The 72089-nt window shown below is 36.8% G+C and overlaps 1 long non-coding RNA gene across 3 annotated transcripts; it reads left to right on the top strand.

Moving 5' to 3' along the window:
* The first annotated feature begins 26501 nt into the window (after positions 1–26501).
* LOC110935827 lies at positions 26502–42657 on the top strand. 3 transcript variants are annotated; one of them, XR_004868738.1, is made up of 3 exons: positions 26502–26697; positions 26781–26963; positions 42640–42657. It is a non-coding gene; the product is annotated as an uncharacterized LOC110935827 (long non-coding RNA). The 3 variants fall into 3 exon arrangements; XR_004868737.1 differs by lacking the exon at positions 42640–42657 and adding an exon at positions 29086–29146; XR_002589461.2 differs by lacking the exon at positions 42640–42657 and having other exon boundaries at positions 26504–26697; positions 26781–27891.
* Positions 42658–72089: the final 29432 nt, after the last annotated feature.

The following is a 72089-nucleotide window of genomic DNA, read 5'->3' as shown; positions in this document are numbered from 1 at the left end:
AGAAATGAAAGGGAAATGATGCATAAACAAGGTGAAAGTGGGTTTCTTAGTTTAATTGTTAGGGAAATATAATAAATAAAACTTTAATAACATAAAAAGTACAAATAAAATATAAGAAAGTACAAAGATCTTCAATTAAAACACAAACATACGAACATAAACGAACGCAAATCAACGAATGTTCACGAACACATTACCTAACGTTCACGAACACAATCGAACGAACGAGACCTCTGTTCATGTTCGTTCATTTAACTAATCGAACGAAATTTCTTGTTCATGTTCCTTCGTTTATTAAACGAACGAACATAAACGAACTTCCCGCCGAACGGTTCACGAACTGTTCGCTGAACGTTCGGTTCGTTTACAGCCCTATACTCAACAACACTTATCTAAACAAATTATAGTAAAACTAATACTAATATATAATTCCAATAATAATTAAATAACTTATTATTTTACTCATTTAGTCCATCGACTTAAGATTTCCTCCAGACCACCCCTTTGAAATCACCTGAACATCCATGTTGATGTTGTAACAAAAAAAAAAAGGTAACTGAAGAGGCATGGTAATTGACCCGACTTAAACGGTCGGGTATGATGAGAACATTGATTTTCTCTATAACTTTTCATATGTATGATATTATTTATTATTGTATATTAACCCACTAGCGAGTCCCATTGCAATGTAGCTAGCGCTACGCTTATTGGGCCGAGAGACTTGTAGAGATAACCCATAACTGGGTCTGGCCCATAAAGATTAGGGGTGAGAGACCCAAAAAAAAGAAGAAGAACCAGGTGTGGTGGCCCTCAGTTGTGAGTCTGTGCTTCTTCAGCAACATATGTAGGCATAAAGGATGTGGACCATGGAAAGGGTGAAAAGAGGGCAAATCTTTACCTCTATCTAGAGAATAATGTGGCTACATCGAATGAGACCCCAGTTCAACGGACCGTAATTTTAAATAAAATAATAAAAATAATAATTAAAATAGAACTAAAATAAAAGCAAGAAACACAAAATAACATAAAGTTCGTACTAGTATTAGACGAAGAAGAAAGAAAAGATGGAGTTATAAATAAGGCATGAACCTCCTATGTTGTAACTAAAAGAGGTAGGACTAGCCTGAACATCTAGACATACCTAGAGAAATTTATACATCTCTCTAGAAATCCCTAACTTTAATCTTACTTCTCCAAAAGTTCATGTCGCCGACAATATTGTCTAGAGAGAGTTGCAATCCTCACAAATCACTATTAATATGCTCTTACTTTGTTAGTTTGGGTATGAATCTACTTCTATTAATGGTTTAAACCGTTATAAATCTATCGTGTATACGCTCTTACTTCTATCTAGTAGTTGGTGACTTGATTCTTCTTCGACCAAATTTCTAAATACTTTGCATAATCCATAGTTTAAATCGTTATAAATCTATTGTGTATATTACAAAAGTCAAGTTCGTTATAGTTTCTGCGATCATAACTAACAAAACATGGTTCATACGCAGCTCTCGTTAATATTCTTTTAGTTTTCGATACTCGTCTAGCTTTTAGATCTGAATTGAAAGTGGTTTTTCAGAATAACCTAGAACCAAAACGAACATTAATGGTTGTTGAAGGTTAGGCCCTGTACCGGTACGGGTTTCTACATACTACAGTGCGGTTCGGTTTTATGTCACATTTACATAATTCTGTAGATAAAAGAAAAATTGACATGCCCTTTTTAAGGGTAATTAAAGCCATTCATGGTGATTGGTGGGGTAATTTATTATTTTGAAAGACATGTTTTTTTTGACCAAATAATAAAATCTTTCCAACTCTTGACAAAAATTTGGAAAATGATACAATTTATTAGTTCATTCAGATGGGACAGAAGTAAAATTATTGGGTTTCACATTTGTCATTAGTTATTTTTTTTTTTATTAAGATGTTATCGTTCTATTTACTCATCTTCAAACTGATCAGAAAAAAAAACTCAGTTATTTTTGTTTCTAGGAAATCATAATCCTTTTATTTGATTCAATCATTCTAGAAGTTTTAAAACTAAAATATAATCTATCATATTCAAATTCACATTTCAAAACCCTCAAAATTCAACCATTCAATAATCACAATTACTCAAACATATAAGCCCATATATAATCTAACCTACTTTTAATAAAGGATTCCAATTAATTCTATGTGAAATTTATAAAAACTTTTTGTTATACACTTAATTTCATATATAATCTAATCTAACTTTTAATAATGTATATATGTGTGGACGCTCGGAGGGCAAAAGTGAAATTGCACTAATTTTAACGTTATTTCACTAAATTTGTGAAAATAACGTTAAAAGCGGCGGGCAGTTAATCATGCATCTTCATCGTGTGGTGGCGTTGATAACAGAAAGACAAAAGGGAACATGTACTAATCGGTCTTTGTCCCGATTGCTAAGTGTTATGTGCCTTATGTCCAAAGCTTGATGCAAAACTACTATCGAGTCGGGGGTCTTACTGAAAGCAGCCTCTACATCTTACTCTTCTCAGACCCTACCTTAGCTTTGCTATTTGTGGGATTTACTGAGTATGATGATGATGATTTAGTATATATATAATTAGATTTATTCAACCCGTATAATACACGGGGTTTATAAAAATATAATTTTTTATTATGTAGTTTATAAAATTACATTTATCAAACCCGTGTAATATACAAGGTTACAAAATTACATTTATTTAACCCATATAATACACAATGTTTTTAAAAATATAACTTTTTTTATTATTTAGTATATATAATTAGATTAATTCAACCCGTACAATACATGGGTTTTTATTATTTGGTATATAAAATTACGTTTATTCAGTACAATACATGAGGTTCTTAGAGATATAATTTTTTTATTATTTAATATATAAAATTACATTTGTGCAACCTGTGTAATAAACGAGATTTTTAAAGAATAATTGTTTTAATTTAGTATATAAAATTACATTTATTCAACCCTTGTAATACACGGGGTTCTAACCTAGTATAGTAATATGTGAATTTTCTAGGGTATTATGTTAGATTTTCGTTGGGACAAAATGGGAATGTTATAACTTGAAGGTCTTACGTGTGAACGTTCCATCATCCATATAAGGTATAGAGTAATTGTTAATCGACTCGGAGTCTTAGAGCGTGTTAAACGGTTCATAGTGTTTGCGGGTCGAACCTAAAACAATTACGTCTATCATATGAACATCATCATCATACTCAGTAAATTTCACCAATAGCAAAGCTCAGGTAGTGTCTGAGAAGGGTGAGATGTAGACAATCTTACCTCTACCCCGTAGGAGTAAAAAGACTGCTTCCAATGAGACTCCCGGCTCGAGTCTAGCATATGAACGTAAATACTAATCTATTTTTCGGTGAGTTGTCAGTTTTAGTTTTATTCTAATATAACTATAAGTATATTATCTATACTTATATAACGCATAACATATAGGCATTTTAAAATACCTAAACTTTAAAAAAAGTTGTTGTAATGCATAAGGAACAACCTAAAATATATGTAAATTAGTCCTTCAAACACTAATTACATTTTAATCGATTATTTTTAACAAAATTATAAATAATTATTTAATAGTTACACTTTTTCCTATATAAAAAGACTACGTACTCCAATTACTTTTAAACAGTCATAGCTTTTTTGTACGTTAATATTTAAAAAAAATACACTATAAAAACGAGTATTTTATTCTTTTTAATTTAAGTATATTTGAGTATAGTATTGCTATAGTATTTTTAAATTAAAAATTGATATGTTACGTGATTAACAGTGTATAAGGGTGAACAATAACTGAATAATTAATCGAAACCGAACCGAAAACGGACGAAACTAAACCGAAATCAACCAAAAGTTGAATTAACTGAAAACTGATTACTCGAAACCCGAATTAACGAAAACCCGAATAACCAAAACCAGCTATCGTTTTGTTGTACCATCGTTCAACTAAAATTAACCGATCTGAACCATTCATCTTTTCATATATTTCTAGATTTTATACCTTTAATTCATGTATTTCATATTCATACCTCCATTTCATGTATTTGTAGTTCCATTTCATGTATTTATACCATAATTCATGTATTTCTAGACAAAAGTTTTGACTCGAGTTTGGTGTTGTCTATTAACCGAAATTAAACGAATCAAACAAAAAACTGTCAATCTAACCAAATAAACCAAACCGATTCACCGAAAGCTTATTAGTTAATAAAATAAACTGACCGATCAACTTCATTTCGGTTGAGGATAATAATCGAACCAACCGAGTAATGCACACCCAGTGTGTGTGTTTCCCGCCGCATCACACGAACACCCTTCTATTAATTATGAGTTAATTATATAGTTAGTCCATGTGGTTTGCACAAAATAGCATACTTAGGTACTAATAGTTTAAAATCACATTCTAGGGTATTAACTTTTCATTTTCTAACGTTTGGAGGTATTAACGTTATTTGTAGGTTTAAAATCATATTTTATTAGTACCTAAGTATGTTATTTTGTGCAAACCACAGGTACTAACTATGTTAATATATACCCTAGAAGTTAATAGCTCCAAACGTTACAAAATGAAAAGTTAATACCCTAGAAGGTGATTTTAAACTATTAGTACCTAAGTATGTTATTTTATGTAAACCACAGGGACTAACTATGTAATTAACTCATTAATTATAATACACCAAAAACAGAAACATCAATACATCACTTTGTATAGACTATAAAATCTCTCACTTGTATATCTTTCAATTTTAACATAAAATATTTTATAAAGCATACATGTCAACCAATAAACCTGCCCGATTGAAACATCTTTAGTTACACATATTCGTAAGTTCAACATAAAGCTTACCTAAACTTGTTTTGGTTAAACGTAATATTGTTAATTTTGTGTTCTGTTTGTTTCGTGTTTTCATGTCAGATTATTGTTAAATGTATACTTAAATCAAGTGGGATTTTTTCTTATTTTTTATATGCATTTGAAGAAACGACTTCTTACAATCCCCTAGCATTTGAAGAGACGACTTCTTACAATCACCTAGAAATTCCCTTTAAAATTAAATGTACATTCCGACTTTTGTGGGGGATAAGTGGACATCTTTGGGGCACATTAGGAATTCCAACTTTTGTGGTGGGTTAAGTGTACAATTTTGTGGTATATCTGGAAGGCAAGAAGCGCAAAACTAATCGAGCTTAACTTTCTCAGGCCCAGCCCACCCGAATCAACTGGCGATGCCACCCGATCTCAGGCCACCCAATGCATTTTATTCCGGTTATCATTCCCACCCCATAAAAACTTGCGAATAATAGACTCCAGTTTATCCAAAACACCTACCGGAGCCTTATATAGCGCAAAATAGTAGCTCGGGAGACTCTCAAGAACGGCCTTAATGAGAGTAACTCTTCCGCCAAAGGATAAAACCGAGGCCTTCCACAGAGATAGCGTAGATTCAAAAACTTCGAACACCGGTCTTCAATTGGCAATTCTGTTCATATTAACTCCGACCGAGATGCCAAGATGTTTAAACGGAAACTGATCAGCTCTACACCCTATACCTTCCGCTACATTACCCACCTCGCCATCCTTTACCCCCAAACCCATAAGAGATGATTTTTCGAAACTTATTTTTAATGCCGAGCACACCTGGAAGCACCTTAAAATCCTCACCACATTAGACACATTCTCCTTATCCCATTCTCCAATGACAATCGCGTCGTCAGCGTAGAAAAGGTGAGAGACCAACGGGCCGTTATTGGTTAAACCTAATATTGTGAATTTCGTGTTATGTTTGCTTTATATCAGATTTTTATTAGTTTATATATACTTCAATGAAGTGGGATCTTTTAGATCATATATTTACATTTGAAGAGACGACTTCTTACAATCACCTAGAAATTCCCTGCATTCTTTTAGTAATAAAAGCCCCTTTGAAATTAAATATACATTTCGACTTTAGTGTGTAATTACTACATATTTGATTTGAAAACCTCAACCATCATCATTTGTCATTAACCCGCCATCGGATCTTAAACTTATTACCGGAGTAAAAACCTATAATCTATGATGATAATTGTCCTCGGGTTAAGTCAATCTATCGAGAAAACCTCATACAGATGTAGTTCATAGTGTTCTAGGAAGTACAAGACATGATAATGATCCTTGAATCAATTAAAAAGCCAGTTGGTAGTACAATGGCTTGGAAGGTACGTGTTCATAACTTGCGGCCTCAACATCAATACGAGATGAAATCGTTCTTGCTCGACCTCTCAAATTCTAGATTTATCGTGGAGCTTGCTTGTCAATCTATAATTACATCGCGTAGTCTGTACATAAAGACGATGTGTTGGATAATGTGACGTAAAATGATGAGCCGAGTACCGAGTAGTCCATATTCTTTTGACCTTCCATATGCTGATATAGCAATCTATGAACACACTAACGTGTTCATAGATCATACCCTTTCTGATGGCGTTCTAGGCCAATAGCATCTCGGTTAGAAGTTTAAAAGAATCCTCAAGATCATAACTCTAAAGCATGTAAGAGCCATAAAACACCTTTCTAGGTTGAAAACATCACAACCTATAAGGGACAGGTTAAGAGTTGATACTTGAGGAATGATCCTAGTGATTTTCTTTTATTGAAATATATTGATCAATAACTATATTTGTTGTTTCATGTGGGCTAGACCATCAACATTTCTGTTATTAACATATGTTATCATCGAACATGAATATATCGCACTACACCAAACTGCATGCCCGATCAAACGAAGAAGCCACTATCTTCTAGCCATTCTAAAGCAAAAAAAAAAAAAAAAGCACTATCTTTTGTTGAAAGATATTGATCAATAATTTTTTTTATATTCTCCGTTTGGCCCAGTATAAATAAGATATAATTGGAAGTGATATACATGTATACAAGTGTGTTGAATCAAATATACAAGCTTCTTAAATTATATCCAATAAACTACTCATGAATTGTTGCCAATAGGCAATGACCTACAATAGGTCTTCAGTCACTAAACAATCACCATGACCAATTATAATGATTTGTATGCTTTAACTTTTCTCCAATCTTATCCATGAGGCGATGCAATTGACGTTTACCAAGATAATAAAGATTAATATAAATCAACGTAGAAGTTACATAGTACGTTCATCAAGAAAGAATTCTAATATAAAATGACTTTGGTCAACTAAACTTTACAATCAAAACTAAAAACCAAAAAACTACGCTGTCCGGACGAAACGAACAAGAGGAATTTGATTATGGGCAACTTTTGTTGAATCTGGAACTGAATCAGAGAGATGAAAACAAACAAGAACTCAATATTTAAAGACTAAACATCCTAGACTAATACGGATTCTATTCTTCTCTAACTCAAATACTCAACAATAGTTATCTAAACAAATTATAATAAAACTAATACTAATAGATAATTCAAATATTAATTAAATAACGTTAATTATTATTTTACTCGTTTAGTCCCTCGACTTAAGATCTCCTCTAGACCACCCCTTTGAGATCACCTGAACATCCATGTTGATGATGTAATTTTATCACTCTCTCTCTCTCTCAACATCAACTTCCATGAGTCTCCCTCTCAATCTTGACTCATTCTGTCTCGATATACCGCACCATCTTTGGTAAACACATGACCTCCATTAACACCTTCAGTAGACACACTACCGTTATCGTTATTGGTTACAACATCATTACCGGTAGTCACAACTGAAGAGCCTGAGCGGCACATGCTTTGCCTTTGGCGAAAAACGCTTCTTCATCTGGATTCGATTGGTAATCACGAACTATGTAACTCTTTTGACAAGACTTCATGAGGCCCTCGAATGCCTTTCAAGTATCACTCGAACTATCCTTCAAACCCACTTCAATCGAACCTTTGAACTTGAACAATAACAGAACTCGATCAACTGGAAGAAAGGATAACTTGCCAACTGCCTTCAACCGAATTGAATCAAAGGGTCAGTAAGATCTTATCGGGATCTTTTACCATTGCCTTTGAACGAGTCCTCTGCTTTTGTTAACCCTACTACTTGAACTCTGCCATCGTTTCGGTTTCTTGACTGGTTCTTCACTTCAATCGATTTCTGAACTCTTGCGATCAGAAAGTTACTGTGATCGGTACCTAAACACCTTCGATCAGAAATACCTTTGAACCGGAAACAGATGGGAAACTAAACGGAACTGAGCATAGATCGTCAGTTCCGCGACACCTACTAACCCGAACCACATAAACAAACGGGATTCACAAATTTACTTTATTAATTCTTGTGAATGATCAAACTTGATTACAAGAACTCAAGATTTAAAGACTAAACATCCTAACTAATACGAATTCAATTTCTTCTCTAATTCAAATACTCAACAATACTTATCTAACCAAATTATAATAAAACTAATACTAATAGATAATTCCAATAACAATTAAATAACTTATTATTTTACTCGTTTAGTCCCTCGACTTAAGATCTCCTCTAGACCACCCCTTTGAGATCACCTGAACATCCATGTTGATGTTGTAATTTTATCAGCTTTATTTATCCTTTTGTAGGATGTCTAGTCACATGTGGATAAAACTTGTTGTCTTTTGCTTACAACAAAATAACGTGGACAACAAAAAAGAAAAACGTAACTGAAGAGGCATGGTAATTGACCTCACTTAAACGGTCGGGTATGATTAGGACATTGATTTTCTCTATTACTTTTCGTATGTATGATATTATTTATTATTGTATATTAACCCACTAGCGAGTCCCATTGCAATGTAGCTAGTACTACGCTTATTGGGCTGAGAGACTTGTAGAGACCCATAACAGGGTCTGACCATGGAGGTTAGGGGTGAGTGACCCAAAAAAAAAAGAAGAAGAACCAGGTGTGGTGGCCCTCAGTAGTCAGAAGATAGTTCTAATCATCTTAGTGAGTCCGTGCTTCTTCAGCAACATATGTAGCCATGTAGGCATGAAGGATGTGGGCCATGGGGAGGGTGAAAAGAAGGCAAATTTTTACCTCTATCTAGACTCTAGAAAATAATGTGGCTACATTGAATGAGACCCCAGTTCAACAAACCGTAATTTTAAATAAATAATAACAATAATAATTAAAATAGAACTAAAATAAAAGTAAGAAACACAAAATAACATAAAGTACGTACTAGTATTAGACGAAGAAGAAAGAAAAGAGGGAGACATAAATAAGGCACGGACCTCTTATGTTGTAACTAAAAGAGGTAGGACTAGCCTGAACATCTAGACATACCTAGAGAAATTTAGACAATGGGGTATGGTTTGGATAGTCCTCAAAGAGACTAACCGCCACGTAGGCGTCACATCACCACGGGAGGAGTACCATCCCCTTGGGGACTACCCAAGGGTGTGGGGAGACTACCCACTTTAATAAAAAAAATCAATATATATTCAAGGGGGAGAGAGAAACCAGGAATGATTAATGAAGGGGGCCCACAATTTTCAAACTTTTGGTCCGTCTCCAACGTCTTGGAGAGGACGGAGGTGCCGCGACGTGCCCCAGGGGGTGGTGTGGGACGACCCACTTTGAGGGCGCCGGACCGGGGACGAGCCCCATACCCCTCGGTCTTATACATCTATCCAGAAATCCCTAACTTTAATCTTACTTCTCCAAAAGTTCATGTCGCCGACAACGTCTAGGGAGAGTTGCAATCCTCACAAATCACTATTAATATGCTCTTACTTTGTTAGTTTGGGTATGTATCTACTTCTATTAATGGTTTAAACCGTTATAAATCTATCGTGTATATGCTCTTACTTCTATCTAGTAGACTAGTAGTTGGTGACTCGATTCTTCTTCGACCAAATTTCTAAATACTTTGCATAATCCATAGTTTAAAACGTTATAAATCTATTGTGCATATTACAAAAGTCAAGTTCGTTATAGTTTCTGCGATGGTTCATACGCAGTCTTGTCCAAGGGCGGACCCAAGTTATGGGGTGGGTGGGCGGTCCCACCCCTTGAAAAAAAAATTTTAGTGGTATTTTTCGCGAAAAATCCAGACCGCACCCCTTGGAAATTTTCGTCCGCACCCCTTGAAAAATTCCGACCGCACCCCTTGGAAATTTTCGTACGCACCACTTAGAAAAAATGTTAGGAATTTATGTAAAAAAATTGTGAATACGGATTGAAACCCGATCAAATTATGTAAACATGTTAGCCTACTAACCCCTTTAATAAAACTTAAATTCAATCCATCAAGCCCAATAACTTAATACCCATTCAAGCCCAACCCAAATCGTTGCCACTTGCCAGCGACTCCTGCCCTCCCTATTCATCACTTCAGCGCCCAGCGACAGCATAATTCCGACCGGAGACTGCAAAATTTCGGCTGCAAACTGGTTAATTCAGGCCGCCCATGACAGGTACATGTTTTTACTAGGGCTTATAATAATTACTAGGGCTTGAAATTCAAAATTTTGGTTGGCAAACATGTTTGTTGATTATATGATTGTTGGTTGGCAAATAATAATTACTAGGGCTTTAAATTCAAATTTTTAAATTGAAAATTAAGGAACGTGGGCTATGGTTGAACACTTGAAGATCCTTGTTGATTTTGTATGTGAGAGGATTAGGAATGAACAATGAGTAGGGAAGTTATGCCGCGATTTCTCAAGAGGAAAGGGGTTGAACCACTTTTTTCCCCGGATTATTCTAATTAAAGACCAAGGTATGTTACAGATAAGTTTTTTTTTGTTCTTTTATTGAATGATTAAGAGAAATAAAAGTAGGAATGGTTTGAACTTTGATGCTTTTTTGTGTGTTAATGTGATAGGAAGTTAGGAACTAGGGTTTGATTGTTTGAGAATTGAAATGGACCCGACCCGATATGATTCGACCAGCTATGAAACTTTGTTTGTTTGTTTTTACTTGTTTTACATGACCCGACCCGATCCGACCCGCTATGAACCGATTTTTTATATAGGTAGGGATCTAAAATCTTTAAAAAATTTCCGCACCCCCAGGAAAAAAATCTTGGGTCCGCCACTGGTCTTGTCTATATTCTTTTAGTTTTCGATACCCGTCTAGCTTTTAGATCTGAACTGAAAGTGGTTTTTCAGAATAACCTAGAACCAAAACGAACATTAATGGTTGTTGAAGGTTAGGCCCTGTACCGGTACGGGTTTCTACATACTACAGTACGGTTCGGTTTTATGTCACATTTACATAATTCTGTAGACAAAAGAAAAATTGACATGCCCTTTTTAAGGGTAATTAAAGCCATTCATGGTGATTGGTGGGGTAATTTATTATTTTGAAAGACATGTTTTTTTGACTTAGGGCTGTTCACGAGCCGAGCCGAACCGAGCGGACCTTTGCTCGTGCTTGGCTCGTTTACAAACCGAACCGAGCGGAGCGGCTCATTTAAAACCGAGCATCAAATCAAGCGAGCATTTTTCGAGCAGTAAAAATTCCGAGCGAGCGGCGAGCGAAGTTCGAGTGATTTGGACAACCGTGTCGCCCAATTTAAATTTGCAAAGAGAGATAGTGGCAATGTTGGTTCTTAAGTTTTTATGTCTTTAAAAACATGCACATTTCATTGCATAAGATTTTTCTTATGAATAACAATGTTGTGGCTGACGAGGCGATGATCATATTGCACGAACAATTACGTTGAGAGCAGGAGACAATCGACTTTAGGTAACGACATGAAACATTGAGTCGATGAACAGACTGTCGTTTATCAGTTTAGGGTTTAACTTTTAGTTTTGATTTTAATTTTTTATTAGAGTTGTTGGGATAGTACGTATAGATATAGTTGTAAGTTTGTATATAGTTGACCAAAATCTAATAGATTGGTACATATAAAACTATAAATTTAATTTATATTTAAGTATATATGTATGTGTAAGTGTGTCTATATATATAGGTGTATGTGTGTATATATACGTATAATTTATATTCGTGTATATATATGTGTATATACATGTTTATAGATGTATGTGTATATGTATATGTATATATATACTAATTAAAATAATAATTCGAGCCGAACCGATCCGAGCGGACCTTTGCTCATGCTTGGCTCGTTTACAAACCGAACCGAGCAGAGCGGCTCGTTTACAACCGAGCGTCAAATCGAACGAGCATTTTCCGAGCAATTTCCGAACGAGCGTCGAGCGAGCGACGAGCGGCGAGCGATTTGAACGGCCCTATTTTGACCAAATAATAAAATCTCTCCAACTCTTGACAAAAATTTGGAAAATGATACAATTTATTAGTTCATTCAGTCGTATATGGATTTCGTTTTTTTATGCATATGCCTTGACTACGTTTTCATGTTTTTTTTTATATGTTCAATAACCGATCATGGTTAGGGTTAAAACCCTAATCGTCACGCTTGTTAAAAAGTCATTACGTGGGATTAGGGTTGGAAATATAGGTTGGTCTGTGAGGTAGCAGTTTGGAACATGTAAATTTGATTAGGATTTGGTTGTGGCTGACACACCCCTTTTATTTTTTCAAAAGCATTTAACTTTTGGTAAACTAATCTATATCTATACTATATAATAAAAGAAACCACTTTTAAGACACTTGTCATCATATTAAGGCATCTCTTAGAGATAATTATTATTTTAATTTAATCTTTTTTAATTAATTATAGATAACTCCCATATTAGATATTATTTAGTTTAATATCTTATGGATAATTATTATTTAGTTTAATATTTTCTTCTCATTTATAATATTATTTAGAGAAACTTGTAGTTATATCACTTTTACCCTAAAAAAATTTTTTTTTAACATCTGAGCCCCCAACGTCTTCTTTTCTAACCCTTTTGGCCCCTAACACTAACCACATCCATTAAATGTTAGGGGCCAAAAGGGTTAAAAAAGACGTTAGGGGCCAAAAATGTTAGAAAAAAAGACGTTGGTGGCTTAGATGTTAAAAAAAAATTTTTGGGGCTAAAAGGGTAAAAGTGATTCTCTAAATAATATTATAAGTCTTTTTTTCTAACTTTTTGGCCCCTAACGTCATTTTTTAACCCTTTTGGCCCCTAACATTTAATGGATGGGGTTAGTGTTAGGGGCCAAAAGGGTTAGAAAAGAAGACGTTGAGGGCTCAGATGTTAAAAAAATTCTTTTTAGGCTAAAAGGGTAAAAGTGATATAACTACAGGGGCCAAAATCATAATTTTATTTTTTTATGTATAAAATTAGATTTATTCAATTCGTACAGTACACGAGGTTTTTTAAGGATATATATATATATATATATATATATATATATATATATATATATATATATATATATATATATATATATATATATATATATATTTTAACTATTTAGTAAAGAAAATTACAGAGCGGGCTCAATGGATAACGGGGATGGAATAGCGGTTGGATGGTAATACACATATTTTTAAAGATGTAATTTTTTTTATTATTTGGTATATAAAATTACATTTATTTTACCCGTGTAATAAATAGGGTTTTTTAAAGATGTATTATTTTATTATTTGGTAAACAATATTACATTTATTCAACTCGTGTAATACATGTGGTTTTAAAATATAACTTTTTTATTTTGTATATAAAATTACATTTATTCAATCTGTACAATATTGTTCTTATAGATATAACTTTTTATTATTTAATATATAAAATTATATTTATTCAACTCGTGCAAAAAAGAAGGTTTTTAAATATATAATATTTTATTATTTAGTATATAAAATTTATTTATTCAACCCGTGTAATACACGGGGTTATAATCTAGTATAGTAATATGTGAATTTTCTAGGGTATTATGTTAGATTTTCGTTGGGACAAAATAGGAATGTTATAACTTGAAGGTCTTACGTGTGAACGTTCCATCATCCATATTAGGTATAGAGTAATTGTTAATCGACTCGGAGTCTTAGAGCGTGTTAAACGGTTCATAGTGTTTGCGGGTTGAACCTAAAACAATTACGTCTATCATATGAACATCATCATCATACTCAGTAAATTTCACCAATAGCAAAGCTCAGGTAGTGTCTAAGAAGGGTGAGATGTAGACAATCTTACCTCTACCCCGTAGGAGTAAAGAGGCTGCTTCCAATGAGACTCCCGGCTCGAGTCTAGCATATGAACGTAAATACTAATCTATTTTTCGGTGAGTTGTCAGTTTTAGTTTTATTCTAATATAACTATAAGTATATTATCTATACTTATATAACGCATAACATATAGGCATTTTAAAATACCTAAACTTTAAAAAAAGTTGTTGTAATGCATAAGGAACAACCTAAAATATATGTAAATTAGTCCTTCAAACACTAATTACATTTTAATCGATCATTTTTAACAAAATTATAAATAATTATTTAATAGTTACACTTTTTCCTATATAAAAAGACTACGTACTCCAATTACTTTTAAACAGTCATAGCTTTTTTGTACGTTAATATTTAAAAAAAAAATACACTATAAAAACGAGTATTTTATTCTTTTTAATTTAAGTATATTTGAGTATAGTATTGCTATAGTATTTTTAAATTAAAAATTGATATGTTACGTGATTAACAGTGTATAAGGGTGAACAATAACTGAATAATTAATCGAATACGAAACTAAACCGAAATCAACCAAAAGTTGAATTAACTGAAAACTGATTACTCGAAACCCGAATTAACGAAAACCCGAATAACCAAAACCAGTTATCGTTTTGTTGTACCATCGTTCAACTAAAATTAACCGATCTGAACCATTCATCTTTTCGTATATTTCTAGATTTTATACCTTTAATTCATGTATTTCATATTCATACCTCCATTTCATATATTTGTAGTTCCATTTCATGTATTTATACCATAATTCATGTATTTCTAAACAAAAGTTTTGACTCGAGTTTGGTTTTGTCTATTAACCGAAATTAAACGAATCAAACAAAAAACTGTCAATCTAACCAAATAAACCAAACCGATTCACCGAAAGCTGATTAGTTAATAAAATAAACTGACCGATCAACTTCATTTCGGTTGAGGATAATAATCGAACCAACCGAGCAATGCACACCCAGTGTGTGTGTTTCCCGCCGCATCACACGAACACCCTTCTATTAATTATGAGTTAATTACATAGTTAGTCCCTGTGGTTTGCACAAAATAACATACTTAGGTACTAATAGTTTAAAATCACATTCTAGGGTATTAACTTTTCATTTTGTAACGTTTGGAGGTATTAACGTTATTTGTAGGTTTAAAATCACATTTTATTAGTACCTAAGTATGTTATTTTATGCAAACCACAGGTACTAACTATGTTAATATATACCCTAGAAGTTAATAGCTCCAAACGTTACAAAATGAAAAGTTAATACCCTAGAAGGTGATTTTAAACTATTAGTACCTAAGTATGTTATTTTATGCAAACTACAGAGACTAAGTATGTAATTAACTCATTAATTATAATACACCAAAAACAGAAACATCAATACATCACTTTGTATAGACTATAAAATCTCTCCCTTGTATATCTTTCAATTTTAACATAAAATATTTTAAATATTTTATAAAGCATACATGTCAACCAATAAACCTGCCCGATTGAAACATCTTTAGTTACACATATTCGTAAGTTCAACATAAAGCTTACCTAAACTTGTTTTGGTTAAACGTAATATTGTTAATTTCGTGTTCTGTTTGTTTCGTGTTTTCATGATGTATACTTAAGTCAAGTGGGATTTTTTCTTATTTTTTATATGCATTTGAAGAAACGACTTCTTACAATCCCCTAGCATTTGAAGAGACGACTTCTTACAATCACCTAGAAATTCCCTTTAAAATTAAATGTACATTCCGACTTTTGTGTGGGATAAGTGGACAACTTTGGGGCACATTAGGAATTCCAACTTTTGTGGTGGGGTAAGTGTACAATTTTGTGGTATATCTGGAAGGCAAGAAGCGCAAAATTAATCGAGCTTAACTTTCTCAGGCCCAGCCCACCCGAATCAACTGGCGATGCCACTCGATCCCAGGCCACCCAATGCATTTTATTCCGGTTATCATTCCCACCCCATAAAAACTTGCGAATAATAGACTCCAGTTTATCCAAAACACCTACCAGAGCCTTATATAGCGCAAAATAGTAGCTCGGGAGACTCTCAAGAACGGCCTTAATGAGAGTAACTCTTCCGCCTAAGGATAAAACCGAGGCCTTCCACAGAGATAGCCTAGATTCAAAAACTTCGAACACCGGTCTCCAATTGGCAATTCTGTTCATATTAACTCCGACCGAGATGCCAAGATATTTAAACGGAAACTGATCAGCTCTACACCCTATACCTTCCGCTACATTACCCACCTCGCCATCCGTTACCCCCAAACCCATAAGAGATGATTTTTCGAAACTTATTTTTAATCCCGAGCACACCTGGAAGCACCTTAAAATCCTCACCACATTAGACACATTCTCCTTATCCCATTCTCCAATGACAATCGCGTCGTCAGCGTAGAAAAGGTGAGAGACCAACGGGTCGTTATTGGGAAGCCGAATTCCGGTGCGCTTCTCCTCAAGTGGGTTTGGAGGTTTAAATCGGAAAAGGATAGTCTATTGGTGAAAGTTGTTTTGTCCCTGCACGAAAAGAAATTTTCTTGGGATTTTGTGCCTTATCAGGCCTTGTTGGGAGGGGTTTGGGGCAGCATAGTAAATTCGGCAGGTGCTCCTATTATCGAGTCTGACAGAATGAAGGACCTTATGAAAGGGGTAGTAGGTGATGGTAAGGATATAAGATTTTGGTTGGATCCTTGGCTTCGCAAAGAGCCTTTAAAATTTTGTTTTCCTAACCTTTTTCGGCTGGAGTTGGAGAAAGATTGCAAGGTGTCGGATCGTATTGTTAGGGCCGTGTCTAACCCAGCGGCGTGTTGGAAGTGGAGGCAGGTCCCGGATAGTAACATTGAGATGGCTGAATGGGCTGCTTTGATTGGGTCTCTGGGTGACTTTTCCTTGTCGGAAAGGAAGGATAGGTGGGTGTGGTTGGGCGAACCAGATGGGAGTTTTAGTGTCGGGTCGGTAAAACGGTTGCTCGATAGAGAAGAGATTTCAGCTCGAGATTTGTTTGGGAGTGGAGCAAGTGGCTTCCTTTGAAGTGTAATATGTTCGCTTGGAGGGCCGAATTAGATAGACTTCCAACCCGGGTGGAGCTTAGTAAGAGGAACGTCCAGGTTCCGGATCTGAGATGCCCGTTGTGCTCTTCGGATAACGAAACAGCGGACCACCTGTTCACCGGTTGCAGTTTCATCTCGAGGATTTGGTCCAAACTGAGTAGATGGTGCGGCACCCCGTATCCTATGGCTTTCTCGGTCAGAGATGTGGTGGACGACCACAACCTCGGTGGTTTCACAGGAAAGAAAAAAAAGGTGTTCCAGGGGGCTGTTAATCATTGTTTGTTGGCAAGTGTGGAATGCTAGGAATGATTTCATTTTTTCGGGCAAGTCTCCGATCTCGGATGTGGTGTTTAGCGAGATTAGGTCTATCGGGTATCTGTGGTATAAGTATAGATCGAATGATAGAGAGTTGTCGTGGAATGATTGGTGTAAATTTGTAATTATGTAGGTTGTTTTGGGGCCCGGTCTTCGGGTTTCCGCGTTTTAATGAAGTTCTCCTTTCAAAAAAAAAATCTGGAAGGCAAGAAATGACAAGGAATTTATTGGCATCCAGAAGACAGCAAGGAAAGTTATAAAAGAAATAATACGAGACACGTTTTTATGGATAAAAGCTAGATCAAAGTTTACTAATATTGTGTGGGAGAGATGGAAGGATTTTAATATTAGAGACATTTTGATGTAAGTATAAGTTAGGAGGAAGTTTTTTTCTCTTATTTGTACTATAATTTTCGGGTTTTACAGCAGATGTTGGCCCTGTTCTTTTATCATAAAATAAAATCTGAGAAGAACCCCGCCTGATCATTTACCAACTAAGATTCGCCCCATGCCTACCACCATGGTCTTCGCCATTCACAACACTCGAGAAGAACCCCACCTGATCATTTACCAACTTCACATTCTCCGTTTAGCCACGTATAAATAAGATATAAATAGAAGTGATGCACATGTGTATATATATATGTTGAATCAAATTCGACAAGCATCTTAAGTTTTATCCAAATATTAGTTCATGAATTGTTACCAATGACCTACTATACGTCTGCAACACTAACCAATCACCATGATTAATTGTTGATGTAAATTAAGGTGTTATTGTCGAATGATGATTTGTATACTTCTAACATTTCTCCACTCTTATCCATGATGTGATGCAATTGACTTTTACTAAGACAAAAAAATAAATGGTATAAAGCAACGAGCGAGTTACATTTTTTGTTTTGAACAGCTAAAATCACATCACACATGCCTTTTGCAAGATCTGAAGTCACAACTACTTGACTGGAGAACACACCACTTTATCACCAGACTATCCCTTGGAGACGTAGGAGGTACATTTACATTCATCAAGAAAGAACTTTTAATATAAAACGACTTTGTTCGACTTTACAGACTAACATTTACATTCATCAAGAAAGAACTTTAATATAAAATCACTATGTTCGACTTTACAGACTGAACACACCAAACACTACGCTTTACTTGGAACTTCCCTACGAATTTATGTTCTTTTAATTTCATTGAAAAGGTGTTCGATTAACTGCAGCCTTAATCCTTTTGTTGGATGTCTACTCACATGTGGAAATCATTGGACATGAGTCACATGGCATATCTTATACATATGACTAGATTGATAAAGCTTGGGTCTTGGTTGCAACAAAGTAATGTGAAAAGAAAAGTAATGTGTCAAACAAAAAGAAACATACTCAGTAACGTCTCACCCATAGACCAATGGGGTGGTGGTCCATTGGTAAAGGCAAAGCCTTTAAAACACTTAGGTTAGAAAGGGAAGGTCTTGAGTTCAAGTCCCACAAACGATAGAGGATTAAAGAAATTAGCCGTTCAAAAAAAAAAAAAAAAAAAAACATCTCACCCATAGGTAGTGAGGGTCTAAGTAGGATGAAATGAGAACAAGCTTGTCTTTACCCAGAAAATAAAGAGGCAGTATCGAATGAGGCCCCCATTTAAACAAATCCCATATTATACATATTAGTTATCAACATCATTATACATATAAAAATTAGTTTATAAAATAAAAGTAGAAAACACATAATAACATAAAGTACATACCAGTTATAGACGAATGAAAAAGAATACAGGATGACATAAATAATGCACAAACTGCCTATGAAGTAACTAGAAGTGGTAGGACAAGCCTAGACACCTAGACATAACTACGAGAGATTTATACCTCTCTTTAAAAACCCTAACTTTAATCTCATGTCTCCGAAAACTCATATCACCGACTATGTCTACATAGAGGTGTAAGTCTAACAAATCATTCTTAAACAGCTCATCCTATGTCATTTTGGGTATGCCTCTAGCTACTTCTCCACTTGTCCAATGTGATGGTCTTTACAATTCATACCTTTGTCGTCCTCTATCGCCTCTATACATATCCGAACCATCTCAATCTCCATTCCTTTATCCTAATTGTATATGTGCCCCCCCCCCCCCCAATTTGTCCCTAAAAACTTTATACCTTATCTGATCTAACCTTGCTATAGAATTTCTTGTTTAATCATATAAGAAACCTCTTATCACACAAGACTCTTGTGGCCGCTCTCCACTAGCACCCCTTGCCTAGACGTGATGCACTACATCACTATCAATGTCCCTAAGACTCTGGACGAACACCCTAAGTATTTGAACCCAGTTGTCATCATCATTTGCACGAACTTACAATAAAAGTACTTGGTTTTAGACCGACTTATATGTAAGCTTTTGCACTCTAAGGCTGCTCTACACTCCTCTTGTAAATATTCGGCTTTTCGTTTCACCAATATTGTCCGCTTTCTACACGAAGAGCTCGCGGATTTGTTTTTGGTAGCCCAAATGGAGATTTCCCAGGAGATCACCCATCCTGATACTACTTTCACCAAAGCACGCTTAGCTGCGGAGTTCGCCTCTCATCCACTAGCATTAAGCCCAAAACACGCTAGTAATTTAAGAGTGAGGCATTTCGTATGAACCAATAATCTCTCATGTCCACGGCTGACGTGGGATTTGCCTAGGGGGTTTCACCTTTACCCTCCTATTCAGATCCTTCTTACACTCCACAACCAATGCAAGATCATTCGCAAAAAGCATGCACTAAAAGATGACCTCCTAAATCGACTTTAGTGCAAATCCTTAGTGGAGGCCACCTCGATAGGAAAGGGATTTGAATCCAATAGTGGCATCCTAATGAATGTCTTAGCACTATGATACATATCATGTATCCCTATTTCATCAAGATTATCAAATCACTCGCTGGGTACCCTATCGTAAGCCTTTTTGTAAGATTTGTGAAAATCCACCTCAAGTGAATTTAATATTATTTGATGAACTGTCACTCTAATATTATTAAGGATGTATTAAAAATACACTCACCTCCAAACCGAGGAAAACCCTCACTCTAATATCGAATATTGAATTTTCGACTTATTCGAATCGAATTATTGGAATAACTTTTTATTTTCCTTTAAATTCGAATTCGATTCGATTTCGATTAAAACCTACCAAATTCGTATTCGCATAAAAAGTCCAATTCATATTCGATTAAAAATCTGAATTTGAATAAATTCGATTTCATTTAGATTCTTTTAAAACATGTAAAAAACTATCAAAATGAAACTACACGATATCACATTAAAAAGTTCCAAATAAAGTACCATAATTCTAAAATTCAGAACGAGAAATCGGGAATAACCACTCCATATTAGGCTATAGGGTGTGGTTATGACCCTCATAATCACCATGACCCTCCACGTCAGTGCCATGTAACCCACCTCTAATCCATTATTCAAAACCACTACCCTAAAGGTGTGGTCATGACCCAAACCACAAGCCCCTTATTTATTTTAATTTATCTTTGTCTAAAGAAAAAGGAAATGATTTGTTGAAAAATAGAAAGGAGGACCATGGTTGCCATGGTTTAATCCATGCAAACCATGGTAGATCAAGCAATGGGGGGTTGTATAGCCTTCGTATGTTCCTAGATGGCAAATCATGTCCCAATCATGATCCCCACACCCTTTAGCCTTACAAGTTAATATTATTAAGGTTAGAAATCTATTCATAGATTTATTACTTAGGTTTTAGTTATGGGCCACGTAGTGGGTTTGGTAATGGGTAATTTTAATACTTTTAATAAATTTTGAAAATAATTTATTGTATAGCCCAATAAAAGTTATATATATGTATTATATATAAAAATGAAAAATTTATATTCGAATTTCGAATTGAATTTGAAATTATAGATTCATATTCGATTTACTTGACTCGAATTGAATCGAATTTGAATTCGAATTTTTAAAATCGAAATGAATTCTTAATAATCGAATTTCGAATTTTTCGAATTCGAAACGAATTCCGAATTTTTCGAATTCGAAACGAATTCTGAACACCCCTATTCCAAAGGCACATGTCAAACCCTCTCAATTCAAGAACCGAACTAGCGATCGCCGCCTACTCACCTAGTCTCCGGTCATGACTAGGTGATACCGAAACTAACGGGGGAGGGCAGGAATCGAACCTGAGTCACATGAAACACCAGGTCTCTCTCTTACACTCCACCATCAACTCATTGGCGCCAATTAGTGAAAATTTAATTGTTATTCTCCGGACTTTGCTGGATTTATTCTCACATTTTGCATTTTCACAACTGCCAAAGCTCAATAACCAAGTAATCAAAGAAAATAGAAAACACCATCAACCTTCTTGCTTATTGAGCTTTGGCAGTTGTGAGAATGCAAAATATGAAAATAAAATCCAGCAAAGTCCGAAGAATAACAATTTTTTCATGATGTTGTTTGTTGGATTCTTAACAGAAAAGAGAAGAAAAGTACCAATAAGATGCACCTGCGGATGATATATATAGTATACAATTATACATATTAGAGATGAAGATGAGATTTTGGTTTGTTGGGCCAATCATGTGATAATTAATATTATTTTATGGATGAAATTGAACGTTTCTTGCATCAGTACATTACCAACTAATTTTATTTGGTAAACCATAATTGGACGGTCACTTAACCTGTATGTTGAGGTCGAGTACATTACCAACTAATTTTATTTGGTAAACCATAATTGGACGGTCACTTAACCTGTATGTTGAGGTTGACTGAAACAATTAGGTTTTAGGGTTTTGTTTATAAAATGGGAGTTTTTTTTTTTTTCCAAAAAGGTGTTGGTGGAAAACTTATTTACCAAAATGGGTGATTTGAAAAATATTTACCAAAACAGGTGTTTTTTAAAAACCATTTTTTGTCACTCCTATTTTTAATAGATAAAATCATTTATATTTATTAGGATGATTTCTTAACAAGTGTTAAGAAAAAAAATACAATACAACTAAAAAACGGACCGTGAGATATAGAAATTTTTTTTTAATATTTTTATTTAATAGTTATCAAAGTTTCTTTAACTTTTTCTAAAACATTTTTTAATAGAAACGTTTATATATAATATGTGATTATTTTTTAATTTTTTAAGTATATGATATATCATTCGTTATCAAAAAATTTGTATTATTAAAGCTAATAATCTACATTAGTTAAACGATTAATAAGTATTTATTAATATATGAATATTTATGCACCATTATATATATCCATATGACATGCCTTATAAAAACATATGATACACTTATATTTATAATTCTTATATTTTTTGTTTTTTCACATAATTTGTATTATGCACTTTTTAATAATAAACTGATTAGCTTTTTTAGGTTATAAGAAAACTAATAATCCAATATCACCTAATTGTAACTTCATCCAATGTCATACGTGTAGAACTTAAACATCATTATATAAAAGTTTTGTGTTATTTGCTTAATATATATAAAATACTTTATAACATTATATTACATTGATCTCTAATTGATAATTAAATTAGGTTTCACAATACACCTTTCCACAAATATGGTTTAGCTTACTTTATTATATTAGTTATGAAAAAATAAAAGTGTTTCAATTAAAGATTTTTAAAGTTTAAGAAATGTTAATAAATCCATTTTTTTTAATTTTACTATAATTTCTTCTTATAAGAATATATTAAAATAGAAATTGCTTTTATCCAATAAAATAAGGAGCGAGAAAAAGTAGTTTTTTTAAAAAAAAAAAAACACCTATTTTAGTAAATACTTTTCAAATCACCCATTTTGGTAAACAAGTTTTCCACCAACACCCTTTTAGGAAAAAAAAACTCTATAAAATGGTGGGGGCATGTAATAACCTGTTAAAAAGGGTAAATTAAATAAACTAAAAGAATGACTAAATTACCCCTCTATCAACTTAGTATTGTTAAGAGTATTAGTCATTTTAGATGAATTTAGCAACTTTTTTAAAAGCTTAGTGGTTCCTATAAGAAAAAAACCATTTTTTGGATGGATCTAGCAAATATGAATAAACGTCAGTGACGATTTTAGCAATTTACACGATATAAAATAAGTTAACTTGTTAACATGTTATTGTCACATCAGGTTTTGCACACTTCAATTTGTCTCCAATCTTATCCATGATGAAATTTGCATTTACTAAGACCAAGATGATATAAAATAACGTGAAATTATCTCTGACATTCGTAGGCAAAAGTTTGATATAAAACGACGGTAGAGGATCCTGTAAAAAGTGCTCAAAGTGTGAGAAGTGTATTATAACACTATATATAATACTATATAACACCACATAAACACCGTATAACAATATGTAACACCATATAATACCATATAATACTATATAACACTATATAACATTATATAACAAATATAACACTATAGTTTGTCTGATAGCATGTCTATGATAGATGTATAGTGTTATATAATGTTATATAGTGTTACATAGTGTTATATGGTATTATATGGTGTTACATATTGTTATACGGTGTTTATATGGTGTTATATAGTATTATATATAGTGTTATAATACACTTTTCACACTTCTCACATTTTATGCCATTTTTTACCCTTTCCTTACCCATAAAACGACTTTGTTCTATGTATGATTTTTTTAAGTTTATATAAAGTAGAAAAAACTACCGTACAATACAAAACAACCCCAACTAGTTGCCGAAACCACTTGCTTGGAACTTTCAAAGGAATTGCATCTCTTTTTTTCATGTAAAAAGAGTTCGATTATGGTCAACTCACATGTGTATAATACTATCTTTTCGAATTCAATTCGAGTTCGAACCCAACTTCGAACCCAACTCGAATTAGAATTCGACTTGAAACATAATTTGAGTTCGAATTTGAGTTAGTATTTATTTAAATAAATCAAATTATAAGAAATATTTCCCATACATACATTTACTAAATGGGAGAATAGTGCCAGGCAGCTGCCTTACACTTCCCCATTGGACCAACAATTTTATTATTTTATATCCATTTTAAAATTACGTTTTTGCCCCTTTTTTAAAATTAGTGTTTTGCCTCCAGCTCAAAATAAAATTACGCTTTTGTCCCCATCTTAAAATTACAATTTTGCCCTCAATTCAAAATTACGCTTTTGCGTGGCCCTCCCCCATTGGACCAACCAGTTTATTATTTTATATCTATTTTAAAATTACATTTTGCCCCCCCCCGCTAAAAATAAAATTACGCTTTTGTCCCTATCTCAAAATTACGATTTTTCTCTCGATTCAAAATAAAATTGTGGTTTTGCCCCCAACTCTGAATTACCTTTTCGCCCCCCAGTTCAAAATAAAATTATGTTTTTGCCCCCAGCTAAAAATTACGATTTTACCCTCTGTTTAAAAATGTGATTTTTCCGTGTTTAAAAAATTATGATTTCGCCCTTAGTTCAAAATTACGTTTTTTCCCCGGTTCAAAATAAAATTATGCTTTTGCCCCAACTCAAATTACGATTTCGCCCTCGGTTCAAAATAAAATTGTGGTTTTGCCTCTAGGTTCAAATTACAATTGTGCCCTTAGTTCAAATTTATTTTACGCTATTACCCCCAAGTTCAAAATTACAAATTTGCCCCTGTGAAAATTTATAGTTTTGCCACTGGTTCAAATTTACAGTACTGAGATCAATTTAGCTTTTGGAAAATTACGATTTTACCCCAGTCAAAAATTGTTAGCTGCCTAACACTTGCTCATTATTCAGTCATCGCCCCGCAACGCGGACGAGGCATCCACTAGTTAAATACATATACAGTAAATAAAGATATATGTATTTATTAATTAAAAATAAATATACATATAACTGGACTTTAGGTAAATGTGTGCATGATTCGGTTTAATTTGTTATTTAAAACCGTTCGATTTCGGTTTTTTTTTTTTTAATTTTAGCAATGATTCGCTTTTTCGTTTTTTTTTTCTCTTAAAGAAAATTACCTAAGATTCAAAAATAAAACGTATAATCAAAGATTTAATAATATTTCTTAGATATTTACATTTAAGTTATTATGTTTAACTTTTTTTTTTTGACATGTATGCATATCATGATATTAAATATTTTATGTATCTCATAAATTATATTAACATTTCTCATTAAATACATGTCCGGATCATCTATACTATATTATAATGCATGAGATAAGGGCATTTTACGATACCCAAAAAATAAGAACCCCCCCCCCCCTTTATTTATAGAAAGACCTCTAAAATAAGGGTAGTTTGGTCTTTTAAACACTATTTATTTTTTTTGCCCCTAAACTTATTAGACTTAAATCTCTAAGGTTTTAACAAAATTATAGATAATTAGTTACAATTCACCCCTCCACAAAAAAAAAAACTTATAATTTTTTTACTTATTCTTGACATATTTTATAAACTATATGTTTTAAAAAAAGTCCATAGGCACCATGACGACCTACTCATTTTTGTCAACGTTTCGATACTTGTCTTGTTCAGTATTGACGTGTGCATTAAAATGTACAAGTAGATATGCCTTAGTGTACAAGTGATTAAAGCCCAACGTACTTGGTCATAATTAGGTAGTAGTTACATTTTTCTCTCTCTCAACAAACTTATATAATTCTTTTATGTATTTTGGTTGTATCTTTTAAACTATGATATTTAAAAAAACATTCGAAGGCACCGTGAACATGCTCATTTTTGTCGATGTTTTGATATTTGTTTTAGTCAATATTGATGTACGGATTAAAATATACAAGTAGATGATGCATTGATGTACAAGTAAATAAAGTAATCTCATGGAAACACATCTATATTATCTATTATTATTATAAAATATAAGTGAGAGAGGTAGTTTAATTAAAAGCATAAGTACAACAGACTGAACCTAAAACTCCGAAAACTATTTTAAGATTTGACTAATCTGGCACTTGATTTTGAAATTTAAAAAACTGAATAATTCAATAAAAAAGGTAATATAGGTTTTTAAGCTCTAATATCAAATTTTGAAATTCTCCAAATACACCTCACCTGCCACCATTTTCTTCGTTCATTCTGCACATTGAGAGTAGCAAGCGATAGAGACACTCATTTTCACCAAATTTTGACCCACTGATGTCACCGTCATCGTTGTACGAGTGCTCCAATTGAGATGATACTTACAAATTTCGACGGATCCAGAGTTGGATTCGGTACAATTCCGTCCAATTTTGATTCTTTGTTAAGATCAATCCTACAATTTCTCACTAGCTTTCTCTTTTTGGTTTTGGTGTAGGTTGTGGTTACGAGGTTGAACAACGGCGGTGACATCTTAGAGTGTTCAGATCTAGGGTTCCGACAAAAACGGAGAGAGTTACAACTTCCGGTGGTGAATGTTTAAGATCCTACAACTATCAGAGGAGAGGAGGATCGAACCTTCCAACCAAGTTCTGTTGAAGATTTCGGCAACTCCAGTAAGGTTGTTTCACAATTTTATTATAGTTTTTTTTTTGTATTTGGTTAATGTCTTGAGTTTAATAGAAGATATATGGTTTCTTATTAAACCGAAGTTGGTTGTGTTAAACACGGTTTGCATTTTGATTGTCTAATTTAGTTTCTTGATTTTTTTTGTTATTATATGTTTTGATCTGATAATTCTATCAATCTTAGCTTTTATAACATTGACAATCTCACAATTTTACAAAAAGGATGATGAAAGCACGAAGTTATGAAAGTTAGGAATAAGAAATAATTTGAATGATTATCATATATGTTTGAGGTAATTGTTTCTTGTTTGCAATTGCATACTCAAACAAATGAGATGGTTCTTGCTATGTCTTAGGTGCATGTCATCAGGATTGTTAATTTGGGTGTAGAAAAAGCACCTTCTGGTCTACTCCTACATGGACACTTTATGATGACATTACCCGATCTTATTATTTTACAAATTTATAATAGTAAAATCGGTACCAATCAATTGACAAATTGTAGAATTCATGGCTACCTTTTTCATTAAATAAAGCAGGTGCCACTCGATTAAAAAGAAAAGAAGAATTGCTGAGGTTCTTGTATCTAATTATGTATTATATATTGATTCAATTTTCTTTTTCTTTTAATTATGACTAACAATTGTTACATTTGAGTCCCATGATTCCATGCCATTTGAGAGAGTCATAATCAGAGTTATGTAGATGAAGTAAAGCCTTTCAAAGTTCTATAATATCATGACTTTGTTCCATTAAATTTGATTTTATTTTTAATGTTCTTTTTTCCAAGTGATATGTGTGAATTGGTTCTCATATCAAGCCTCAGAGCAATCACTCCTTATTATTTTTACATGTTATTTAATTTCATGTACAGATGTGCTTTATTATTACGAAGACAGTCGCATGTTATCTCCTGTTTTTAAATATGTTTTCTTTGCTATTATAGTCTCAATCTGAAAAAAGGGGTCAACACAGCCTGATATAACATGAAATTTTGAAAGTTACCCGTTATTATAGAATTATTAGGCCGGTGGGTGTGGGGTGCGTCCCCGGCCCGTCGAGGCACGACACTACCGCCCATCTCCGGTTCCGTCACGTCGCTTCCGTCGGCCAACCCATGAAAGTGACGAGCCTCTTGTTTGTTGGATCTTGTTGCATGGCAGTTTGTGAATGGTCAATTTAAAGGGGGAGGCTAATCACCCACACCCTAGGCCCATCACTTGGGTTCGGTGATGGCCCCCGGATGACGTGGCCGCTTACTATAACAACCCTAACGTAAACCGACACCCTCATAATTTTTCCGACCCCCAAATATGTTTTAAAATATCCCAATATGTCCATAAAAACACCCCATACGCGAAAACGGACCCCGAATACCTTAAATATTAATAAAAATAATTAAAAATTGATTTTTGGGTTTTAGGCGGGCCGCGTAAAAGCTGAAATGTGGCCCTATATAAGAAGGCCTCGGGATTTCATTTTCCGTCGCTCAAATCTTTCTTTCTAAACGTGAATCTCTGATAATAGGCACTATACACGGGTGTAATACCCCCATAAATAGCGAGGTTCTACTCCGATGTAAGTATCATAACCCCTGAAGACGTATTAGATACTCTGCCCGATTGATCTCGGGTTCTATAACGGCTGTCGTGGTTCTGCCCGACATAGTCGTTGGAATGCCGTCTCGGGGAGGGTATTACTAATGTTAAAATGGGTTATTATGCTAACACGCGTGCATTTGTGTAATTTATAGATTGTCATCAGGAAACCCTTACGGATAATCTAAGACAGCAATGTGAGTAATCTCCCTTTTGCAAATTGTTTTTACAAAACCTCACTTAATTAAATATATACTAAGCAGTTATTGAGTATTTGTAAGAATACAATTATCGTGGGTATGTTGGGGTTTTGTATACAAAATTTGGTACTGGAGGGGTAACATTTCCACAAGTTGAGTATGACAGTACCACGGATGTTAATTGTTATATCTTGGAAACAAATGTAATTGGGAGACCGCCTTCAATACTGTATAATGGGTTTTATTCAAACTTGATTAAAGTGGGATTCACTCACCAGTATTTCCCACTGACAAAATGTTTTTAAAACGCGTTTCAGGTAACAATATGTGAAAGCCAAATAGAAGCCAGCTGGACAGCACTGAAGGCTTGGAAAAGTGGCAATAAAGTTACCTAAAAGAAATAGATGTTTTTCTTAAATAAAAATAGGGTGTATCCCAATGAAAATGTGTGTACTGAAAACTTGGGTTTTACCCATGTATTTAATATTATGAAAGTGTGGTAGTTTACTCTGATAAAATATTTCATAACTACGGTCCTGATGAAAAATTCCGCTGCCAAATTAGACAATAACAGGATACCACCGAAACTGGTTCACGGCTCCCGCTCCCAGGGTGGGATCATGGGTTGTGACAGAAGGTGGTATCAGAGCTAAGCCACTGATTCAGCCGCAGAAGTGTTCTGCTGACACCAAAATTCAAAGTGTTAGGAAATAAATTACGGAAATACGTGCATTATTGTATTTTCTTGTTATGTGTTATCTGACTATTTGTTAGTTTACACTATGAGCGACCAAGGACCATCTGACGCGTACCGTCAATTGTCTGGTTCGCCTAGAAGCGAAGGTGCCTCTTCTCAGCCTGCCCTCTCGGGGTACTCTGCTGATATAGAAGAATGAATATTCGTATTTAAGGCTAAATCTGAAGAGCCATTTTCTCAGAATAAGAGGGGATGGTTTAGTAGGGGAGTCATGAGCGTAGAAAGCGTATGAAAAAGTTACAAGACCAGAGAGCCCTAGCCGCAGCTAAAAGAGAAACCGATGCTTATGCCCAGGATATGCTTAATAGGGGTATAGCCAATATCCATATCTTAGCAACCACTGCAGCTGACCCAAACCTGGAGCAAATGTTAGCACCACAACCACTAATTCCTGATCAACCCATGAAGATAGAAAACCCTGAAAATCAAGTAGAAATGCATGATTTCAATCCGGAAGAAATACCTAGGGTACCTGCACCAAATCCCCTAGACCCAAATTACGACCCATGGTGGGACGACAACAGGGACTATGTGCAACGTTACCCCATCCATGAAGATTTGCCTATGCCCAACCTTGGAGCCTATCCAGGGTTAGATCCTCTAGATCCCTATTTTGACAACGCTGTGTACATTAGGGAGATGATAAAGAACCCTTACCCATTTCAGGTAGGGATGAGCAAAATGGACCCGGTACCGGTACCGAACCGGTACCGGTACCGAATTTACCGAACCGGGTACCTTTTCGGTACCGATTCGGTACCGACTTATGACATTTTCGGTATCGGTTCGGTACCGGTCCAATACGATACCGGTACCAAACCGTACCGTACCCGGTATATTCGGTACCGGTACCCACTTTTGAGTATTTTCGGTACCGGTCGGTACCGAGCTCATCCCTAATTTTAGGCCCCTACACCCCCATACCAGGAACCCGCACCCCATATTCCGAACCCAGTCCTAGAACCTGCACCCCCAATGAGTGCAGACAACGTACAAGAACTTAGGACTTTTGGTGAGGACATTTTAGAAAGCAGTGAGAGAATGAGACAGGTGGAAGAGCGTCTTGTATGGAAATACGATAAACGCAATATGGATTTTTAGATTAATCCATATCCTTGAAACGATGGTGAAAATGGTAGTAATAATATAATAATATATAATATGTGTGTTTGGAAAAAAAACAATATGAATGCCTACTACTAGTAGTGTAGTTTTTAATTTCAGTCGGTATTGTAATTTTTATTTCAGTACTGGTGTGTAGTAGATGCATAGTATATGAATAGAGTAAAGTCGCAATGATCGACGCTTTTGACCAAAAGTGTGTGACATGTGATTTGCTATATTCAAATATTATTGGTGATATTAATATGTGGTAAAGAGGAAGTGATAGGGTATATAACATGGAATGGGAGGAGTTCAAAAATATGGTAGAAAGGAAATTCTGCCCTCCCAATGAAAAGGAACAGATAGCGAATAAATTTCTGAACCTTAGGATGACCGGGGTAGATAGTAAAGGTTATACTACTACATTCTTTGAATATGCTAGGATAGTACCAACCCTTGCATCACCCGAACCAGTATTAATCTCCCGTTATATCTGGGGATTAATTGGAGAAATTAGACATGTAGTCAAGGCAGCTAGACCCCAAACCATAGAAGAAGCTGTAGAACTAGCAAATACCTTGACTGATGAACTGGTGCGTACTAGAGAAGAAGAACAGAGGAGAAACCTAACCCAAAGGCTTACTCAAGAATTCCGTTCTAGGAATTCCAACCGTAGGAATGTAGGTTCTACCTCTGCACCATACTGCAAAACCTGCAGAAAGAAGCATTCAGGAAGATGCTCCACTCACTGTAATTTCTGCAAAGCAACAGGACACAAGGAAGAAGATTGCAAGAGGAAATCCAGTAATGGATTGTGTTTCAACTGTGGAGAAAAAGGTCACATCAAGCCAAATTGTCCGAAATTGGCTCCAGCTGCGAACAACAAGAACACTAAAAATGCTAGAGCATTTGTTCTAACTGCAGATGAAGCCAAGATGATCCCGAACGTTATAGCTGGTATGTTTTTAGTTAATGATATTTTTGCTAAAGTATTATTTGACTCTGGTGCAAACCAAAGTTTTGTTAATACTTCGTTTTCCAAACTTCTAAATCAATCATTAACTAAACTACCACAAGAATGTCTAGTGGAGACAACAAATGGAGAAACCGTTAGGATTTCTGAAATCTTGCAGGGAGCAAGAATAGAAATTTTAAACCAAAAATTTATTGCAAACCTTTACCCAATAAATCTGGCAGGATTTGATGTTGTATTAGGAATGGATTGGTTAATAGCCAATAAAGCCAGTATTTTGTGTGATCAAAAGTCAATCCAAGTAAATTCACCAAGGGGTGAAAAGATCACAATTAAAGGAGATAAACCATCTAGATCCACTAAATTCATCTCTGTGATGAAAACTGCAAGTTATATGAGAAAATGATCTATAGTGTATTTGATTTCCATAATCACTAACACTAAAGGAAAAGAACTACAAGACATTCCAGTAGTGTCTCAGTTTTCAGATGTATTTCCAGAAGAATTGCCAAGACTACCGCTAGATAGGGAAGTTGAATTCAGAATCCATCTGCTACCAGGAACGGCACCGATTGCCAAAGAACCTTACCGTTTGGCACCCGCCGAAGTGCAGGAGCTAAAGAAACAGTTAGACGAATTATTGGAGAAAGGATTCATACAGCCAAGCTCATCGCCATGGGGAGCACCGATACTGTTTGTCAAAAAGAAGGACGGATCAATGCGTATGTGTATTGAGTACCGTGAATTGAACAAGGTCACGATTAAGAATCGGTACCCATTACCAAGGATCGATGATCTGTTCGATCAACTGCAAGGAGCTCGATTTTCTCTAAAATCAATTTAAGATCAGGATATCATCAACTATAAGTACCCGACGAGGACATTCCTAAAACCGCTTTTAGAACAAGGTATGGCCATTATGAATTTACTATCATGCCATTTGGTTTAACCAATGCCCCAGCTGCATTTATGGACATGATGAACCGAATATGTAAGCCATATTTGGATAAATTCGTAATTGTCTTTATTGATGATATTCTCATTTACTCTAAGAGTAAAGAGGATCATGCAAAGCATTTGCATGCACTTTTAAGTTTATTAAGAAAGGAAAAGCTTTACGCTAAGTTTTCAAAGTGCGAGTTTTGGTTAGAACAGGTACAGTTTCTTGGACACTTAGTTAATCATGAAGGAATTCATGTGGATACAACAAAAATCGAGGCGATTACCAAATGGAATACCCCTGAGTCGCCAACCGAGGTCAGAAGTTTCTTAGGATTGGTGATGCGTGTGTAGTGTAATATATTTTTAATGTATAATTAAGCCCTTTTTACACCTTTAACCAAGTTTTAAATTTATAAAACACGATATTCACTAACACTAAACACACATATGGGCAAGTGCACCCATCGTGAACGTAGTATAGTGTTGGTAAGATACCGAGGTCGTCCAAGGACACAAGAGCTTTTAATACCGGTTTATCCTCAACGTCTAATCAAATCAAAAAGTGAGAAAAATGTTTTTTTAAACTAAGAAAATAAAAACTAACTAAATGCTGAAAAATAAAAATAAAATAAAAACAGATAGACAAGATGAATCACTTGGATCCGACTCGTGTATTAGTATAACCTTTTGATTATTTTCGCACTTTTGCACTTGTTTAAGAGATTATCTTAGTTATTGTAGTAGGCCCATCTTTTAAAGGCGACGTTACCCTCAACCCAGTAGTTTGAGTCAGCAAGGATACAATCCTAAAGGGTTGGATTATTGGAAGATAATGAATTAAGTTATTAATGCAAATTATGGTAGGCCCCGCTTTTGGCGGTGACGTTACCCTCGGCTAAGTAGTCTGAGTCAGCAGGGATACAGTCCTAAATAGCCGGTTATAGTATTAATAGTAGTTAACTTATGAGGGGGTCAAAGAGTTTGGATCCCCGCCATCCAATACCTATGGGCATTGAAGGAGATCCTACTAAATTTGACCCAGGTCCCAAGCAGGACCTCTAAACGCTGAACAAGGGCAAGACTCTTACCAAACCGTTCCCTTAACCCCCGACCAGGTAGCCAACATACCTCCATATAGACCGTGGAGATATGAATGGTGAAAATCTTTTATTTTATATAGACAGTAAAATAATGCCAAGACACCACGGACAAACGATAAGGAAAGATCACCTTCAACATAAGTAACTAGTTATTAAAGTCATTAATACAAAACCAAATAAAAAGTGCAAAAGATTAAAAATAAAAAGTATTATACTAAACACTTGTCTTCACCAAGTGATGTAAGAGACTTAGGCAAACATGGCCTTGATTGTCAAGAACTCTTACTATCAATCTTGGATCCCGAGACGACTCACACACTCTATGATGGACAATGGATGATGGTGGTGGATGATGGTGTTATGGTGGTGGTGGGTGGTGGATGAAGTGTGAGAGAGGTGGTGTGCCAAGGGATGAGTTGAAATGGCTCCAAGCACTCCTATTTATAGGCTGAACAGAAGCCTGGGCACGGCCCCGTGTCCGCTGGACACGGCCCCGTGCCCGTCTGACACTCTCTCTCTTCATTAATTGTAATTCGCAATTACAATAAATGCACCTGCAGCACTCTGACCACGCCCCCGTGTCCGCTGGGCACGGCCCCGTGGTGGGCAATAGAAGCTTCTACCACTTTGTCTTTTGTGCCAGGGCTGACCATCCTGGACACTGCCCCGTGCTCGCTGAGCACGGCCCCGTGTTGAGCTGGACACGCCCCGTGTCCGCTGGACACAGCCCCGTGTTCAGCTGGGCACAGCCCCATGCTCAGCTGGGCACAACCCCATGCTCAGCTTTCTTCTTGTTTTTGCTTTGGGAGATGCTGTCGAGGAGTCGGGCATGCCACGTTTCTTCCTTTTCTTTGTATTTATGTTGGATTTGGCTGCATTTTTGCTTCTTTTGTTCATTTAAGCTCTTTTAACCCTGAAAATACAAAAGGAAGACAAAAGTACACTTTTTCCAACATTAGTACTTAAAAAGGGTTAGTTTTATGCCTCATTTGATGTAATTTATATGTTGCATTTTACTCACATCAAATACCCCCACACTTGAATCTTTGCTTGTCCTCAAGCAAAACTCTTTAATATGTGGCTTACACTCCCAAATGGAATGGGTAGAAGAGAAGGTTTTGGGCTTGTCTTGAGTGTCGGGAATCCAAGATCTTTATTGGGTTTTATTTTTATACTATTTACAATCCTATTCGTTAAGAGAAATTAGTTATTTGGGCATAACATGCCTTTTTAAAATTTCATTTATATACAAGTTCACATACCTCACGGGGGATCACTCAACACTCGGCCGAAGGTGTATTTTTAGTGAATCACTCGAGAGCGGCATGGAACTTATTCCTACCATAAGCTTGCCAAGCAATCAATCCTCCTCTTTTTTAACTTTATACCATTGTAAATATCAAGAGGACTTTTTGGGTGAAGGGTTAGGCTTTGGGCTAAAGGTGGGTGGTTGGTTAGTGGTTAGTAAAAGGGCGAAAAGCATAAAAAGCGTCGGTTTTCGTAAAACACTTTGTTTTTTTTTTCTTCTTTTTTTTTCTTCACTTTTTTTTTTATTCTAATGAAGCATTTTTCAAACAAGGTTTCTTTTGATGAACTTGTTTGTTTATTGCTAACTTCATCTCTTTTTTTTTTTTTTGTGTGTCACAAGAAAACCGAGCTTTGTTACTAAAATAAAGGGTTTAAAATGAAAAAGGTTTTGGTGGGTAAAGGGTGTTTGTTTTGGGGAAAGAAACGAAAAGGTTTAGGCTCAAAAGGGTTAACTAGGGGGATTTTTGGGTAGGTGGTAAAAAAAAAAGAAAATTAATGGTGTAGAAATAAAAAGGGGTTAGTCCTAATGCCTCCATCATTTACTTACTCGGGTTTAAGTTGGTAAGGACCGGGAATGTATCGTCGTGGCAAGTTCTAGAGTCGTAAGAACCAAGCGGCTATTCACACAAGAAACGAAAAATGAGCATTTAGTTTAAAGATGTATATTTGTATGCTCAATAAAGGCTCAAAACTCACTTTTGTGGGAATGGGTTTTTATGTGATCAAGTATATATAATCAAATTTTAACTAAGATTGTCATGCCGTTTCATAATCTTCTTATTTGGTTCTTTTTATCACGACGCTATCGGTTGTAAATTTATAAAAATATAACCTTTTTAGAACTTGTTATTCCCAAATTAAACCAAGACAAGTAAAAAAATGAAAAGTTTTTGAAAAAATTTGGGGTGATTAGCGGTTCAAATAGAGTTTTGTGTAAGGCTTGTTATTAGGACTTGCAAAATTCAAGGTTTTAGCATCCCCCCCACACTTAAATTACACATTATCCTCAATGTGTTCCAAAAATAAGTTTTTCGGTTGATTAGAATGTGTAAAAGTGGGTTAAAAACAAGATTTTATATTACTGGGTAGCTGAACACGGGGTGGTGTTGGCTGAGCACGGCCCCATGTCTAGACTGCCAGTACCAAAAGTAAACAGAAGGCTGGGCACGGGGGCGTGTTCAGTGAGCACGGCCCCGTGTCCAGATACCTGAACTGGGCATTTCTGCAGAGTTTTGGGCACGGGGGCGTGTTGGGTTGAGCACGACCCCGTGCTGAACTTGCTGTAATGAAGAAAAATTGTCGAGAGGCTCTGTTTTTGTGCATGGGGTGTTGGTTCAAGCTTCCCTTAGCATCCTTCACCATCCCGAGTGTGTTTTATTCCTGAAAATTAAAACTAAACTAGAAAGCATAAAAGTTAAACTAATCTAAAACTAAGGATAGTTCCGCGGAATGCCTCCGTGTTGCGCCACGTTTATAAGGGTCCTTGGCTAGACCCTCCTTATCGGGTGGTTCTGGCTCATCTTCAATTAGGGGGTCATTATTGCCAAAGGGATATTTCATTGAGCGCTCAAGATCTATGCTCCTTTTGAGTGCCCCTAATTGAAGAGGTAGATTGTTGTACTTCCGGTTTTTCAAAGCTTCATGAGTTTTTACAAAAGGTCGTCCCAACACTAGAGGAGCGTCATCAAGGATGACAAAGTCGGTTGGGATTACCATTTGATTTGTTTGAACCAAGATATCCTCAACTACACTGATTGATTTTATTATTTTCCGATCGGATAGAAAAATGGGTATTTGAAGTGGAGCAAAATCACTAATACTTAGCTTTTCAAAAATGTAGTTAGGCATTATGTTAACACAAAGATCTTTATCAATGGTGATATTACTAATAAATGAATTTTGAAAGAAACATGGAACCGGTGTAATGTTAATTTCAAAAGGGTCTTCTTTTATTAGCGAAGTTTGATCATTAGTTAACTTAACACTCACTATTTCTTTGATTTTAGCACTAGTGTTTAACTCTTTTAAAAACTTGGCATGAGGGGTTACTAAACAATGATTTTCGAAAGTAGGTGACAAGAGATTAATTTCTTCAAAATTAGACTCTTCATGAATTTTAACATTATCGGACTCACCTTTTTCGTTGTTTAACTCATGTGTCGGTTTTTCACTTTCTTGTCCTTCCATTTTTACATTTTCAACTATCTCTACGTTATTATTACAAGTTAATTCTTCTCTTGCGCGGGATTCCTCTTCCCTTGCGCGAGATTCTTTCATGTAACGTTCGATAGTTTTAATGTGTTCTAATATCCTATTGGTCACTTCGGTGAGAGAAAAAGAATTTGGATCCTCAAAGCTTGAATCCGGTTGTTCGATCCTTGGCTCCTCATAGTACTCATATGAAGTAGGTGGCTCACGCCATTGTTCTTCATTGTAAGTATATGATGGATAAGGGTCGAAACTTTGTTCTTCATAGTACTCATATGAGGTGGGTTGTTCACGCCATGGTTCCTCATAATAAGAGTATGAAGGTGGTGGCTCATATCTTGAGTCTTCAAAGTATGAGTATGAATGCTCATACCTTGGTTCATCAAGATATGAGTATGAGGGAGGAGGTTCATACCTTTGGTCTTCATAGGATGTATATGAAGTTGATGGCTCGTACCTGGGCTCCTCATAGTAGGTGTATGAATTGGATGGTTGATATGAGTTATTATATTGAACCGAGCGTGTGTTACGACAATTAGTGCAATAATTACCCCTATAATCATCCTCATCATAGGTGTAGCTGTAGCCTCTTGAGTATTGATCCATAAGAATCACTCAACAGACCACAACTGAGTCTCGGGACCAGAAAACAAAAATAAAGACGGAAACAGAAGCTGGACACGGCCCCGTGTTGGGTGAACACGGCCCCGTGGTCAGGGTCTGTATCTGGGCGTTTTAATTAAAGTTACTGGTCACGTTGAGCACGGGGGCGTGTTCAGCGAGCACGGCCCCGTGGTCAGACTCTGTATCTGGGTATCTAACAAAAAATGTGCAGCACGGGGGCGTGTTCAGCGAGCACGGCCCCGTGTTCAGGCTACTGTAAATGCAAACTAAACTAAAATGCAGAAAAATGTACACGCGTTTTGAAAAGGTTTTGAAAAACTGATTAGGCCGTCGATTTTAAGCTTTCTTAAAATCCTTGTGTCCCCGGCAGCGGCGCCAAAAACTTGATGCGTGTGTAGTGTAATATATTTTTAATGTATAATTAAGCCCTTTTTACACCTTTAACCAAGTTTTAAATTTATAAAACACGATATTCACTAACACTAAACACACATATGGGCAAGGCACCCATCGTGGACGTAGTATAGTGTTGGTAAGATACCGAGGTCGTCCAACGACACAAGAGCTTTTAATACCGGTTTATCCTCAACGTCTAATCAAATCAAAAAGTGAGAAAAATGTTTTTTTAAACTAAGAAAATAAAAACTAACTAAATGCTGAAAAATAAAAATAAAATAAAAACAGATAGACAAGATGAATCACTTGGATCCGACTCGTGTATTAGTATAACCTTTGATTATTTTCGCACTTTTGCACTTGTTTAAGAGATTATCTTAGTTATTGTAGTAGGCCCCTCTTTTGAAGGCGACGTTACCCTCAACCCAGTAGTTTGAGTCAGCAAGGATACAATCCTAAAGAGTTGGATTATTGGAAGATAATGAATTAAGTTATTAATGCAAATTATGGTAGGCCCCGCTTTTGGCGGTGACGTTACCCTCGGCTAAGTAGTCTGAGTCAGCAGGGATACACTCCTAAATAGCCGGGTTATAGTATTAATAGTAGTTAACTTATGAGGGGGTCAAAGAGTTTGGATCCCCGCCATCTAATACCTATGGGCATTGAAGGAGATCCTACTAAATTTGACCCAGGTCCCAAGCAGGACCTTTAAACGCTGGACAAGGGCAAGACCCTTACCAAACCGTTCCCTTAACCCCCGACCAGGTAGCCAACATACCTCCATATAGACCGTGGAGATATGAATGGTGAAAATCTTTTATTTTATATAGACAGTAAAATAATGCCAAGACACCACGGACAAACAATAAGGAAAGATCACCTTCAACATAAGTAACTAGTTATTAAAGTCATTAATACAAAACCAAATAAAAAGTGCAAAAGATTAAAAATAAAAAGTATTATACGAAACACTTGTCTTCACCAAGTGATGTAAGAGACTTAGGCAAACATGGCCTTGATTGTCAAGAACTCTTACTATCAATCTTGGATCCCGAGACGACTCACACACTCTATGATGGACAATGGATGATAGTGGTGGATGATGGTGTTATGGTGGTGGTGGGTGGTGGATGAAGTGTGAGAGAGGTGGTGTGCCAAGGGATGAGTTGAAATGGCTCCAAGCACTCCTATTTATAGGCTGAACAGAAGCCTGGGCACGGCCCCGTGCCCGTCTGACACTCTCTCTCTTCATTAATTGTAATTCGCAATTACAATAAATGCACCTGCAGCACTCTGACCACGCCCCCGTGTCCGCTGGGCACGGCCCCGTGGTGGGCAATAGAAGCTTCTACCACTTTGTCTTTTGTGCCAGGGTTGACCATCCTGGACACTGCCCCGTGCTCGCTTAGCACGGCCCCGTGTTGAGCTGGACACGCCCCGTGTCCGCTGGACACAGCCCCGTGTTCAGCTGGGCACAGCCCCATGCTCAGCTGGGCACAGCCCCATGCTCAGCTTTCTTCTTGTTTTTGCTTTGGGAGATGCTGTCGAGGAGTCGGGCATGCCACGTTTCTTCCTTTTCTTTGTATTTATGTTGGATTTGGCTGCATTTTTGCTTCTTTTGTTCATTTAAGCTCTTTTAACCCTGAAAATACAAAAGGAAGACAAAAGTACACTTTTTCCAACATTAGTACTTAAAAAGGGTTAGTTTTATGCCTCATTTGATGTAATTTATATGTTGCATTTTATTCACATCAATTGGCCGGTTATTATAGAAGATTTATTCGAGATTTTTCTAGAATAGCCATTCCCTTAACTAAGTTAACCTGTAAATCCATTAAGTTTGAATGGGGACCAAAACAGGAAGAAGCCTTTAGAATCCTTAAGCAAAAATTAACCCATGCACCCATACTAGCGTTACCAAAAGGAACTGAAGACTTTGTAGTCTATTGTGACGCTTCTAAGTTTGGTTATGGATGTGTATTAATGCAACGTCAAAAAGTTATAGCCTACGCATCTAGACAACTTAAGAATCATGAAGAGAATTATTCAACCCATGATCTAGAACTAGGAGCTATAATTTTTGACCTTAAAATTTGGAGACATTACCTTTATGGTAGTAAGTTTACCATATTCACTGATTATAAGAGTTTAAGGTATGTTTTTGGGCAAAAAGAGCTGAATATGAGACAAAGACATTGGATGGAGATTCTTAGTGATTATGATTGTAATATCCAGTACCATGCAGGAAAAGCCAATGTAGTGGCTGATGCTTTAAGCCGAAAGTATCATGAAAAGCCAAAAAGGGTACGTTCTCTTAAATTAAATCTACAAGTAGATTTAAATGATCAGATTAGAAAAGCACAAGAATCAGTAATCAAGGATGATACTGAAAGATTAAAAAGAATGATTAAGGAATTAGAACAAGGAACAGATGGAATTTGGAGATTCCATAAGAAAAGAATGTGGATACCTAAAGTAGGAAACCTACGTCACCGTATATTAGAAGAAGCCCTTAAGTCTAAGTATACGATGCATCCTGGAAATGATAAGATGTATCAGGATTTAATGAAAAATTTCTGGTGGATAGGAATGAAAAAGGATATAGCAGCTTATGTTTCTAAATGTTTAACTTGTTCACAAGTTAAAGCTGAACACCAGAAACCCTTAGGATTGCTGCAACAGCTAGAAATGCCAGTGTGGAAATGGGAATTAATAACAATGGATTTTGTTACCAAATTACCCAAAACAAGAAAAGGTAATGATACAATCTGGGTGATTGTAGACAGGCTAACCAAGTCAGCTTATTTTCTACCAATGAAGGAAACTTTTAGTATGAAACAATTAGCCAAATTGTATGTAAATGAAATTGTTTCATTACATGGAATTCCATTATCAATTTTTTCTGATAGGGATAACCGTTTTACCTCTTATTTTTTGTCAAGTTTCCAAAAGCAATGGGAACCAAGTTAAATCTAAGCACAGCTTATCATCCTCAAACGGACGGACAAAGCGAAAGGAAAATCCAAACAATGGAGGACATGCTTAGAGCTTATGTAATTGATTTCGGAGGTAATTGGGACGATCACTTACCTTTAATAGAATTCTCTTATAATAACAGTTATCACACAAGTATCAATGATGCACCATTCGAAGCACTTTATGGACGAAAGTGCCGAACCCTAGTCTGTTGGGCAGAAATTTGGGAAAAGCAACTATCAGGACCTGAGATAGTGCAGGAAACAACCGACAAGATTATTCAAGTCAAGGAACGACTAAAAGCAGCACGTGATCGATAGAAGAGCTACGCTGATAACAGACGTAAGCCGTTAGAATTCCAGGTAGGTGACAAAGTATTGTTAAAAGTCTCTCCTTGGAAAGGAGTAGTAAGATTCATCAAAAGAGGGAAGCTAAGTCTCAGGTATGTTGGACCTTTTGAGATTATTAGAAAAATAGGACCTATAGCTTATCAGCTACAACTGCCAGAGGAAATGGCAGGAATACATGATGTATTTCATGTATCTAATCTCAAGAAATGCCTAGCTGATGAATCACTTGTAGTGCCTCTTCAGGACATACAGGTAAATGAACAACTCAAATTTGTAAAAAGGCCTCTACAGATTGAAGATAGGAAAGTTAAGAATCTCAAGCATAAGAGATTAGTTATGGTCAAAGTGAAGTGGGACTCCAAAAGAGGACCTGAGTATACATGGGAGCTTGAATCAGACATGCAAAGAAAATATCCACACTTGTTCCAGTAGATCTCGAGGACGAGCTCTAAAACAAGGTGGGGAGGATATAACAACCCTAACGTAAACCGACACCCTCATAATTTTTCTGACCCGCTAATATATTTTAAAATATCCCAATATGTCCCTAAAAACACCCCATACGCGAAAACGGACCCCGAATACCTTAAATATTAATAAAAATAATTAAAAATTGATTTTTGGGTTTTAGGCGGGCCGCGTAAGCCACCCTTAACACTTACGCAGGCCGCGAGAACTTAAAACTTGGCGAAACCCTGGGGCGCCACGTGGCCCAACACCTGGCAGACCTACTCGATGACCCAGCCAAGCTATCGCGTTGACCGGGTTTGATGCGGGCCGCGTAGCCCATTGTTGACACTTACGCGGGCCGCGTAAAAGCTGAAATGTGGCCCTATATAAGAAGGCCTCGGGATTTCACTTTCCGTCGCTCAAATATTTCTTTCTAAACGTGAATCTCTGATAATAGGCACTATACACGGGTGTAATACCCCCCTAAATAGCGAGGTTCTGCTCCGATGTAAGTATCATAACCCCTGGAGACGTATTAGATACTCTGTCCGATTGATCTAGGGTTCCATAACGGCTGTCGTGGTTCTGCCCGACGTAGTCGTTGGAATGCCGTCTCGGGGAGGGTATTACTAATGTTAAAATGGGTTATTATACTAACACGCGTGCATTTGTGTAATATATAGATTGTCATCAGGAAACCCTTACGGATAATCTAAGAGAGCAATGTGAGTAATCTCCTTTTTGCAAATTGTTTTTACAAAATCTCACTTAATTAAATATATACTAAGCAGTTATTGAGTATTTGTAAGAATACAATTATCGTGGGTATGTTGGGGTTTTGTATACAAAATTTGTTACTGGAGGGGTAACATTTCCAGAAGTTGAATATGACAGTACCACGGATGTTAATTGTTATATCTTGGAAACAAATGTAATTGCGAGACCGCCCTTAATACTGTATAATGGTTTTTATTCAAACTTGATTAAACTGGGATTCACTCACCAGTATTTCCCACTGACAAAATGTTTTTAAAACGCATTTCAGGTAACAATATGTGAAAGCCAAATAAAAGCCAGCTGGACAGCACTGAAGGCTTGGAAAAGTGGCAATAAAGTTACCTAAAAGAAATAGATGTTTTCTTAAATAAAAATAGGGTGTATCCCTATGAAAATGTGTGTACTGAAAACTTGGGTTTTACCCATGTATTTAATATTATGAAAGTGAAGTATTTTACTCTGATAAAATATTTCCTAACTATGGTCCTGATGAAAAATTCCGCTGCCAAATTAGACAATAACAGGATACCACCGAAACTGGTTCACGGCACCCGCTCCCAGGGTGGGATCAGGGGTTGTGACACTTACGTGGAGGCCCATCACCAAGTGATGGACCACCTCGACACCCAATAACCTTAGTAGGAAACTTTTCATTTTTTGGTAATAAGTGATTAATTAAGAGTTTATTAAATATAATTACATCATTTATTAAGCTTCTTATTGTGTTTTAGGGTGTTAATATGAAGATGGGAAGAACGTTTTTTTGGTAGGTCCCGATGGATGTGTTTTGGTTTGAGGTCTTGCTGGTATGGCAGCTATGCATTTGGCTCAACCTTCCAATGATGCCTCCCTTCGAGTCTCTAAAATAGATCCTTGAGTTTAGCCTCAGTCTAGATGTGCAGGCTAAAAAGAAGGGTATCCATGCTATTTTCTTAATGACGGTGTCAACACATCACAATCAAGGATGTTTCTAAGATATTAAGGAGAATACTTTGTGGTGGATGCTTAAGAGATCGACAATCATGGGAGTCTATATCACAAACTGGGCGTCGTTCTCTGGTCTAGACTTGTAACTTTGTGTTTTTGTTTTGGTGTGTTATTATTGGTTTAATTATGTTCTTGGGGGGCAATATGATGCAAGTGTGTGGTGTCTGGTCTCTGCCCAGCTCCTAGCTAGGTGGTGACCTTGACTGTTTGGTTTGATAAAGTGGGGTTTGGTTGTTAAAAAAAAAAAAGATAAGTGCCTAAGTGGTTCACCACCTGTGGGAATAAGACAATATTTGAAGTTTTCAAGTTGTGGGTCACAAAAGTTCAGCAAATCCTCTTAGATATAACATAAACAGAAAATTTAATATGCATTCTACTACCTTTATTGGACATTATTTATAAATTTACAAATAAATATGAGTTTTTGATGTGCTGGCCTAAAGTATACAAATAAATATGAGTTTTTGATGAGCTGGCCCAAAAATTATATAGAGGAAACTCAAGGTATCAAAAGTGGTGTTCTACTAAGTTGCACTAGAATTTTAGAGAAGAAAAATGGAGAGCAAGGAGAAAGTTAAGAGAAGCGGCACTATCTCTCAAATTGATTAGGTTAAAGTGTTTAATAATTCCAATAGCTCAAACACATTTAAACGTTTCGTATTCTAATATGTATAGAACTGAAAGTAATAAGAAACTGGAAACTTTAACACTATTTAGAATTTTTTTCTACATTTAAATATAATTATATTACTTAATGAGGTCAGCCGGCTCATTAATCCAGTTCAACAGGTCTGACCGGTCCGACCATTGAACAAGTAAAACGTCTGGTTCAATGTCCGATACATTTACGATAACATTTCATTTACCAATATTATCTAATGATTTCCGCCAAATATCCATGAGCAATAAATGTATGCCTACGTGCGCTCATGAGTATTTTACTAAAATATCACAATCAAACAAATAGTATGTTATTTTTATCTATCTTTTCAGAACATATAACAAGTATCCATAGTTATAAAGTGTAACAAAACAAACTTAGTTACAATTTCCCCTCATTTCCCACTTAATTATTGATAAAATCAATGTGAACTTTCTATTTTTTTAGCTACTTTTTCTTTATTATTTTCATTATTAACATAGAATCGATAAAATTGCATGAAAAATGGGAAAATGGCTTGGAAAGGATAAAAGCAAAATACCTTTAATTCATTCTTCGACAATGGCATCATTATTGGAGTGAAAAGTGAAGATGGTGAAAAACTAGGGTTTAGTGGTGGTGAATTTTGGCTTTAGGCTCTTTACTTGGGTTTGGGCTAGGGTTTAGTAATTGTTGGTGCATATATTGTATGTCCGCCACTGTGTGAACAGGCTAGATAGAGCATGTGTTGAATATTGTATAGAATAGTGTGAAATCCGGTATGAATTAGAAGGTTTTGTGATGTAACAGTTCCTTCGTACGAATGGACACATGAGCCGATTCGTACGGAGCCACAAGACCACAACCGGTTCGTACGAATGGACCATAGGTGGGTTCGTACAAAGGCGTATTGCCTATATATATATGGGTGTTGGGGTCTTGTGTTGGACAAGCTTTTGGTTCCCTAAGGGGAGATGCTGTCCAACTGGTTTCGCGGGTATGTAACTTCTAATCAATAATAGAAACCAGATAAAATTGACTTGTTCGGTGTTGATTCTAACTCTACTCCTTTTCTTATCAATAATATCTCCCCGAACCAATTATCTCGGGACCAAAACTCCGTTAAACCTGCCGGATCCTGGAATCTCAATTGGTATCAGAGCTACGGTACCGATTCAATCGATGTAACAGTTGATTGAATCACCTACGCTCATTATTTTTGGATGTTGAGGAGGTTTTGATGTAAAACATCGAATAAACATCAAATTGAAGGTCAATTCACGGATGGAATTTGAAATTGAAGATATCATTAGATTTGTGATTGATTTTCGCACAATCCTTTGAAGTTTCATCATGAAATTCGCAGAAATAAAGATTCTGGATCGAAAAATGTGCTAGGAAATGTTTTTGAGAAAACCAGCTTCTCTGGTACGAAGGGAGAACCAAGCAGCTTCGTACGAAGCAAGCCCATTCGTAGGTAGCTTAGTACGAACTGGCAGTCCAGCTTCGTACGAACCGACTACCCAGGTTCGTACGAAGTGACCATGGTGCAAAATATCAAAGTGATCCAGGACAAATGCCTAAAAAAAGAAAAAGGCATTTTTGATCGCAATGACGTGATGAGTCTCCAGTATTTCTTGCTAATAAAATATTTTTAAAACGCGTTTCAGGTAACATGATGTAAAAGTTGTTAGAAGCCAGCTATAGTGTCACGCCCCTATTTTCCACGTGTCACCGGTGGGCCCGGTGGGGGATTGCCGTGACGTAGTTGATATCATCATAGTCAAACAACACAAATTATAATGCACAGCGGAAGCAAACAAAGATTTATTTCAACTTAAAATTATTGTAATATCCAAGTATCACAAAATGTCGAAATAAGATCCACAGGCAGAATCAAATAAACAGGAAACTTCATTTCAACAGACTTCATGCATCCTAAGCTTGCGAGACTTCTATGGATGCTTAAAGAGTGACCAGCCTATTACGCGTAGTACCTGCACTTAGTCTTGTTTGGAAAATACGTCGGTTTACACTGGTAAATACAATTTAACTGACTCATTTTGAAAACGTTTAAAATTGATTTAAATGCACGTGGCATAAAACTTTTTATAACTTGGGATAATTATTTGCTTAATAATCTTGTAAAAGAATTACATGTTCATTCTGCGTTCAGTAGCCCGGGTTCGTTCCGGGTTAAGGATTAATAGACACACCACTTAATATAATTCCGCCGCGAGACTTCTCTCGTATCGACGATTATACATGTTATACAGCACTACGGGTGTACGCCTACACCCGAGTGCTAAGGTCGTGGCCATTCTTTGAATGATGCCAAGGATATCCGGGACATGGTCATTAAGCCCCCAAAGGCGTTAAACAAACAAAACAACATTTTCAAACGGGTTCATTTGACTGCACATAACCAAGACCGGTTATGGTCAATTTCCCGACCAAGCGGTATTTTATATACCGTACCCCAAGCCCGTATAGGGAAAATAAGTTAAACGTATTTACCTGAGCAAGTATAAACCAAATATAACGAGTGCAAGTAGCTTTTACTGGGCTCCTAGATCTGGAAATTAAGGTTTTAATAACCTATTAGAATCCTAACGGGTCTTAAGCTTAGACCGGTTAGTTTTATATAAAGATTACGGTTTTAAACGCACAATAAGGCGAAGACCGTTTTAGAATGTGGTTTTGACCCATCAAGCTTGCACACTTGTTTTATATGGGTAACATAATCACATTCTGAATTTTGAGACTGAAAAGATATGGTTTGACCCGTTTCGGCTAAAATGGCCAAACTAGTCACTTAAGCCGACCCGAACGCGTAAAAAGCGTAACGAGTAACCATAAGAGTCAAATACAAGTTTCCGAAGTCAATATGCTCAAAATATGTTGTGATATCAGAATGATACCTTCCATTATGCCCCAAATGATTTTAAACCAAAACTATGCCTCATAAGGGCGTTTTGGTCATTTTATAAGGTGAAAAAGGGTTAAAATAATAACCTGAGTTACAGGTCTGATTAAATTAGTAAATATACTTAATTTACTAATTTATAACAGTAGGGTATCAAATTTATGTGAAATTTATTATCTTTAACCTTACTATGCACCGTAGGGGCATTTTGGTAATTTCACATGTGCCTAAAAGGTCAATTCTGGAATTCTGAGTTCAAAACATTTGCCTACTGTTTAAAATATAAAAATTTACTAAACATATCAGTAGGTATCAACCTTTGTGCTTAATAAGGTTCTAGTGCACACTTATGTGTTAAAAATGCCTAAAAAGGCGATTTGGAGCCATTTCCGGGTTTTCTGTAAAAAGCTGATATTTTTAATATTCCAGAAGGCTCAAAATAGTTTATTTATCATAACAAATCAGTAGAAATTGGTTTGAGGTCAATAGGATTTGTAAAACTCAATTTATGGCTAAAAAGGGCAAAACCGGCACAAACCGAATTAATCTTAGAACACTAAGTTATGCTCAGCCTAAAAATAAATAAAAATTTTCAAAAATCCCAAAATATTATCTTATAACAGTAGGTATAAAGTTTGGTATAAAAATTTGGGTTTTGATAGGCTATACATAATTTACGCTAATTAATTATCAAAGAAGCCCTTAATTACGCTATTGAGCATAACTCTTAATCTAGACCTCAAACTGACTTCAAATTTTGGTGCAAGTTTATAAATGAGTAGCTAAGGTGCTTACCCTTTTACATTTTCAAAAATCCCGTTTTAAGGTCAAATGGGCATAATGGTCAATATATAAGCGATTAACGGAAACATGCATGTGAATAGGATATCTAATGAACCAAGTTGTATAATCTCAGAGAGTTATACTAACATGTAAATAGGTTCAAATAAAGCTCTAAGGCAATCCTAATCTTGGCTTAAATGGGTCAGAACTGAAAGTCAAAGCAGAAGTCAAACTTTGCGACTTTCGGTTCCAAACCGAGCCTAAACTGAAAATTGTCGAGTTGAACATGTTGGAACATGTTCTTACATTAATTACCAAGTTATTTTAATGATTAAACAGGTTGCATGGATCCTACATTGCTAATTATGTATTAATTCGCAATTAACCTTTCTGTTGACTTTTTATAACAAGCTTTGACTCGACAATTAACATAGCTAGAGTGGGAAACTGGAAATACCCTTTTAAGGGTTTGTTACCCATATAGTTACCTACTTAAAGGTACTTTTAATTCGTGATTTGACAGAGCACATTTTAATTAATCACGAAGTCAAACCTTAATTACGACGGTTTGACTTTTAGCTAATTAACTAAGCTAAAACGAATTAGGAAGGGTTAAGGGCACTTACTAGAGTCCTAATTATGCTTAGGGACCACTAAGACGCTTGCTTGCTGTCCAGAGAGCTCCAGGAAAAGAGTTGTGAACTTCTTGGAAGTGGGTGTTCAAATGGTTACAACATGAGGCCTTTATATAGCCTCTTTGATCTTACAAGATGATGCCACAAGACCCTATGCATGCTCCCTGATCATCACAACTGTCCCTAGTGCATGAAAAACAATTTGCACAGCCCCTGGTATCATTTCATAGGCCACAAAGTCGGTTAAACAGGCTGGACAGACACATGCAGGTGTTTTCTGTCGCTGGCACCCTGACGCGGCCCGCCTGAGGATATAGGGAATTCTAACGCGGGCCGCCTGACCTGTCTGATCAGTCAACAACTTTTCAAAGTTTGCACTTTTGGTCCCTGGTCCTTTGTAACGTGGTTTTGAGCTTCTAAATTGCCATTTCAGCCTCCAAACTTGATTTTTAAGGGCCTTGGGACATTTACTAACTTGGTTAAGTCCTTGACTAACTTTGTAACCACTCATAAGGCCATAGAATTCAATGTTGACGCTTTTAACCCCTCGAACACGAATTTGATCATAACTTTCTCATACGATAACGAAACTTTATGAAATTTTAACCACATATTCTAGTGAGTATATTTTATCATTACAAAGCTTCGGGTCTGCCAAAAGGTCACTCAGAGGTATACTTTGCACATGTTGACACTTTTAGCCCCTGTAGTTTGTAATTTCTCACTTTCCTTTATGTTTTGCTTCGTATGATCCATGATTTATTCGTTGGAAGGTATAAACATTATGTAGGGCTATTTTAGAATATATTTATCCATTGTTGACACTTTGGACCCTTATATTCACATAGTTTCCCTGTTTGTCAACTTTAGTCCCTCCAAAGTATTCTTTCTCACGTTCAGAGCTTATGACACGTGTTTATACTTTATTGGACACAAATTTTCAAGGTGTTACATCCTCACCCCCTTAAAAGAAATCTCGTCCTCGAGATTTAAGGAAACAGATGAGGGTATTTCTCTTTCATTGAGGATTCTAGCTCCCACGTGTATTCAGGACCTCTGCGGGCGTCCCACTTCACCTTGACAATAGGCACAAGCTTTCTCCGAAGCTTCTTTACCTGTCGATCCTCGATCGACACAGGTTTTTCCACAAATTTTAAGCTCTCGTCTATGTGCACATCTGTGTGTGGTATGACTAGCGACTCATCGGCCAGACATTTCTTCAGATTGCAGACGTGGAATACATTATGAATACCATCGAGCTCTTCAGGTAAGTTTAACTTGTAAGCCACTGATCCTACACATTCGATGATCTCAAATGGTCCTATATACCTTGGGCTCAACTTACCTTTCTTACCAAATCGCATCACCCCTTTCCAAGGTGATACTTTGAGCAAAACCTTATCGCCTACCTCAAACTTGAGAGGTTTTCGCCTTTCATCCGCATAGCTCTTTTGTCTGTCTCGAGCAGCTTTCAGGCGGTCGTGAATTTGGACAATCTTGTCCGTTGTCTCGAAGACTAAGTCAGGACCTGACAATTGCGTATCTCCTACTTCTGCCCAGCAAATGGGCGTCCTGCACTTTCTACCATATAGTGCCTCAAAAGGCGCAGCCTTAATGCTAGTATGGTAGCTATTATTGTAGGAAAACTCAACCAACGGTAAATGCCTGTCCCAACTACCTCCTAGATCAATCACACATGCACGCAGCATGTCTTCCAATGTCTGAATGGTACGCTCACTCTGCCCATCCGTCTGAGGATGGTAGGCCGTACTGAAATTTAATTGAGTGCCCAGAGACTGTTGGAAACTCTTCCAGAAATGAGATGTGTATCTAGTATCTCGATCTGAGATAATAGATACTGGTACGCCATGCAAGGCCACAATCTTATCTACGTACAATTGGGCTAGCATGTCAGAGCTGAAGGTCTCTCTAATGGGCAGGAAATGTGCTGACTTAGTCAGCCTATCAACTATGACCCATATAGTATCATTTCCCTTCGGCGTCTTAGGCAATTTGGTGATGAAGTCCATTGTCACCATTTCCCATTTCCAGGTGGGAATCTCAGGCTGTTGCAACAAACCTGACGGTTTCTGATGTTCAGCTTTGACTTTAGCACACGTCAAGCATTTAGCTACATAAGCAGCTATAGACTTCTTCAAGCCTATCCACCAATAAATTGCCTTTAAATCCTGGTACATCTTATCAGCTCCAGGATGGACAGAATACTTGGAACTGTGGGCTTCCTTGAGGATAACATCTCGAAGTCCTCCATATACAGGAACCCATATTCGTCCGTTCAATCTCAACATTCCGTTCTTATCGTAGGACAACTGTTCTTCAGTTACTCCTAATTTTTCCTCAGGATAGTTAGCTTCCAACACAGCTTCCTTCTGTGCAGCTAACAACCTTTCATTCAAACTGCTTTTAATTTCAATGCTCTTGGCATTGATCCTTATCGGCTTCACTCTTTCCTTCCTGCTCAAAGCATCTGCGACTACATTGGCCTTGCCTGGATGGTACCTTATTTCACAATCATAATCATTCAAGGTTTCCATCCATCGTCGCTGCCTCATGTTCAGATCCTTCTGATTGAATAGGTGTTGAAGGCTCTTGTGGTCGGAGTAGATCACACACTTCGTCCCATAGAGATAATGCCTCCAAAGCTTTAGTGCAAATACAACGGCACCCAACTCTAAGTCATGGGTGGTGTAATTCTTTTCGTGCACCTTTAATTGACGCGAAGCATAGGCTATGACCTTCCCTTTTTGCATTAACACACAACCCATTCCGGTGTGTGATGCATCACAATACACCACAAATTCTTCAATGCCTTCAGGTAGAGTCAGTACTGGAGCGTTACTCAACTTCTGCTTCAAGATATCAAAGGATTCTTGCTGCTTAGGCCCCCAATTAAACTTAATGTTCTTTCGTGTTAACGACGTTAAGGGTGCAGCAATCCTGGAGAAGTTTTCAATAAAACGCCTGTAGTATCCAGCCAAACCTAGGAAGCTACGAATCTCTGAAGGTGTCTTCGGCTCTTGCCAGTTCATAATAGCTTCTATCTTTGCAGGATCCACTTGAATTCCACGTTCGCTTACAACATGTCCAAGAAACTGGACTTCACGAAGCCAAAACTCACACTTTGAAAACTTGGCATAGAGCTTCTCTTGATGAAGTAGCTTAAGAATGCACCGAAGATGCTTCTCATGGTCAGCTTGGTTCTTCGAGTAGATGAGGATGTCGTCGATGAAGACGATGACAAATTTATCCAGATAAGGCTTGCATACGCGATTCATGAGATCCATGAATGCGGCAGGTGCGTTAGTGAGCCCAAAAGGCATCACTAGGAACTCGTAATGACCATAACGAGTCCTAAACGCGGTCTTATGTACATCCTCCTCCTTGACTTTCAACTGGTGATAGCCAGACCTGAGATCTATCTTGGAAAAGTAACTCGCTCCCTGTAGCTGGTCGAATAGATCATCGATTCTAGGCAAAGGATATCTGTTCTTGATAGTAACCTTGTTTAGCTCACGGTAATCAATGCACAGACGCATTGATCCATCCTTCTTTTTAACAAACAGAATTGGCGCTCCCCATGGAGATGAACTAGGTCTAATGAAACCTTTAGCTAGTAAATCATCTAGCCGTGTCCTTAATTCCTTCATCTCCGTTGGTGCTAATCTATATGGTGCTCTGGCTACTGGAGCAGCTCCGGGGATGATGTCAATCCTAAATTCCACCTGCCTATCTGGTGGCAACCCAGGTAGTTCCTCCGGAAAAACCTCAGGATAGTCAGAAATAACCGGTATGTCTTCGATCCTGGGCTTCTTCTCGTCAATGGTTATTTGTGCCATATAAATGACACAACCCCTATTCGTACATCCGGATGCCTTAAGCATGGCCACTTGCTCTGGCAATCCGTGTTGAGTATCTCCCTGGATAGTGAGTGGCTCACCAGATGGGGTCTTGATTACTACCTGCTTCTTGTTGCACATTATCTGAGCTTGGTTGCGCGATAACCAATCCATTCCTATTACTATATCAAAGCCGGCTAGCTTAAAGGGTAACAAGGACAAAGGAAAAGAGTGGTTCCTAATGGATAGGACACATCCATCTAATACAGTCGAAACTGTTTCTATTGATCCATCAGCTAATTCCACTTCATATTTCATACCTAGAATTTTAACAGGTAATTTCAGCAGTTCACAGAACTTATTATCTACAAAGGACCTATCCGCCCCAGAGTCAAACAATACTCTTGCGTAGACATCGTTAATGAGAAAAGTACCTGTTATGACATTATCATCCTGTATAGCTTCCTTTGCATCCATGCGGAAGACCCTTGCATTAGTCTTCTTTCCCTCTTCTGCTTTCTTGGCAAGCTTCGGGCAGTTGGGCCTAATATGTCCCTTCTCATTACAATTGTAGCAGGTGGCATCCTTAAGTTTCTTGCAATCTAATGCCTTATGATCCGGGGACTTGCAAATCCCGCATAGTTTCTGCTGAGATTGGGATCTAGACTCCTGCCTGCATTTCCCAAAATGGTGCTTCCTACAAACTTTGCACCTGGGCTTTTCACCTGTCTGATGATCTCCCTTCTTGGATCCCGACCCTTTCTTGTGGTCGTCATTGCCCTTACGCTTCTTTTCTGAGCGTCGCGAACCATCATCTTCGCGCTTTCGCTTCTCGGCGTCTGCGGTTCTCAGTGATCTCTGTCTAACTGCGTCCTTTGTAAGGGACAGAGATATGTCAGCCACTGATCGAAAAGTAGTGGGCCGAGAGGCCTTGACGCTTGCTTTAATTTCTGGGGCTAGACCCCCAATGAAACGGGCTATCCTTTTTGGTTCAGGTGTTACAAGGTAGGGAACTAGCCTTGATAAGGAATTGAAGGTTGTGAGGTAAGCCTGGCAGTCCAGGTTCTTCATCACCAGAGACAGAAAATCAGATTCTATTCCTTCGACCTCGTGTTGGGGACAGTAATTCTCCTTGATTAGGGCAACAAATTGTTCCCAAGACATGTTGTATAGCGGTATCTTCCCGGTGGCTTGAATCAGCGACTTCCACCATTGAAGTGCATCACCTTTGAAGGATTATGTCACAAACTTCACAATATCCCTTTCAGCACAGCCACTTATATCCACTACTGTCTCCATCTCATCAAGCCAAATCATACAGTCCACTGCCCCCTTCTCCCCAGTAAAATCCCGGGGTTTACAAGACACAAAGTATTTATACGTGCAACCCTTGGCACGTGGGGCATCGTAAAGCACAATCTTCTTGGAATGATTATCATTTTCATTTGAAGAGTGTCTATCATCCTCCTTCTTGGATTCCTCCTTCTTGGATTCCTCCTTTTTGGACTTGGGTTGGACAGAAGGTGGCTTGCTGTGAGACTCCGAATGAGCCTTAGATTTATTATGCGGTGTAGACAGGGTTCTACTATGGGTCCCGCTGTACTCACTGTACTGTCTTTCTAATGCTTTAGTGACCGCATCATCTACCAGTGCTTTCAATCCCGCACCAGTTAACTGTATCTTTGTGTTATCGTGGTTTTCCACCGGACGGCTATTTACCTCGTCCGACCTAGCAATGTATCTTCACTGCTACATATAAACAATAATGGGCAAGGTTTTATTTAACAGCTAATACAGTATTTTATGTATTTTATTAACCATGGTTTTAAATAGCCATTGCAGGTTAATTTATTAATCAAATTTTAATTCAGGATTTGTATCATAATCCTATATTATAGTTAAGAATTAACATATACCTTAGTCACAAGGACAGTGTTAGTTTATAACTCGAATTCTTACAGAATCAAGGTATTAGGGTCTGAATCACAGTTCATTACCCTATTCTAGACAGTGAGTTGCAGACTCAAACTGTCTCTTAGTCCCTAGGACATTAATTACTACCCGTAGGTACTTCATTCCCAAGGAATGGTCATTTACTTACAGGGAATTTCAAATTAACCCAATTTTCAATGATGGCCTATGTGACTTTTACTGTGTCACATTTTGCCCATTATGTTAACATACTTACAGATGTTAACAGAATTTGGAATCTTATAGACAGGTTCTACCATTTTGGCCATGTCTACAACGACACGTGGCTAGGTTTTACCCCTTAGATTCTCTTTATAACGCAGATCAATCCTAAGTTGAGACGTTAATTATGGACCTGAATCTAATTATGGAGATACCATCTTGGCCTTGTCTTAAAATGACATGTGGCTAGGTCTTGTCCCTTTTTAGATTTTGCCATTTTAAATTAATGGTAGGTCTTCTTTAATTTAGGAAATGTTATTTTCATTTTTACCTTTTTATTTTAAGTTTATTCATATACTTATTTATAGCAATAAAATCATAAAAATTTTAAATGCAACATTTCACTAAATAAAGGTTCAACAGTACAGTACTTGCCCTAAATGGGACTTCTACAAACAACATGCCCACGCAGGGGCGAAATACAACAAACAATAAACTCACTAACAAACAACAAACAAACCCACGCAGGGGTCAACTGAAAGACATGCCCACGCAGGGGCAGAATACAAAAGACAAGCTCGCGCAGGAGCTGAATACAGAAACAACAAGTCCACGCAGGGACTGATTACAACTAAGCAACAAACAACAAGGTCTTTAGTGACCCCTCCTCTTGGACTTCCCTTTTAGCAAGTCTGATAGACCCTTGAAGAAGCCTTGCCGCTCTCTACGGTCTTCTCGAACTTCACGTTCGACCTGGTTCAACCTATCAAGAACCTCCTGCTGACGCTCCGGCGGGATGAGCTGTGGCTGCGGCGGCTGGTACATAGGTGGAGGTGGTGGATGCTGGTACCCATAAGTCGGGTAACCAGTGGTCCATGGTCCTCCATATGGTCCTTCAGGGTGAAGAGCGTTGTAGTCCCGAGCTACTTGATATGGATCGACCTCCGCATAGCCGAAGTTGTAATGAGTATGCGCTGGCTGCTCAAAGGGGTTATATGCTGCTGAATAAGCAGGAATTGGGTTGTCAAAACCCAACGGAGGCACCTCAGGCACTGAGTTAACATCTGGAATGGGGTTTGATGGAACCCCCATTTGTGGTTCTTCTTCCTCCTCCTGCAGTGGCGGATAATAGCTGCCACTTGATGGTTGGGGAGTGCTGATGCGGACACCCCCTCGCACGGACATCCGTGCATTAAACCTCCTCCGCCTCGGTGGCTCCGGAGGCGGCTGCTGTTCCACTGGTGGTGGTGGTGGCGGAGTAACTGCCACGAAACGAGAATCCTGAGAAGGATCCTGTTGCTGTTGTTGCTGCTGCTGGTATTGAGAGGAGTGGTGTGAGGGAGTAAAATACCAGTCGATGTTCCGGAACCTCTCTTCGTAGCTGTCTGGACCGCGATAAGGTGATCCGCGAAAAGATGATCCGTCAGAGATCTCTATCGGGTGATTGGGTGTTCCTGTAGCGGGCTCCATTGGATCGGTATCCTCGTCCATGTCATCAGCGTGGTCACCTGAGAAGTGATCCTCAGGTCCTAGTGGGTTAGGACCCACGAGTTCTGGAAAGATATTAGCCGGGTTGAACCGGCTCTGGAAGGTTGGGGTTGGGTCACCAAAGGAATGGTGAGAGTTGGATCTCTGCAGAGGTATGAAAGAGGGTGGTTGCTCGTTGGGCTCGTTTTCCGATTGGGGCCCAAAGGAGTGCTGGTAAGAAGGTGAAGAGCTGAGGGAAACTGACTGTCTCCCGGGTTCAACATAGAGCCTCCACGGCTCTTGTGGACTAGTGCTCATGGTGATGGATGGGGTACGCCGGTGCGAAGGCCCGGCTTCGTGGTCGTGACCCGTGACTGGTCCTTTGCCTCGTCCGCGAAGAAATCTTGGGGTACGCCGGTGCAAAGGCCCGACATGTGTTGAATATTGTATAGAATAGTGTGAAATCCGGTATGAATTAGAAGGTTTTGTGATGTAACAGTTCCTTCGTACGAATGGACACATGAGCCGATTCGTACGGAGCCACAAGACCACAACCGGTTCGTACGAATGGACCATAGGTGGGTTCGTACAAAGGCGTATTGCCTATATATATATGGGTGTTGGGGTCTTGTGTTGGACAAGCTTTTGGTTCCCTAAGGGGAGATGCTGTCCAACTAGTTTCGCGGGTATGTAACTTCTAATCAATAATAGAAACCAGATAAAATTGACTTGTTCGGTGTTGATTCTAACTCTACTCCTTTTCTTATCAATAATATCTCCCCGAACCAATTATCTCGGGACCAAAACTCCGTTAAACCTGCCGGATCCTGGAATCTCAATTGGTATCAGAGCTACGGTACCGATTCAATCGATGTAACAGTTGATTGAATCACCTACGCTCATTATTTTTGGATGTTGAGGAGGTTTTGATGTAAAACATCGAATAAACATCAAATTGAAGGTCAATTCACGGATGGAATTTGAAATTGAAGATATCATTAGATTTGTGATTGATTTTCGCACAATCCTTTGAAGTTTCATCATGAAATTCGCAGAAATAAAGATTCTGGATCGAAAAATGTGCTAGGAAATGTTTTTGAGAAAACCAGCTTCTCTGGTACGAAGGGAGAACCAAGCAGCTTCGTACGAAGCAAGCCCATTCGTAGGTAGCTTAGTACGAACTGGCAGTCCAGCTTCGTACGAACCGACTACCCAGGTTCGTACGAAGTGACCATGGTGCAAAATATCAAAGTGATCCAGGACAAATGCCTAAAAAAAGAAAAAGGCATTTTTGATCGCAATGACGTGATGAGTCTCCAGTATTTCTTGCTAATAAAATATTTTTAAAACGCGTTTCAGGTAACATGATGTAAAAGTTGTTAGAAGCCAGCTATAGTGTCACGCCCCTATTTTCCACGTGTCACCGGTGGGCCCGGTGGGGGATTGCCGTGACGTAGTTGATATCATCATAGTCAAACAACACAAATTATAATGCACAGCGGAAGCAAACAAAGATTTATTTCAACTTAAAATTATTGTAATATCCAAGTATCACAAAATGTCGAAATAAGATCCACAGGCAGAATCAAATAAACAGGAAACTTCATTTCAACAGACTTCATGCATCCTAAGCTTGCGAGACTTCTATGGATGCTTAAAGAGTGACCAGCCTATTACGCGTAGTACCTGCACTTAGTCTTGTTTGGAAAATACGTCGGTTTACACTGGTAAATACAATTTAACTGACTCATTTTGAAAACGTTTAAAATTGATTTAAATGCACGTGGCATAAAACTTTTTATAACTTGGGATAATTATTTGCTTAATAATCTTGTAAAAGAATTACATGTTCATTCTGCGTTCAGTAGCCCGGGTTCGTTCCGGGTTAAGGATTAATAGACACACCACTTAATATAATTTTGCCGCGAGACTTCTCTCGTATCGACGATTATACATGTTATACAGCACTACGGGTGTACGCCTACACCCGAGTGCTAAGGTCGTGGCCATTCTTTGAATGATGCCAAGGATATCCGGGACATGGTCATTAAGCCCCCAAAGGCGTTAAACAAACAAAACAACATTTTCAAACGGGTTCATTTGACTGCACATAACCAAGACCGGTTATGGTCAATTTCCTGACCAAGCGGTATTTTATATACCGTACCCCAAGCCCGTATAGGGAAAATAAGTTAAACGTATTTACCTGAGCAAGTATAAACCAAATATAACGAGTGCAAGTAGCTTTTACTGGGCTCCTAGATCTGGAAATTAAGGTTTTAATAACCTATTAGAATCCTAACGGGTCTTAAGCTTAGACCGGTTAGTTTTATATAAAGATTAAGGTTTTAAACGCACAATAAGGCGAAGATTTTAGAATGTGGTTTTGACCCATCAAGCTTGCACACTTGTTTTATATGGGTAACATAATCACATTCTGAATTTTGAGACTGAAAAGATATGGTTTGACCCGTTTCGGCTAAAATGGCCAAACTAGTCACTTAAGCCGACCCGAACGCGTAAAAAGCGTAACGAGTAACCATAAGAGTCAAATACAAGTTTCCGAAGTCAATATGCTCAAAATATGTTGTGATATCAGAATGATACCTTCCATTATGCCCCAAATGATTTTAAACCAAAATTATGCCTCATAAGGGCGTTTTGGTCATTTTATAAGGTGAAAAAGGGTTAAAATAATAACCTGAGTTACAGGTCTGATTAAATTAGTAAATATACTTAATTTACTAATTTATAACAGTAGGGTATCAAATTTATGTGAAATTTATTATCTTTAACCTTACTATGCACCGTAGGGGCATTTTGGTAATTTCACATGTGCCTAAAAGGTCAATTCTGGAATTCTGAGTTCAAAACATTTGCCTACTGTTTAAAATATAAAAATTTACTAAACATATCAGTAGGTATCAACCTTTGTGCTTAATAAGGTTCTAGTGCACACTTATGTGTTAAAAATGCCTAAAAAGGCGATTTGGAGCCATTTCCGGGTTTTCTGTAAAAAGCTGATATTTTTAATATTCCAGAAGGCTCAAAATAGTTTATTTATCATAACAAATCAGTAGAAATTGGTTTGAGGTCAAAAGGATTTGTAAAACTCAATTTATGGCTAAAAAGGGCAAAACCGGCATAAACCGAATTAATCTTAGAACACTAAGTTATGCTCAGCCTAAAAATAAATAAAAATTTTCAAAAATCCCAAAATATTATCTTATAACAGTAGGTATAAATTTTGGTATAAAAATTTGGGTTTTGATGGGCTATACATAATTTACGCTAATTAATTATCAAAGAAGCCCTTAATTACGCTATTGAGCATAACTCTTAATCTAGACCTCAAACTGACTTCAAATTTTGGGTGCAAGTTTATAAATCAGTACCTAAGGTGCTTACCCTTTTACATTTTCAAAAATCCCGTTTTAAGGTCAAATGGGCATAATGGTCAACATATAAGCGATTAACGGAAACATGCATGTGAATAGGATATCTAATGAACCAAGTTGTATAATCTCAGAGAGTTATACTAACATGTAAATAGGTTCAAAAGAAGCTCTAAGGCAATCCTAATCTTGGCTTAAACGGGTCAGAACTGAAAGTCAAAGCAGAAGTCAAACTTTGCGACTTTCGGTTCCAAACCGAGCCTAAACTGAAAATTGTCGAGTTGAACATGTTGGAACATGTTCTTACATTAATTACCAAGTTATTTTAATGATTAAACAGGTTGCATGGATCCTACATTGCTAATTATGTATTAGTTCGCAATTAACCTTTCTGTTGACTTTTTATAACAAGCTTTGACTCGACAATTAACATAGTTAGAGTGAGAAACTGGAAATACCCTTTTAAGGGTTTGTTACCCATATAGTTACCTACTTAAAGGTACTTTTAATTCGTGATTTGACAGAGCACATTTTAATTAATCACGAAGTCAAACCTTAATTACGACGGTTTGACTTTTAGCTAATTAACTAAGCTAAAACGAATTAGGAAGGGTTAAGGGCACTTACTAGAGTCCTAATTATGCTTAGGGACCACTAAGAGGCTTGCTTGCTGTCCAGAGAGCTCCAGGAAAAGAGTTGTGAACTTCTTGGAAGTGGGTGTTCAAATGGTTACAACATGAGGCCTTTATATAGCCTCTTTGATCTTACAAGATGATGCCACAAGACCCTATGCATGCTCCCTGATCATCACAACTGTCCCTAGTGCATGAAAAACAATTTGCACAGCCCCTGGTATCATTTCATAGGCCACAAAGTCGGTTAAACAGGCTGGACAGACACCTGCAGGTGTTTTCTGTCGCTGGCACCCTGACGCGGCCCGCCTGAGGATATAGGGAATTCTAACGCGGGCCGCCTGACCTGTCTGATCAGTCAACAAATTTTCAAAGTTTGCACTTTTGGTCCTGGTCGTTTGTAACGTGGTTTTGAGCTTCTAAATTGCCATTTCAGCCTCCAAACTTGATTTTTAAGGGCCTTGGGACATTTACTAACTTGGCTAAGTCCTTGACTAACCTTGTAACCACTCATAAGGCCATAGAATTCAATGTTGACGCTTTTAACCCCTCGAACACGAATTTGATCATAACTTTCTCATACGATAACGAAACTTTATGAGATTTTAACCACATATTCTAGTGAGTATATTTTATCATTACAAAGCTTCGGGTCTGCCAAAAGGTCACTCAGAGGTATACTTTGCACATGTTGACACTTTTAGCCCCTGTAGTTTGTAATTTCTCACTTTCCTTTATGTTTCGCTTCGTATGATCCATGATTTATTCGTTGGAAGGTATAAACATTATGTAGGGCTATTTTAGAATATATTTATCCATTGTTGACACTTTGGACCCTTATATTCACATAGTTTCCCTGTTTTTCAACTTTAGTCCCTCCAAAGTATTCTTTCTCACGTTCAGAGCTTATGACACGTGTTTATACTTTATTGGACACAAATTTTCAAGGTGTTACATATAGAGTACTGAAGGCTTAAAGAAAGTGGCTATAAAGTTACCAAAATAAAAAGTTTATGTTTTCAGTAACTAGGGTTTATCCCTACAAAAATATTATGAATGAAATATGGGTTTTATCCCATTTGTTTAATATAAAAGTTTGGTGTTTTGAAACTCTGAAATTTATTTCCTAACTACGATCCTGAAGTCTCATTTCGGTTGCCAAATCAATAAACACCGTTACCAGCAGCTCGTGCTTGCGGCTCCCGTTCCCGGGGTAGGGGTCGGGGGTTGCGACAGTAGTTGTGCATTCTATTCCATAAGGGTAACAAAATATAATAATGGAAGGGTAAATGATCCATTTCATTCCCTTATCCTTTCCATTCCTTTGTCCATTACATTTTCTTATTGGTAAATATAAGGGATGGTAAATCTATTATTTTAAGATGGTAAATTTATCACCTTGGAAATTAACCACCATTTATTGTTTTGAATATTATCCACTAAATGCCCCTTTCTCCTACCAATTAAACGAGTATGGGGAATAAAAACTGTTCCATATGATATTCATGTGGGTTTGTTTTAAAAGAATTGAATGGATGCATGCTAGGGATAAGACTGGAACAATACTCATGCCTATAAGTACACTAGTATCGGTACCTGTACAAAATATCGTACTAAATATATTAGTACAATAGAGGTATGGGTAAGGGTATCGGTACCGGTATTTCGGTACGGGACATGCTTTTTGTTTTTGTTCAAGTACTTCCTTTATCTTGGTGCTGGTACATATACGAGTACCAAATAAGCTAAATCGGTTCATTATCAATACACATACAATACCGAACGAGTTTTGAAATTCCATATTTCATTACCAATACCCTTTGTTATAAAAAAATGTACCAATATCAATTCCTTAGTGCTGAATATCGAAATCAATAAAACATGGTATGGTACATGTAGCAAACAGGCCAAAGAAGTACGGGTATCGGTACCGGCACGAGTACCAATACAATATAGGTACGCTATTGGTATTTGGGGAAAAATCCCATCCCTAATGCATGTAAACGGATGTACATATCTTTATTAGGCTATGTGTTGTATATATTCTTGACACTTAAGGTGCTTGAGTCTGTTTCTTCTGCTTTCTATTCCTCATGTTTGGATTCTCTATATTTATGGGTTTCCTAATTGCGTTAACTCAACTTGTGTGAGGATAACATGATAATAGTGACTCTTATCCTCATTGACTCTCTCTCTCTCTCTCATATGTAGTAACGTTGTCCCGAGATTAGCATCTACTATCTCGATTTTGGAGGTTGTGGTTAAATCACAATGAGAAAGTGTTCAAAGGGTGTTGCCTTGTCTTTCTCCAAAATCATTGATGACATAAAGAAGATGATCATTTGGTGGATCCAAAACCCCGATCAAATTAGATTGGCATATCATGGGATGTCTAGGGTAAGTTCTTGGGAAATCAGGTTTTCCATAATGGTCTGTCATTTTTGGTGTGTTTTTTCCTCCGTAGCTTCTTGCTAAGGTGTGGCTTGTGCTAATGAAATCTTAAAACAAAAAATATGCAGTAACCATCGTTTACAAGGAGGGGGTGCATCAAAACATAAAATAGGGGATTAGATAGAAACCAACCGAAAGTAATACATAAAGTTACTAATTCAGAATTAGTGAACAAAACACAAGTCAATAAAGTTCTACCAACTATTTATGATTTTCTAAACTAATTTGTACATGTATGATTACTTGTAAACTATATATTCTAATGAACGAAATCTGAGACTAGCCAGATGATGTACTACTTATCATGTTCTTACTGTTGGATTTCATTGAGCTTCTCTCAATCAAAACCACTTGTAGCCACTCCAGACAATTCGTTTCAAATCATAATTTTCTTATAGAATCCAATGAGTACGGTGCAAGCCACCTCCTATGGTACTACACCTATTTTTGTGGCCATGGGTCTCCACATCCACATAGGATCACTGTTGTGAGGGTCACTACTTTCAGGAGAGTTATGTTCTACCTTAATGACTTAGTTGGCGACCTCATTCTAGAGTTAATTGTGTTTAGAAAAACATGATAGTCTACTTCCATGATGGAAATGTTTTCTTGCTCACAATCTATGGACATGCAACCCTGTCTTTATTCTCAATCCTTTTAATCGGGAGATGATCAATGAATAAATCGCATGTCAACAAGACTTATATTGAGGTCAGGAGACGACACGCATTACATAGTATCATGTGTTCATAACATTACTCAATTGCGGGAGTGGTGCATCCGTTTACGGTATTTCAAAAGTATGCTCTATCCACCTAATGCACTCTCCCACATGATCAACCATTTGACTACCGAAGTTATAGCACACCCTCTTAGGAGGATTATCCCGAAGATTAGAGAAAGAGTATTTGTAGTTTTGTCAATGAAGAATGATGGGTCAGTGCATTTTAATCGAAGATATGAAGTGGTATATGGGGAGGCATTTAGAAATCACTAATCAATATTACCCAGGAAATTGATGGGAAACTTGAGATATGCAATGAATTTTGTTCAATAAAGTGACAGTTACCTAGTCGTGGTGGAGAAGTATGTGGTCATTGGTAGTAGTAGCACACAACGATAACAAGGGTCTAGATGTTCGGGATTGCACTGGACTTGAGGGGTGGGTAACATTTCATATCGAGGTTGCCCAGAGTTTCTAAATTTTTGAGATAGTTAGTTGGAGGTGGTGGAAGGAATCCTAAACTTGACAATGAACATTGAGTCTCCGGTGTGTTCGCCAAACCTTCAACGATGTGTTTTGTTTAGGTATAATCTTGAGAGAGAGAGAGGGTGGAGTGTATGGAGACATAGAATGACTGTGAGAGGAGGGTTTTGTGGTGCAACTTATGGCTCGGTGGTACAGATCTTGCCTTGATGGGCCAAGTATGTTTCAATGACTTATTGTGTGTGTTTCCTGCTTCTTTTGTTGACTAAGTCTAGGTAATTAGTAAGTGGTGGTATATTGACTTAAAAAGAACCATTTGATCGTTGGAAGAGAGTTGATTGACTTCTACTTTTGTTAACGGATTTCAAGTTGATGTGTGAAAGTGTGTATATTAATTTAAGAACAAGTTTTAAGTCGGGCTCACATATAAAGCACACACTTTTCACTCCATATTGACGCCATTGTCGAAGAATGGATTGAAGATATTTTTCTTTTATCTTTTTCATGCCATTTTTTTCATATTTCATGTGATTTTATCGATTCTCTCTGTTAATAATTGAAATAATAAATAAAAGGTAGTTGCAAAATAGAAAGTTCACATTGATTTCGGGAAGAATTGAGTGAGAAATGAGGGTAAATCATAACTAAGTTTGTTTTGTTACACTTTATAGCTATGGATACTTGTTTTATGTTCGAAAATGTAGATAAAAATAACATGTTATTTGTGAGATTGTGATATTTTAGTAAATTACTCATGAGCTTGAGTTCTCGAGTAAGTCTGAGTTCTTGAGACTTACTGAGTTCTCGGGCAAGGATTTGAGTTCTCGGGTACCACCGAGTTCTCGAGAAAAGGACTAAGTTCTTGAGTAAGTGCTAGTTTTTGAGAAAATTTGTAAACTTAAACTCACAAAACTTGGTCTCGTAAACCTAAATCTACAAACTTGAGAACTTTTGTGATAAGGATGAAATTCGAACTTTTTGGGATTGTGTTATATTAGTTTCCGATCTCAAAAATTTGTTAGGTTTATCCAAGATTTCGAAAATATTAATTATAATAATTTATCAGTTTTCCTTTTAAACTGAAAGAAAATTTTTAATAAAAAACGGAACACGCATTTTAATCCTTATTTCACTCCAAAATAAGGGAATGATTTCGAATTTCATCAAGAACATTATGAACAATAAAACAATAAAATTCCAGTTTCTAGAATCAAAATATGAAAGTTCATATGTTAAACCTGATTTTGAATAATTATAGTGTATTGTGAAACTTTAAAACACAAAAATTCGTGGATCATAATAATCTGATACAAATTTCCTTATAAATATTATCAGGTTTTAAATAACAATTTGTTTTCCAGATTTAGGAAAAGAAATAGAACTGATCAAGCAACATATGCTCTGATGCCACATGCTAATACCATATGTTGATCAGTTTTGTTTGTATGTAATGGAAAATATGTAAAAGTGTGTACCTATTACAGCATTCAGTCCAGTAACTATTGCAGACATTGAAGTAGATGACATGATTGTCAAATTTGGTCGAGTTCCCATTTAGGGAGTATGTTACTGATGGGATTAAGAGTTCTTGACGAACTCATGAATGTGGAGAGAGAGAGAGAGAGAGAGAGAGAGAGAGAGGGACGAATTGATTTGTGATGTTAAGTTGTGTAATCCTTATTATCTCTAATTGATCTCCTTAAATACATCCTAGGGGAAACCCTTTATTGGTTAATAAGGGTAATATGGTCCATAAAAAATTATCAACTAATATTTAATAAGGTATAATTAATATTTTGGTCTATTATTATATAAATAATTATAATGGGTACATATAAATAAATATATTATTCATATTTATTCTCATAGTGTACGCTTACAAGTCCCCCATATAGTGCATTAGTGATATATTCTATAAGTGTGTGCTTTTACTCCTCATAAAACTATGTTTGCTAAATAAAACTAGCTATTGATTCAAATTTGGAATTCAAATATGTGATTATTGATTCCCACTTCAAACTGATTCAAATTACGTGAATATTCGAATAACCAATCCGATTAACATGAGAACATGAATTTCAATTCGCCCAACACCTAGTTGGGCTAAGATGGGCACTAATACTATTGACAAACATGAAAGAGATGAATATATAGCCTTTTATTTAAGAGGTTCACAAACAAGCGATTTAGCCAAGCTAACTGAACCAGCGTCTCTCTAAGGTTCCTGGTCAAGTCCGGCGTCAAAACATTCACAAACCTCCCACATATATTCAATATGTTTATTTTGTTGACCGAGCTAATACCAAACCATTATCGAATCAAACTTATTTTGATATAGTTCTAAACCAAACTCTTTTTCTCGATAAAACACCCGACCCGATGACCCTTCTCCATCAAAGGAAGTAATAATTGGTCAATGTGGACTATAGGTGCCACAAGAAGTAAAAAAATCATAAGATCCATTGTTCACATTCCATATTTCAGTTGTTTAATTAGGATGATTTTATCAAAATTAAAAATCAACAATTTACAACCGTTTTAAAATAAGAAGCCTTAAAAAGTTACAATTACCTTTGATCATACTAGTATATCAACTAATAAAAAGAATTAATTGATCTTAATGGTATAAATTAGGAAACTATGAAATAACAAAACCATTATGATCCCCAAATGAAACTATCATTGCTTATACTTGTAGATAACTTATGTGGTGGTACAAAAATGGAGAAACCCTTCCATTTAGGTCAAAATTAAGCGTGTGATGAGAAAACGAAAGGAACATTTAGACCAAGAACAGACACATCATCATCTCGAAGGTGTATATTTTGTTCCGTATATTGTTATTGTTATTGTTATAGTAGATAAGCACACACATACATAAATAAATAAAATAAAAGTTATTCGTGACGATGTTTGAGCTAATTACTAAAGTTCCAAATGATTTCAACTAAGCAGATTTTATTCATTACATGAGTAACTTTTTTAGCAAGAAAATATGATCAAAATGGACACATAAAAAAGAGCTACAAAGAAATATAACCAAAAGGAAAATGATAAACATTTATAAATATATATTATTGTGGTTATCAATACCTAATATAGATTAGGCTTCTTCTCCAAGTTTTCTTCTCCTATATATAATTCCCATTGTATCTCTTGTATTACATACTTTTTCAATGAAATATTAGATTTAGTTCTCCCTATATCTTTTTCATATTTGTTTGCTATTAGGCTAGTTTCATAACATTTGGAGTTGGGTCGCATCATAACATGTGTTTTGGATTATCCCTATATCTCTCCATATTCGTTAAACAATGAAACCATTTATGTCACACCCCGACCACGTAAAACATCAAATCGTGGCGGAAACGTCGGGGAGTGTTGTAACAGAATTATTGTTCCACAACCAAGGTAATTTAAATAATATTTTATTCATCACCCAAGGGTGGAATACATTGTTTCAAACGAGAACCCACAAGTTACATTGTCTTAAAATAAAAAGAAACAAAGTACATAACAAGTTTTAACTAGTCTAGATCCATTTTATCGTCACTAAGGCCCAAGTCCACCCTAGTGTATCACGATCATCCTATGCAGTTGCTCCTGTAACACATGTGAAAATAGGTACGTCAGCATAAAAATGCCTGTGAGATACATAGGTTTTGTGAAAATAGGATCCATGACTTAGGTTTTAGAAAAAAAGTTTAATGAAATGTAGTCATGAACCTTGTTGATTGTATTGTTTGTAAATCATTTGAAAAACGATGGTAGATATGTATTTTTGAAAGAATAATGTATGGTTAAATGAATAACCAAGTAAAATAAGTTGTATAAAACAAGTTGTTTGTAGAACAATGTATTGTGAAAAATATATGTTATATAGCTAAACTGAAATGATTTAAACAACGCTGTGATGCGTAATATCATACAAACACTTATATATAGGAAGTACCAGCGGCGTATCCACCATGTTTGTATCATATTACACACGCCTCGTTACTTAAATCACTTACCCAAACAAACCACCAATGTAAACATGTTTATGTTTAACCAAATGTCAAAATGTTTATGTCAATGTCAATCATGTCATGTGTAAACAAAATGTCATGTATGGTAAGTGAAATATGTATCAACTAAACCATAGGGAAAATGCACAAAACAAAGTATTGAAGTAAAACTCAGTTTAAATCAACGTTATGTTTTGTGGAGATGCATGCTATACTGAATACAAACATTTATCCAGTATTGTGAAAATGCATACATTCAAGCTTTGTGACTGTGGTGATAAACCTTTAAACAAATTAAAGGTCTATCGGTTTTTATGTTTAAATCGAATTCGGTCATTCCTTTCATCCAAACATACCCAGGATGTCAGGAACGGGAATTGTCAATTCCTATGGTACCACTACCTACTAACGAGCGGCGTGATCAAAGTTAATGAATGTATATTGTCCCACTTAAACAAACCAAATGTCATACCCAAAATATAAACATGTGAAAACAATGCACTAAGTATGTAATCAAATGTACACACATAGCGTGAAATATCATGTAAAACAAATGTACTAAGTATGATGAACATACATAGCATGAAAATGGTAAATCAAATGTACTAAGTATGATGAACATACATAGCATGAAAAGGTAATGTAAAACAAATGTACTAAGTATGATAAACATACATAGTATGAAAACGTCATGTAAAACAAGTGTACTAAGTATGATGAACATACATAGCATGAAAATGTCATGTAAAACAATGTACTAATGAACATAGCAAGTATATAATGCGAAAACATGAAGGCATGAAAGTAACAAGTAGGCACATGTGTTTCACCCCAAAATGTTTAGAAAACAGTAAAAGAGGGGTCTATGTACTCACTTGAGATTGCTTAGAAGTCGTAGGATAACCACCAATCAATGCTAGAAGATCACGGTATCAAACGGCACCTATATAGGTATCTACATTAATAAACGGACCTATCGGAGGATCGGGTAGTACGAGGTTTTGTAAATCAAATAAGTGTGGGAACTTATGTAATATGGTCTAACAAAGCCTACGTACTAAAACGAAACCTATCCTAAGTGCTCTTGACCCGTTACGACCCGCTTAGGTAGCTTGTGCTACTTTAACGCGTCGTTCGCGTAAAACGCGTTCGGAATGCCTAACTAGCCCTATGATAAACAAGATATGCCTTAACATGTTCAATATTGTTGTAAATCAGTTTAGATACCAAAAATCATGTTACATAGGCTTAAAATGAATTTTGGCGTAAAAAGGGTATTTTGGTAATTTACCTAAGGCACATACGTTACCTATCATACAACTAGTTAAACGATGTGACCATAAGGTATAACCTCGGAAGGTTATTCCCTATACAACTATGGTCACCTAATATGTTTGGTCGGATCCTAATGATTGACCAAATGGGTCGGGTTCGTAAGCATAAGCGATTGATTAGATCGCTTACCTTACGACCCTTAGACAAGCACAAAACTAGTAGCGACGAGCTAAACATGCTAGAACATGTTTAGTGAAGTTAGAAAACAGGTTTGGTATTAAAACAAACGGTTTTAATACCCTAGAGTAGTTTGGTTACAAAATACGCGAGAAAACGCATTTTGGCCGAAACTACGACTCGTCACTGAGCCTAGATAACGTGGTAATCAGTAGGTATAGTCAGTAGGGACTATGACCATCGTGATTACGCTCACGTTATGAAGTTCAAACGAACTTCGCGTTGACCATAAACTGGTCAATGCAGAAAGTCAAACGCAGTTTGACTTAAACGCTAAAACGAACGAAAAAACGCGAAAGAATACTTACAGAAGGTCCCCGCAAGATTGATTTCCAAGTATTTCTCAGGTATGAAGTGGTAATCACTCCAACATAGAGAAAATCTCAGAAAATCAAGTGGGTTGGAAGTGAATTCATGGGGGGTATTTATAGATTTCGTAGAACCGTTAGGATCGTTTCTTGAAATCCGAGCTTCGATCTCCACCCTCCATGTGTGCCCATTGTTTTAGAAAACCATGGGACATCCAAAACCAGCCCACAAGATGCAAGAAACCATGGGTAAAGGTGTGTAACAGCTGGAAATGGCTGGAAAGCACATTCTGCTGATCTGGGGAGGCTTTACGGACCGTATGAGGTCCCTTACGGTCCGTAAGGACCTCTGGTGCTGGCAGAAATTTTCACAAAATGGCAGAACAGGCCCCTGTGACTCCGAACTTGATTTTTGATGCGATTTGACACGTGTAAGCCCCGTTAACCTCATTTTAAGGCTCAAATATGAATTTAAAGTATAGGGAACTTAAAATGTGCTCAAAAATATGTCGGATGTCGGTTCGTTTGGCCGTACGATTGCGTTGTTCAGTTAATTACGACGGAAGTCGTAACGGACGCAAAAATGGTCCAAATTGCGCGACGATTGGATTTTTGACAAGCTAATCACTAAAACATAATATTTTAATGATTACATAAATTTTTGGATGTCCGGAAGTATTCAGAACGTAAGTTATGCGCGAAAATGCAAACTTATGCACTTTTTGACGCTTTTAGTCCCTGAATGAGCATAAAGTTTATTTTAGCACACCGAACCCCTCAAAGCCTATTTCTAAGCTATGTAAAGGATATTTAGGGTGTGTTAAACATATGATCATGTTCCGGAATGTTCGTTACAGTTCAAATCGGCATACTTTCGCAGTTTGTCAATTTTAGTCCCTGTAAGCGAATTGACTGGATTTTGCCATACCAAAGCCTTCGAAACTTATTTCTAAGTTATGTAAAGGTTATTTAAGGTATGTTAAGCATGAATTGATGTTCCGGAGTATTTGTCGCTTTTAACTGATTACGTTTACGCACCAGTTTGCGTATAATTCTCCAGAAAGCGATATAGAGTTTGAAATCGAATAAAAGTCAAAACATGAAAAACATCAAACATAAACAAACAAACACAGGGATCAAATAACTTTATTTCATTGATAATTGAACTGTTTATAATGATTACAAGCACAGATGTCACAGTCTCCCCTACTTGTGGGAATTTCGTCCCGAAATTCGTTTAGAGGAAACTCGTGGGAAAAGATGTGGATATTTCGCCTTCATTTGATCTTCACGTTCCCAAGTAAACTCAGGTCCACGTTTAGATTCCCAACGAACTTTAACCAAAGGAATGCGCTTGCGTTTAAGCCATTTGACTTCACGATCCATAATTTCCACAGGTTTCTCAACAAAATGAAGTGTTTTATCGACACGGTTTTCGTCAAGTGGTATGTGGAGGTTCTCGTCAGCTAAACACTTTTTGAGATTGGATACGTGGAAGGTTGGATGAACATTTCCAAGTTCGGGAGGTAATGCAAGTCTGTAGGCTACCTTACCGATTCTTTCGACGATCTTGAATGGTCCAACGTATCTAGGTGCAAGTTTTCCTTTCTTTCCAAATCTGATCACACCTTTCCAAGGTGAGACCTTAAGTAATACATGATCACCGACTTGGAATTCTAAGGGCTTACGTCGTTGGTCCGCGTAACTCTTTTGACGGCTTCGAGCTGCCTGTAAGTTATCACGAACCTTCTTAACCTTGTCAGTTGTCTTTAGAATGAGGTCAGGTCCAGTAAGCTGACCCTCACCTATTTCATTCAAGCAGACAGGTGAACGACATTTTCGACCATAGAGAGCCTCGAACGGAGCCATGTTGATGCTGGAGTGATAACTGTTGTTGTAGGGGAATTCAATCAATGGAAGATGTGAATCCCAACTACCACCAAAATCGATCACACAAGCTCTAAGCATATCCTCCAGAGTCTGGATTGTTCTTTCAGTTTGGCCATCTGTTTGTGGATGATATGCTGTGCTCAGATTGAGTTGGGTCCCCATAGCAGATTACATGGTTCTCCAAAAACGAGAAGAGAAACGAGCATCTCTATCAGAAATAATGTTCAGGGGAACACCATGTCGAGATACGATTTCATCCACATAGATTTTAGCCAGATCTTCAGCAGATAGATTCTCACGGATCGGCAGGAAATGCGCTGACTTTGTAAGACGATCAACAACTACCCAGATGGCATCATGACCTTTCTTAGTGCGCGGGAGTTTGGTAATGAGATCCATAGCAATGTTTTCCCATTTCCAAACTGGGATCTCAGGTTGCTCCAAAAGACCATAAGGATGCTGGTGTTCAGCCTTAACCTTGAGATAAGTAAGGCATTTTGAAACGTACAAGGCAATGTCTTTCTTC

This window comes from Helianthus annuus, chromosome 1 (assembly GCF_002127325.2).
Source record: "Helianthus annuus cultivar XRQ/B chromosome 1, HanXRQr2.0-SUNRISE, whole genome shotgun sequence".
NCBI classification, from domain to species: Eukaryota; Viridiplantae; Streptophyta; class Magnoliopsida; order Asterales; family Asteraceae; genus Helianthus; species Helianthus annuus.
This window is presented reverse-complemented; position numbering and strand designations above follow the sequence as displayed.